At 45.7% G+C, this 70117-nt stretch overlaps 6 protein-coding genes across 17 annotated transcripts; 5 read left to right on the plus strand and 1 right to left on the minus strand.

The window, feature by feature from the left end:
* The first annotated feature begins 10113 nt into the window (after positions 1-10113).
* LOC100828181 (protein CHROMATIN REMODELING 35) lies at positions 10114-17609 on the plus strand. Its single transcript, XM_024458772.1, has 5 exons — positions 10114-10389; positions 10652-10819; positions 11109-12903; positions 13015-13070; positions 17556-17609. The coding sequence occupies exons 1-5, from the start codon at positions 10114-10116 to the stop codon at positions 17607-17609; spliced, it is 2349 nt and encodes a 782-aa protein (XP_024314540.1).
* A 4782-nt stretch (positions 17610-22391) lies between these two features.
* On the plus strand, positions 22392-25133 carry LOC100837560 (calmodulin). Its single transcript, XM_014899528.2, has 2 exons — positions 22392-22551; positions 24399-25133. The coding sequence occupies exons 1-2, from the start codon at positions 22476-22478 to the stop codon at positions 24770-24772; spliced, it is 450 nt and encodes a 149-aa protein (XP_014755014.1). The 5' UTR covers positions 22392-22475; the 3' UTR covers positions 24773-25133.
* Positions 25134-26422: 1289 nt separating this feature from the next.
* LOC100837869 (probable calcium-binding protein CML9) lies at positions 26423-27270 on the plus strand. The gene has a single exon (XM_010232930.3). The coding sequence runs from the start codon at positions 26523-26525 to the stop codon at positions 26976-26978; it is 456 nt and encodes a 151-aa protein (XP_010231232.1). The 5' UTR covers positions 26423-26522; the 3' UTR covers positions 26979-27270.
* Positions 27271-27896: 626 nt separating this feature from the next.
* On the minus strand, positions 27897-41922 carry LOC100838783. 12 transcript variants are annotated; one of them, XR_002963411.1, is made up of 10 exons: positions 41520-41922; positions 40027-40181; positions 39865-39921; positions 38856-39745; positions 38667-38789; positions 36439-38532; positions 32550-32624; positions 32158-32418; positions 31867-32038; positions 27900-28285 (listed from the first exon to the last, which is right to left on the minus strand). XR_002963411.1 is itself a non-coding variant. In XM_024459336.1 (7 exons), exons 6-7 carry the CDS (start codon positions 38508-38510, stop codon positions 28225-28227), a joined length of 2133 nt encoding a protein of 710 aa, XP_024315104.1. In that variant the 5' UTR covers positions 38511-38532; positions 38667-38789; positions 38856-39745; positions 39865-39921; positions 40027-40181; positions 41520-41922; the 3' UTR covers positions 27897-28224. The 12 variants fall into 12 exon arrangements, 7 of the variants coding, with proteins under 7 accessions (XP_024315104.1, XP_024315103.1, XP_024315102.1 ...); XR_002963409.1 differs by lacking the exon at positions 32550-32624 and having other exon boundaries at positions 27897-28245; XR_002963410.1 differs by lacking the exon at positions 32550-32624 and having other exon boundaries at positions 27897-28245; positions 31837-32038.
* A 539-nt stretch (positions 41923-42461) lies between these two features.
* On the plus strand, positions 42462-43743 carry LOC100828480. The gene is made up of 3 exons (XM_003566056.4): positions 42462-42910; positions 42995-43111; positions 43235-43743. Exons 1-3 carry the CDS (start codon positions 42560-42562, stop codon positions 43310-43312), a joined length of 546 nt encoding a protein of 181 aa, XP_003566104.1. The 5' UTR covers positions 42462-42559; the 3' UTR covers positions 43313-43743.
* Positions 43744-45570: 1827 nt separating this feature from the next.
* On the plus strand, positions 45571-50048 carry LOC100838471 (proteasome subunit alpha type-3). Its single transcript, XM_003568162.4, has 11 exons — positions 45571-45728; positions 46536-46682; positions 46768-46807; positions 46905-46988; positions 47226-47299; positions 47371-47457; positions 47554-47638; positions 47873-47919; positions 49010-49075; positions 49581-49671; positions 49761-50048. The coding sequence occupies exons 2-11, from the start codon at positions 46579-46581 to the stop codon at positions 49830-49832; spliced, it is 750 nt and encodes a 249-aa protein (XP_003568210.1). The 5' UTR covers positions 45571-45728; positions 46536-46578; the 3' UTR covers positions 49833-50048.
* Positions 50049-70117: the final 20069 nt, after the last annotated feature.

Here is a 70117-nt window from a genome sequence, read left to right on the forward strand (position 1 = left end):
GCCCACAGGCCAGGAACAGAGCACAACTGGGCTCAAGAGCACAACCGGGCCCACATGCCAGGAATAGAGCAGAGTACTACGGGGAATTGAATCGGAAGTGATGACCGAGTTGAAGATTCCTATTTATGATGGTCGAAATGGCTGTAAACAAGCGAGGTGGGACTAAACTCCCAACTCGCTTCGTGGAAGCTCGCGCTAAGGAGCACCAGTGGCGGTGAAAACAGAAGAACCGCCACTCGTACTGAGCACTAGTGGCGGTGCGGGCAACTAAAACAGCCACTGGTATGATTTTTCTTTTCTCGCCTATTTTTCTATCATTTTTCTTTATGCTATTCTTTTCTTTTTATTTCAATAATAGGAAGTTTGAGAGAGAATTTTGGTATAAATTCGTAAGCCGCTGATACGCTTTAACCACTAGTGGCGGTGAGTGCACGGCAAACCGCCACCGCTATCGAGCACTTGCAGCGGTGCTTGCAACTACACCCGCCACTGGTATTATTCGTAGGATCATTAGAGACCCTAAGTTTGTATACCACCTATCAGTGGCGGTTCTCACGGCAAAAACCGCCAGTGGTGATGAATTTCCAATAAGCTAATAAATTCATATTATATTCTCTGGGTTTTAAATAAATACACCACCTCTTATTTTATGTGTATAATAAGATTGTTTATCCTCAATAAACTTTTGAACCATAAATTCAAATGTTATATACCCGAATTTCTATGATTTAGTGTCATTATGTGTGGCTTTTGTGCTATAAAAATTCTATAAAATTCATTTTACTCAAACAATTGTCAAATTTGGTGTGGACACTTCCCTATTGCTATAGAACACCCATAAAAAAAATTCAAGTTCAAACAAAAAAAAAAACATGTCACATTTGGTTCATGGGGTTGGATGGTTTCTGAGAGATCTACCCTAGATGGTTCCAAAACGATAAACGAAAGTGAAAAAAAAATGTCATAATAGTGGCCCACGGGGTCCCACTGATACGGGACGCGTGGGTCGCCAGTGACGAAGCCCCGTCAGGAAGGCACCTGGGAAGCGGCGAGTCCAGGAAGCATGCCTCGAGGAGGCGGCCTTTGGCGAAGTTAAAGCTAAGGGCCGAGTACAAGATACTCCCGGGAACCCTGGTCCCAGGAAGCCGAAGGAACGCCACCCGGCAACTAGCAGGTGCGCTAGCCGGGAGGGTGCGCCCCAGCAACCCGCGCTCGGGCATGCAGGCGAGACCCGCAAAACAGTGAAGACAGGACAAGACGGCGGGCGCAGTGCATTTAATGCACCGACAGGAGTCTTACACCAGGCCTAGGCTTGCTCAGCAAGGCTAGGGCGACTACCATGAGAACCATTTTTTCTACGGTGTACAGTGGACCGGGCGCTGCATGGCTCCCAGCATGGATGAGCAAAAGTGTATTCCGACTGACTGTGACACGCGTCTAGGCAACGTGTCACGCTGCATGCATTGGCACCTGTGGTATCCCCTTGTCTATAAAAGGAGGACCAATGTCACCGGTCAAATGGTTCCAACCCGAGTGATTAGAACATAGCACAGCATTCACCTAAGTAGCCAACCCGGGAACTCCCCGGGTGATCTGTATGCACTCAAACTTGTGAATACAACTCAAAAAAAGACGTAGGGTATTACACCTCCGGGTGGCCCGAACCTGGGTAAAACTCTTGTGTCTCCACTTCGCGTCTATGCCACGCCGGCGATCGCCGAAGCGATCACCTCGCCCTCCACCGAACCAAAAAGGAGGTGCTCGGCATCCCCGGTGCCGGAGACCGTGCTCCGACATCTAGCGCGCCAGGTAGGAGGCCGTGCAGAAAGCTTCGGTTGACCGCAGGCGTCATCATCGTGAACACCGGCTTCTTCGCCTACAACTCTTCAACGACTAGCTCGCCATGCCGCCCAAGAAGGCAGACGAGCCCCAGGTCGACTTGCGCGACACTCTCGCCATGCGCACTCGGTCCCATGACCCTGCGCGCGTGTCACAAGCACAAGGGGACCAGGGGTCCCCTCCACGGCAGCAGCAGCAGTCGCAGCTGCCGCCTCTACCTCCTCGGCCATCGGCAGACAACCGGCCGAGGGGGCCTGCGGCTCCCAGCACCGGAGCCTGCCGCACGAGCGGCCAGAATGCCGCACGCACTGGCCAGCGAGTTCACTCGCGGGCTGAAGACGTGCAGCGGCAGCTGCGCCATCAGCACAGCACGTCGCGTGCAATGCCGACGGAGTCTCGCCCCACTCACCCGAGGGCACCGGGTGACAGGGCGGAGGGCAGCCGGTCGAAGAATCGGCAGCCTACCGCCCAGACCCTGGCGGAAGCCATCATAGCCGCGCGTGTCATGGTGCACTACGAGCCACCGCGAGGCACACCAGCACATGAAGCATGGAGTGCGGAGCTAGACGCGCTCCTTGCCATCGTCGCCCAGCAGCCGCAAGGCGAGGGCGCCCCGGCTGGTTCAGGCTGGGGGCAGAATCTGGGACGCGAAGATGCGCCTCGCATCTCAGGACACGGAGAACACGCTCCCCCGGCGGGAGGGCAAGGAGGCGAGGATCCCGTAGGGTCCTCGGATTCGTCACTGACCGTTACACGGGGCGACGCATGAGGCGTCCTGAACGCCCGCCAGCAGGACGACCTCCGCCAGTGCTTGGAGCGCCTGCGTCGGCGTGAAGCAGAACGCCAGCGCCCAGAGGAGCGGGAAGATGCTCCCATGGGCGCCGAGGATGACTGCGCCGCGTTCACTCGCGAGTTGCGCCGGTTGACGTGGCCCCGCAAGTTCCGAGCGCCGACGCTCGGGACATACGACGGGACCGTGAATCCTAAGGATTTTCTCCTGACCTACACGTTGGGCATGCACGCCATTGGTGCCAACGACAAGGTTAGGGCCAACTGGTTCCCGATGGTCCTCAAAGGATCAGCGAGGACTTGGTTGCTCAACCTGCCCGCCGGGTCCATAGCCTTCTGGGCAGACCTGCGCGAGCAGTTCATGAACGCATTCCATGGCGGCTACAACCTCTCCTATTCCATGGCGGCTACAACCATGGCGGAACTGCACACGGTCATGCAGAAACCGAGGGAGACGTTGCGGGACTTCACCAACAGTTCTCCAACCTCTCCTATTCCATCCTTGAGGCGGAAGCGGCCGCCATCATCAACACGTACTCCATCAATGTCCGGGACTCGAAGATGCGTGAGAAGTTCAACATGCACCGGATCCGGACCACAAGGTTTCTCTACACTCTCGCGCACAAGTGGGCGATGGCCTTGGAAGGGCGCTTGGCGCCCGAGCTTGCCGCCAAAGCAGCGGCAAACCCACCAGAGGGCTCCGGAAAGAAGAGCTCCCGGAAACGCAGCGTGAAGCAAGTGCTTGCCACGGAGCCAAGGGCTCCCCAGTGGCCCACCAAGAAGGCGGCGTCGGTGGGGGCATCTGGTAGCAAGCCGGCAGCGGCCGCACGCTGCCGCATCCGCACCAACGCCACCCACGACGCGCAGGACTGCCGCACCCTCCAGACCATCAAGGAGAAGCGCGAGCAGCGCCCCGAGGAGCGTTGCGCTGTCGGGGCTTGCTTCAACTGCGGGGACATCGGTCACCTCTCCCAGGACTGCCCGAACAACCCCGGCAGCGACAAAGGAGAACCCGCGGGGGGTCGCGGTCAGGCCCGCAGCGGCAAGGACCGGCCTCCCTGGGGACGCGACAAGCCTCGCGCTGACCAGCACGAGGATGTCTACAGCGACAACAATGCCGACCAGCCCGGTTTCCAGGAGCCTCGCAACGTCGCCTGCATCCACGGGGGAGCGTATGCTCTCACGTCTCACGCTGCCGTGAAGAGGCTCACGCGTGAGGTCTGCGCCCTCCTCCCCAGCGTGGAGGCGCAGCAGCCGTTGAGGTGGTCGCATGTGCCGATCACCTTCAACTCGGACGATCACCCGATCCGTCCCTTGGGTTCAGGGGTGCTCCCCCTCGTAGTGTCGCCGATCATAAACAACGTGACGGTGACCAAGGTACTGGTGGACAGCAGGGCAAGCCTCAACCTGCTGTCCGCCAAGCTGGTGGAAAGCTTCAGATGCCCTTGGAGCAGATGAAGCCCACCGCCCGTTCCGGGGTATCAACCCCGGAGTGGTGCAGCCCATGGGGCGAATCACGCTCCTAGTGACCTTCGGTTCCCGGGAAGCGTTCCGAACTGAGCACATCATTTTCGATGTGGCTCACACCCCGTTGCCATACAACGGGATCATTGGTCAGCCAGCGCTGATCAAGTTCATGGCGGCAACCCATTGCGCCTACGGCATGATGACGATGCCGTCAACATACAGCGTTCTCTCCATCAAGTGCGACCTGAAGGACGCTGCTTGGTGCGTGGGCGAGGTTGGGAAGACCTCCGCAATGGCAAATCCCAGCGACTACGATGTTGCCGGGAACGAGGATCCACTTGCGGGTGAACAACCCGCACAGAAGAAGGCACGAGCCACTCCCGGGCAGGATGCCGGGGGCAGCTCCAGCTCCAGCCCGCGCGTAAGCAAGGGCACGAAGCTGAAGGAGGAGGGCACCAAGGTCAACAAGGTGCCCCTGCATGCCGGCAATGAGGCACGCACCGTCTCCATCGGTGCGAGCCTCGGCGACAAATAGGAAAGCGCCCTCGTCGCCTTCCTCCGGGAGAACTCTGACGTGTTCGCTTGTGAGCCGTCAGATCTTCCTGGATTCCCTAGGGAGGTGATCGAGCATCGGCTGGCGGTGAGACCGGACGCACGGCCCGTCAAGCAGAAGGTTCACCAGCAAGCACAAGAACGCATGGACTTCATCCAGCAGGAAGTGAAGAAGCTCAAGAACGCCGGGGCGATCAGGAAAGTGTTGTACCCCACTTGGTTAGCAAACCCTGTTGTAGTCCCTAAAGCTGGAAATAAATTGCACATGTGTGTAGATTTTACTGATCTTAACCGTGCATGCCCAAAGGACCCCTTCCCTGTACCCCATATCGATCAAATAGTAGATTCTACAGCGGGTTGTGAGTCTTTGTGCTTTTTGGACACCTTCTCCGGCTACCATCAGTTCAAGATGGCAGTCGAGGACGAGGAGAAAACAGCGTTTATCACCCCGGTTGGCTGCTACTGATACACGTGCATGCCTTTCGGGTTGAAGAACGCGGGCTCGACATTTCAACGCGCCCTGCGCGAGTGTTTGGGGCCCCAGCTAGGCCGGAATATCAAGGCCTACATGGATGATATCGTCGTCAAGTCGTGGCGTAGGGACTCGCTCGTCGGCGACCTGCAGGAGATGTTCGACAATCTCCGCAGGATCAAGCTCAAGCTTATCCCCGAGAAGTGCACGTTCAGTGTGGACTCGGGACACTTGCTGGGCTTCTTGGTCTCTCACCGGGGAATCGAAGCCAACCCATAGAAGATCGAAGCGATCGAAAAGATGTGGGCACCCTGCAAGGTTAGACACGTCCAGCGCCTCAACGGGTGCGTTGCGGTGCTCGGGCGTTTCATCTCAACGCTGGGCCAGCGAGCCCTTCCTTTGTTCAAGGTGATGAAGAAGAAGGGTCGAATCAATTGGACTCCCGAGGCAGAAGCGGCGTTTCCGGACTTGAAAAGGTACCTGAAGTCGCCGCCAGTCCTCATCGCCCCCAAACCGGGCGAGCTGTTGCTGCTGTACCTAGCAGCGACGGACCAGGTAGTGAGCTCCGTGCTCGTTGCCGAGAGGGAAGAGCAAGTCCCGGGGGCTGGGACGAAAGGGCCGGGGGCTCCCAGCGAGCCGAAGGAACCCCTTGCTACCTCCTCTGCCCCTGGATCCGAGGGACGGCCCATGCAGGCTGCCCCCCGCAAGCGGCTAGTGCAGCATCCCGTGTACTTCGTTAGCACGGTGCTGCACGATGCCTGGGTACGGTACCCACAGGTCCAGAAGCTTCTGCTTCGGATCTTGCTCGCTTCAAGAAAGCCGCGCCAATACTTTCAGGTGCACAGCATCACAGTGGTGTCGGGGTTCTGCCTGGAGAGGGCCCTCACCAACCGTGAAGCCACCGGGAGGGTGGCCGAGTGGAGGACGGAGCTGGACGGAGTTCGGGCTGCGTTTCGCCAACACCAAGAGCATCAAGAGCACCGCTCTCGCTGACTTCGTCGCGGAGTGGACGTCAACAGGCATAGAGGAAGAAGAGCCGGAAGCGAGCCTTCCCGGCACATTGGACGAAGGGTGCTGGGTCATGTACTTCGACGGCGCCTTCTGTTTGCAGGGCGTCGGTGCCGGAGGGGTGATCGAGTCACCCACTGGAGACCAGCTCAAGTTCGTGATACAGCTTGACTTCGCCAACTCCACCAACAACACAGCATAGTACGAGGGGCTGCTTGCCAGGCTGCGCGCGGCGATCGCCCTCGACATCAAGCGCATGATTGTTCGCGGGGACTCCCAACTCATGATCAACCAGGTAAATAAGGACTACGACTGCCCCCAGATGGCAGCGTACGTGGAGGAAGTGCGAAAAATAGAGTCCAAGTTCAAAGGACTTCGATTTGAGCACATAAAGTGCAAGGACCACTTTGTTGCGGATGAACTGTCCAAATGGGCAGCGGAACGCAGCAAGGTGCCTCCTGGGGTGTTCGTGCAGAGGCAGTTAAAGCCCTTTGTCGAACCCAAGACAGTTGCCGGGGAAGCCCCTCCGGCAACTCAGGGTGACCCTGCAAATGCAGGGGACTATGCCGCCAAGTTGGTGGCATATACTAGCCGGGAGCCACCACCCTGGGGGACGGGTATTATTCGCTACCTCAGGGACGGGACCCTCCCGGAAGAAGACATTGCCGCGGGGCGAGTAGCCCGGCAAGCTAAGATGTATGCCCTGGTGGACGGAGAACTCTACTGGAGGCGTCATAACGGAGTCATGCTCTTCTGCGTGCCCCAGGAGGAAGGGCGCGCGTTGCTGGAGGATATACATCAAGGCACATGCTCACACCATGTGGCCTCCAGGGCACAAGTTGGGAAAGCGTTCCGGCACAACTTCTAATGGCCGACAGCACTAGCCGATGCCGAACAATTAGTCAAGACCTGTGAAGCATGCCAGTTTCACACCAAGAAGAGCAACCAACCAACGCAAGCCCTGCAAGTCATCCTGTCCTCGTGGCTGTTCGCGGTCTGGGGGCTGGACATCGTCGGCAAGCTGTCGAGAGCAGTTGTGTAACATCCCAAAATTCCAAAACCTTTCATATGCATTGCATCCATGAGCATCATGCCACAATTGCATATTTGAATTCAAATTTGAATCTTAAAAGGCTTTAAAAAGGTTTTTATTTCATTTTTAAAACCAAGTTTTTCACCCATTTGAGCTTTGGATCTTTAAACCAATAGGATTTATCTATAAATTGGGTTTATTGCATAAATAAGCTATCCCACAATTTTTTTGGATATTTATTGGAGTTGAAAAACTATTTTATTTAAATAGTTATAAAGCCCTAAAGACATTTATAGGGCAAATGTATTTTTATATAATTTATTTTGAGGGGATATTACTCCTAAAAGTTGAATCATGCTATAATATGATTTTACAAATTTTCTAGGATTTATTTGGATCAATTTGGAGTTCAAAATCAAAAGATATCAAAGAAATCAAAAAAAGGAAAAAGGAAAAGAAAAAAAAAGAGAAAACCGGACCGGCCCGGCCAATTGGGCCGAACCGGCACTGTCCCGACTGCGCGCAAACCGACCGAGCCAGACCGGCCCAGCGAGCCAGGAGCCACCGACAGGTGGGCCCCACCTGTTGGGGTCGTCTTCCCCGCAAGGAAACCCCCGCACGTCACGCCACCCGACCCGCGCGCGCTCGTCTCGCCGCCGACGCCGCCCCGTCCCCTCCCGTGCTCCCCGCAACCTTCCAAGCGCGTCATTATAAAGCCGCAGCCCCCCTCTCTCATTTCCCCCTCTGCTCCCCCTCGATTGTGCGCCCACACTGCCGGAATTTGTCGCCGTCACTCGCCGTCGCCCGCCGCCGACCTTAGCTCACCGCCAACCACTCGGTACGTCATGGTTGACGCGACCTCATCTCTCCTTCTCCTCTCTTCCTTGCTGAAAAACTGACGCGCTCCATTTCGTTTTTCGCGCACCGCAGTACCTCGCCCGACGCCGCCCGGAGCTCCGCCGCCTTCGCGTCGTCCTAGGCGTCCACGCCGGCGTCCCCGAGCCTCGCCGACCCCGTCCCCGTCTCCGCCTCGACGCCCCCCGCACGCTTCCCCGATGCCCGAGCTCGTCAGAAAAGCCCGCCGCCGCGTCCCCGCGTCGCCGGAGCATCGCCGGAACCCTAGGGTTCCCGGAGGTGAGCCCGACCCCCTCCTGGCCGTTGGATCTCGGCCAACGGCCGAGATTAAAACCTTTTAATGTTTTAAGTGAACCGGTACGCGCCAATAGGGGCGTGACACGTGGCACTGCTTAATAAAAATAAAAATATAATTTTAATCCCGGAATTGATTTAAATGGCACTTTTGCAGAAAAGCCCCTAGAACTTCAAATGATCATAACTTTTAAACCCTTTGGCCAAATTTGACAAATTTTACCTTTCTGGAAAGCTCTTGACCTGTAGAATCTTTTGGCACTGTTTAAATTTAAATTTTAATATTTGAATCACAGTCCATTTTTCAGAAAGGCCTTTTATTCCATTTAATTCATAACTAATTAATTAGATATGCTTTTTAATTGAAACCAGTGCCCAAATTTTTTTTTTATTATCCTCTGTCCATTGGGACAGAGAAATAAATATTTTAAATTAAATTAATTGGCTGATGCCAATAAAACCTTGTATTAGGGTTTAAATCCTAGTTTTTGCAATTGGTTTTTAAACCTAATGCATTAATTTTAATTGCTAATGCTTTGGACCAGTTGATCACCCGAATAAAATCAACCCAATCATGTCACATGTCTTGCATTGCATCATGGCATATATCTTCTTTGATTGTATTGTGTGTTTATGTATGCATTGTTTGTATTTGATTAGTTTTCTCGGAGAGCGAACTGTGTGATTGCGAAGAGTGTTTGAATACCAACTGCTATCAAGGCAAGTTCACTTTGACCATCATCCTATTATTTTATTATGCACTAGATTTTATTAGTTGCATTGTTAGGATTATTATTGTATCTATGCTAGCTATGATTTCTGCTAGTAGTATAGGATAGCCTTGCCATGTCCTTACCACCAATTGCCATCGTAGTAGTAAAATGCTACGCTATGTTAGTATACGAGGGTTGGTATTATTACAATGTGATATTATTGAATTAAAGTATGGTTTTCCTAGTGTATGGCAAAACAAGTAATTCAATGAACCGTCCTGGATGGGCTGCTTTGAGTATTTGAGATGTATGCGACGTCAGGTCCATTTCTATGAGTCGGCTCACCATTTCTATGGGAGCGCCTGCATCGCAAATGTGGGATGCCACCCGGGGTAACCAGAGACTGGACTAATTTCCTTTTTAGTAACTTCCAGTACAACCACATGGTATTATGGGCTCTGCCAGGATGGTTGTAAGAAATATGAACCCGGATCCGAGGTGACATCGGTATGTAGCAGTGTAGGTGGGGGCGCGTCCCTCAGGTGGTCTGGAGGATTATGTTCTGAAAATTCCAGTAGTCGATGCCGTTGCTACTCTACCCTAAGGACAGCAAGGGATTAACACGTCGATTTCTTGTGGGAAATGTGTACAACCTCTCGAGAGTGTCAAACTAAGTATTTAGCCGTGTCCCCGGTTACGGACAATTATGAGCAACTAGATTTGGGGGCTGTAAGGAAGGTCTCACTCATTCCAATTTCCTAAAAAAATGAATGGATTGAACTGGGTAGGAGCATTGATGTGTCTACTCAATGTGCCTAGGTTAATAGGAGCATGGGTGTTTGTATCCCGTGTCCAATAGAATTCAAAACTATTTGTTTAAAAATGATAGGATGAAACAATGATACTTTTATGCAAATAGCCAAACCCCTCCTAGCCAAATTATGCATGTACTTGGTAGGTCCTTTATAACTCTGGTGAACTTGCCAATACATTCAAATGTATTGACCACGTAGTGGCTGCAATTAACAATGCAGGTGGATCCGACGATGAGTGAGGTTCGTCGTTATGTTGTGGGTCATGTGCATCCGACGATGAGTGAGGTTCATCGTTATGTTGTGAGTCATGTGCTTACATTTGCTCCTGCTATTCCCAACGTGAGAAAACAAAGGAAATTGGACCCCGGCTCCCAGGTGGATGGAGATGCTGAAACTGCCCCAAGAAAAAGAAAGAGAGAAAACGATTTGCCCCCAGAAACCTACAAACCCGTGGAGGAAGAGGAGCCTACAGAAGAAGGTAAACCGGAGAAGGAAAGTGATGGTTTCGAGGATATTTGGAAAGTCGTCGACATGTTAAATGAAAGATCCAAGGTACGTAATCATATAGGGTTATGACTTAATTTGCTGCAACATTCTACAATCTGCCATATTATAAATTAACAGGTGTGCTTCTAACTGCATGCCATGTTCATTACTTATTTAAAGATTGAGTGCTGGTTTGCTCCAAGCAATTTTTATTATTAGTACGGTGATTTTGTCTGCTAGGCTAGACTGTTATAAGTGAATTGAGTTCAATTGGTTTTTCCTGTTCGTGTTTTTTGCTTCTATGATTTAGTTTTATTTTAATGCCCAGCTTGACACGCTTGAAGATGTCCCGAATGCAAAAGAAGTGGGTCGAAAAGAGGTGAAGATTGAATGCAATCATCAAATAGTGATTCGTGAAGATCTTGGACATGTCTGCCGTGTCTGCGGTATGATTGTGAGAAAGGCTGACACAATATTTGATTATCAGTGGGAAAAGGTATGTAGTATGTTCAAGTTGATTCCAGGATCATTTGGCAACAAAAAATTTTCTCTATATGGAAGTATTTTTTTATTTGGGGGGGATTCTTGATAATTATTTAAGCAATAATGTGGCTTTGTTGAGCAGCCGGTAACATGAGCTAGTTTGCAACATTACACATGACATAGGCTTAGTAACAAATATGGAACTTTTACAGACATTATTTTTTCCAACGTTTTACATGGTAATCATGATATTCAAAATTATGAGCAAAATTTTAACTGACATAATGTTTACCTCATGTCAGGAATCAAGGCCAAGGTCATATTTGTACGGAACACGTTCTAAGGATGCTGGTGAGATTGTAGTTGGTAATGTTACAGTATCTGAAGATCTCATTGCTTTAGATGTTGCCATTCATCCAAGACATGCACAACATATCAAGCCACATCAGTTGGAAGGATTCGAGTTCCTGGTTAAGAATTTAGTGTCCGATAAACCTGGAGGTTGTATTCTAGCTCATGCCCCAGGTTCGGGGAAAACATTTATGATCATATGTTTCATTCAGAGCTTCCTTGCGAAGGATCCCTCTGCAAGGCCTCTTGTCGTACTTCCTAAAGGCATAGTAGGTACGTGGAAGAGGGAATTTCAACGGTGGCAAGTGGAGGACATGCCAGTGTATGATTTCTATTCTGTTAATGCTACAAAAAGAGAAGATCAGCTGAAAATCCTGAACTCCTGGCAATCCAATATGAGTATTCTGTTTGTTGGATATGAGCAGTTCTCTAAGATCGTTTGCTGTAAGGGAGATGAAATTACTGCACCTGTGTGCCGTGACATGTTGCTTATGGTCCCGAACCTACTGATAATGGACGAGGGTCATACACCTAGGAATAACGAGACTAATCTGCAAGAATCACTGAGCCAAGTGCGAACGCCACGTAAGGTGGTCATGTCTGGCACTCTTTTCCAGAATCATGTTAAGGAAGTGGTCAGCATATTGAACCTTGTGCGCCCGAAGTTTCTCAATACGGGATCATCTCGTCTCATCGCCCGACGTATTATGAGTCAAGTAGCAATATCTGGTAGGAGGATCCCAAAAGATCCTCGTAAGTTTGACAAGGCATTCGCTGAGTCGGTAGAAGAGACCCTGCTGCATGATGAGAACTTCACAAGAAAAAAACACGTTATTAGAAGTCTCAAAGAACTAACAGAAGATGTGATTCACTACTACAAGGGTGATATCTTGCATGAATTACCTGGCCTGATAGACTTCAGCGTCTTCTTGAAACTCAGCCCTAGGCAGAATGAATTAGTACAGAAGTTAGAAGGCTACGAGTATCTTAAAAGAAGTGCGGTAGGAACTGCACTGTACATGCATCCTTGTCTGTCAGAAATGTCAGAAGCTGGTGCTGCGGACAAAGCAAACATCTTGACAGATGCAACGGTCGATACTTTGTTTGAGTCTGTGCATGTGGGAGATGGTGTGAAGGCCAAATTTTTCATCAATATCCTGAAGCTAGCTTCTTCTGCAGGAGAGAAATTGCTTGCTTTTAGTCAGCATATACTCCCCATGAAATTTTTGGAAAGGTTGCTGGTTAAAATGTTTGGCTGGCACGTAGGAATGGAGATCTTCGTGATAACTGGTGACACTAGTGCAGTAGACAGAGAATTGGCAATGGACAAGTTTAACAACTCTGCCGATTCTAAAGTTCTGTTTGGTTCTATCAAGGCATGTGGGGAGGGCATTTCCCTTGTAGGTGCATCAAGAGTTGTCATCTTAGATGTTCACCTGAACCCGTCTGTTACCCGTCAAGCAATTGGGTGTGCCTTCAGACCTGGACAGCAGAAGAAAGTGATTGTATACAGGCTTGTAGCTGCTGAATCTCCAGAGGAAAATTTGCATGAAACTGCATTGAAGAAAGAAGGCATATCAAAGCTACTGTTTGAATCGAATGGGCCCCACTGCACTGCTGAAGACTTCAAACTGAACCGAGTTTCTATAAGTAACTGTCAAGATGAATTTCTGGACAATAATGCGATGCGCCGGGATATCCAAGCTTTGTATACAAGGTGGAAGCTGGTTGTCTGCTGTACACTATGTATGCATCCGCCTTGCTCTGAAAGGGCTTCCTCTGTATAATTCTTCTCACATCGCAATACCTATTATTCATAAACATCTTTTCATTAACTGGTAATATTTCCTTCTACAGGGTGTAGTGGCTCCGTTGTGGTGGAAGGAGACTGTTGTGCCAGCAAGGAATTTCCTGTTATTCGCACCACTTTCCAACTTATTTTTATGGGGGTTTTTCTTCAAAAAAGGAGGGAAACACCCCAGCCTGTGTATTGGCTGATGTGACCCCTTTTGTTGTATATGAGACTTAGGACAGCGATTGGCGAACTGATCCTTGTCGCATTTCTTGGTCAAGACTTCCCGTATTAGCAACTTTGTACTTGTGTACCTTACCGTGTAACAATGTGTAAACAATGTAACTGTTCTGGATGTGTTACCTTTGCACCCCATTGTACGGTAAAAAATGTTTGTTCTGCACAAAGATGCTGGTACTCAAATACTTGTTTGGATGCATGGATGAAGCCCCAAGTGTTTGTTCATTAGCAGCTAATTCTTCGTTCCATTTCCGTGCCAACTAGTAGTGCTCATCTGTGATCTGTGTGACTAAGCATATACTGGTGTCTGGCTAGGACTGATGGAACTATGGAAGTGTATAAGATAAGTGTGTAGCTGACAATGTATTAGGGGGATGCATGCAGGAGCCTATGTTGTTTGATGCAGCTCTTTCTTTTAGCATTATGTTTCGACAGACTGACGAACTCTGGGAAATGAACCGAGTGCTGGAGAGAATGTCGAGTGTTGTTTTGTGATCTACGGAGTAGAATATATGATGTGCAGGAAACTGGGAAATAGATGCTAGAAATTCATGGATCTGGCGATGACCGGGGAATCCAATCCCCTGTTTCAGATGTGTCGAAGTATATCGTTCTGACTTCTCCATCAACTTAATTAGACTTTTGACTGAACCGGTAGATGCATGCAACTCAACAGTCAACACCAGGGACAAAATTGAGGTTCGTTGGAGAAATGTATAGGCAGACAAGGAAAGAAAAGTATCGGATGCTCACCAGAGAAGACACACAGGCGTATATATCAGCATATGTCAAAAGGATCAGGCGACGAAGGGAGTGTAATTCTAGCTCATCCTGTGAAACCTAGACAAAGATGTGGGTACATTCTTGCTCAGGCTAAGCTTCATTTTTTGTCCTGTACTGTCATTGCGTAATGATGTTTGTTCTCTCTTTATTTTACAGCATGAGATTATACTCTCTGTTTTAACAGTAGCATGACATTATACTTTGCTGATCTATCAAGAAATAAGAGCTTTGGAGTTTGAACAAAAGTTCTGATTCTTCCGCTGTTGAAGAGCCATCCATTGATCCCTTCTCTCGCCTCTCTGCCACACGGCTTCAAATTAGAGATCTTTTACGGTACCTTCAAATCACTGTTTTTTTTAGCGAACTTCAAATCACTGTGGACAATCCGTTTTATTAGATCCGAAAGCCCAAATTAGTTTATACTAATGCTAAAAAATATCAAAACTGAGAAGCAGTACGTGGAAAAATCGGTAGTTCCGGAAAAAACCGGCCCAAGCCGGCCCATATTGGCCGAGCGAGCCGTCCGTCGCCTTCTCGTCGCTCGAGTCGTTTTTCATCAGCTCACGAGATATCTCCGGTCACTCAGCACCAAAGGAGGAACGAGGCATGGCGGAGAAGGCAGAGTGTCCCAGCGGGCTGTGCGGCTTGTTCTCGTAGGGCGGCGGCGTGATGTGCGGCTTGTTCCTTGTAGAGAACACGTGCGAGAGGAACTAAAGTAGTACTGTACTACTTATGTGCAGTACATGCCAAAAAGAAGATTGGATTGGTTTTGTAGGTCACGAATAGTTATGTAATTTTAAAAAATGCACGACAACCTATATCTATGGTTCTTCGCAATTTGTTCATTTTATTATTTTATTCCATTTTGTACATATATATAAGATTAAATTTTAGAAATGATACTTTATGGGTCCATAGTTTTACGGAACAACAATTATCACCGATCTTCACAAGCTAAACCTATCTATTGTCTTGGATTTCTCACATGACTCACGGTTTAAGAGGTCAATTTTCGGTTAGCTGTTCCGCCTCATCCGATCAACATTATAGGCGCTTTTGACCAACATTGTGAGGCAAATTTAGCCATGGTTTCAGATTTTTCACATGACTCACGGTTTATAAATCTACTTTTGGTCACTTGTTTCGGCTCATCCGATCAAGGCGAACCTATCCGTGCTCTCGGATTTCTCACATGACGCACAATTTTAAAAGTCAATGTTCGGTCAACTGTTCCGCCTCATCTAATCAACCTTATATTCACTTTCGACCAACTTCGCGAGGCAAACCTAACCATGGTCTCGGATTTCTCACATGACTCACAGTTTTAAAAGTCAATGTTCGGTCAGCTGTTCTGCCTCATCCGATCAACCTTATGTTCGCTTTCAACCAATTTTGCGAGGGAAACCTATCCATGGTCTTGAATTTCTCACAGGACTCACAATTTTTAAAGTCAACGTTTGGTCAACTGTTCTGGCTCATCCGATCAACCTTATATTCGCTTTCGACCAACTTCGCGAGGCGAACCCATCCATAGTCTCAGATTTCTCATATGACTCACCGTTTTAAAAGTCAACGTTCGGTCAACTGTTCCGACTCATCCGATCAACCTTATATTCGATTTCGACCAACTCGCGAGGCGAACCTGGCCTCAAATTTCTTATATGACTCACAGTTTTAAAAGTCAAGGTTCGGTCGACTGTTCCGGCTCATTCGATCAACCTTATATTCGCTTTCAACCAACTTCGCAAGGCGAACCTATCCATGGTCTCGGATGATGCATCAGGTTCCATCGAAACTCATTTATCTTTTAAGTTGTTTTTAATTACTGTGCATGTAACGTACAATCCTTGGAGTAATAGGCGTTTGTTGGCTTCGGTTCGCAAAAATTTACGCTCAACACATCAGCTCGTACGCTGCACATTTGCATAATCAGTGCTAAAAAATCGTTAGCTAAACGCCAGAAGAGAAAGAATATCAGAAAGTGAAATCCCTGCACGACAGCAACTCCAATATGTATATACAACACTGGGCAACCAATTCCAAGAAGCAACAATTTTTAGGCATCGGAAGATCGGCAGATTGCAAGTTTCTATCAAAAGATGCAAATCTCGACAAGGCGCAGCGTTGTTTTTCCCCGATGGGCAGATACGAATCATGCAATTGATCTTTTCATGCCTACCACCAGTTTTGGGCCTGACGGGCCTAGTCCGGTCTGGGCCACAGTGTATTCAAGAAAAAAAACGTTGCACATACATAGCCTAAACTACCCTTGGTAATTAACGTTCTACTACTACTTTTGTCTCTAGTATCAAAAGGTACCGTAAAAAAGCCGGTTATGTTCTGTAACTCCTATATTCTGTATAGTCCTCGTTGATTGTCATGAAAAAGAAAAAATCTCGTATATCCACACGGTCATCCAATTTAGATTATGTGAGAAGTTTGATTGCATCTCCTATATTAACTGAAAGATACTTCACCTCTTTGATTGTCATGAAAAAGGAAAAAAATCTACAAATCTTTTATATATTCAGCCTATAGTTTGGTTCTTAAAATCTTAACTAATACATGAATGCAATTTTAGAACCACAGTAGCTGAATTGTATTTGTGTGTCCATTTGTAGTCTGAACTAGTACTTCCTTCTTCAGTTGTCTCACTTGCAGCAATTTATAGTCCTCCAGCCCCAAGCCCGTCGGCTGTATGTCAGCCTAGCTTCCTTCTGATATGACTTTGAAACTTAAAGAAGATCACGGGGAAATACAATTATTTAATGTGATTTCTGCTCAAATTGAGACCATCTTTGGTTGTCTGTCATTTATAAAATTAGGCTGATTATACCCGCATCTTGTGCTGCTTTTCTCCTGTATAATTCAGAACATCATGGTGCCTTTTGAATCTACTAGCTGGTTCTTCTAAAGAAAGATTTTAGTAGCTGATTAGATGTACCTGCAGATAGATGAAATCATCATGTTTGACAGTGTGGCTGGTCTGTATTTCCATTTATTGTTAATTATATTCTCTGCAATAAATATGCTAATTAACTTCTCTTGAAATATAAGGAAGTTAACTCTATGAAACTTCTGAAATAAGCATGGTGCAGAACACTTTCTGTCGTGATTCCTATCTTAAAGTGTACTTTCAGACTTACACAAATAGGAGTACCATATTTGAATAGCATATGATTGTCTGATTTTCCACATTTGTTGGTAAAACGTCCATCGTAATTTAAATGCTGACATTTTTCCCAGAATTGAAATGAGGGATGTGAAGACTTGAGACTCGAAGACTTGGTATTACAGGAAATGCTGAATCTTTCTTTGGTGGTCCGAAATGCAGATAGGCAATGGTTCTAACAAGCTTAGAAGTTTGCTGTCCGTAATGTCTTTGAAGTTATGAGTTTTATAGTTGGTTATGATGCAGGCTAAGTGCCCTCTTTTTTGTAGCGATATTCCGACAAAAGCCGAAGAAAATTAGTGAATTCCAAGCATGACCTTTGATGTTCATAGTAATACTTTTGTCTTTTCATGCCTTGTAGACGACTTTCTTCTGGTTCTTGATGAATCTATGGTTATTACATTACTTCAGATCAGCTCAGATGAGCAGAAGGAGCTGACAGCCAGACTGATCAAGAAACTATAGTTCACCCTCTTCTTTCTTACTTTTTTTTTTGAGAGATCTTCTTTCTTACTGTGGCAGTGGTACTGAGATGTTAGCTTGATTAATCACACGGTACTACTAGTACGTGCAATGCGTCAATTATCTTGCCCTCTCCTGTACACGACTGATGTCTCTCGTCGACGATTGCGGCTGGTATGCACTTGCGGCGGCCCGCGTGGGCTTTTGCGGCCTATTGCGGCGGCCCGCGTGAGCTTTTGCGGCCTATGCGGACGGATCCAAATTGCCCACTGGGCAAGCCGTTGACAAGCCTACCTGTAAGTCAGGGTGGGCGTTCGGTCTAACCGAACCGATCGGTGCGGTTTTTCGGTGCTCGGAGAAAATTCGGGTTCTAAAAAGTCGGCACCGATCGGTCTTCAGAAATATCAGTAACCGATGGTTTCGGTCAACCAAAAATTCGGTTCGGTTAACGGTTTTACCCGATCGAAACCGAAGCCACCTTTGATAGCAGAAATCGATAGAGTTCCTAAAAATTGAGCTAACCTTCCCCAATGAAAGAATAAAAGCAAATAAATCAGTTGAAAGAACATCGCATGTGCCACTCAATTCCTTGTGCGGACATGAACACATCAAGAAATTAAGAAATATTCCCCATGGGATGGTACAGGAGATTGAATAAAGAAAGAGAAGAAGATGCAAATTTTTGGCAATCTTTGAGATGGCTGTACACGAGCTGGAGGCGCACGAAGGAAAGGAGTACATAGTCAACATCAAATTGATTTCCACATACGCTAGATAGCAGTTCGGTAGTTGCCGCTGGCTCGTTGTTGTCGCGCCGCCGCCGGCTTCTCTTTGAGCCACTGTGCAAGCCGGAGAATGAGAGGAGGGGCAGGACAAGCAGTGCAGGACAAAATCTTCGAAGAGGAGGTCGGCCACCGGGCCAGTGTAGAGGATTCGATGGCAATGGCGCCCAGCTAGGGTTGGAGGACGGGACAAGTCAAGGAGACGAGGACGACAAGTTCAGGAGTCGGGCAAACAGTTTGGCTAGGGCCTGGCGAGGATGTCACCGTCAGGATGTGTGGTGAGGACATGTGGGGTGGGCTGGGCCTGGCCGCCTAAGGCCCAAGGCGAAGGCCATCCAGATGCAGAGCTACTTTTTCGTTACAGTAGGAAGATTTCGGTTCTTCAGTCTTTTTCGGTTAACCGAGCATGCTAACCGAATTAACCGAATAAATTTGTTCTTTAAATTTGTTGACCGAAAATTTAAACGATTCTTCGGTTTCGGTGCAATCAGCTCCGGTTCTCGGTTATTCGGTGATCGGTTTCGGTTCCTCGGGTTTTTTTCCCACCCTGACCTGTAAGGCTGTAATCGGCTCGCGGCCCGCCCAATGCAAGCGATGCATTGATTCCTCTCAGAAAGAAAAAGAATTCACTTGAGGTTTACTATCCCGCTAAAAACAAAACTTGAGGTTTACTATCCCCCTTGTGGTCTTGTGGAGCTTGGAAATGCACAACGGATCGACTACCACGCAAAATAAAAAAAAATAAAAAGAAGAACCCCGATCAAAAAAGGGATCGACTACCACGCGGCCGAATGGATGGTCTTTGTAGCCAAAAGCTACCTCCCTCAAGAAGTGATCAAGTGACCCAACATGTGTCCTATCCCCTTCCTTCGGTTCAAGTCCAGCGACGACCGACGGGTAATCCGACTTAACAATGGCCAGATCGAATAAAGAACCATTCCTTCAATAAACCGATGCCCTCTAAATTGCTAAACACGCAAGCACCTCAATTCCGTGGGTACTCGCTTCGTTTCATAATTCTCGTCGAAATATTAAATGTATCTAAACATTTTTTAGGAATAGATACATCTATTTTTGAGCAAATTTGAAATAAGAATTACGAAACGGAAGAAGTAATTAATTAACCCAAATCGATCGGGAGATACTTCCACGAATAAAAAGGAAGCATCTTCCCCGGGCCATTACGGATAATAATTCATGCACTGATTTTCCCCTAGAAAAAAGAGAACAACGCGTTTTTTTTTTGCGGGAAAAACAAAGAGCAATATATACATTGCATGGTTTGCCAACCACGTCAGGAAGAACGGAGAACGACGACGTCCTGAGCTGGACTTCTTTGTGTGACAACGACGCAGCAGTGACCTGGTCCAGCTTTGCTCCATCACTTTGACTCGTCCTCCCGCCTGTCCTTGCAAGCCTGGAGACAGATATAAACATCACATCGTTGACGAATCACCGCAAAAAATGAGTAGCAGCTGCGTGTGCTCAATTGCTCATACAGAAGATAAAAAAAATTAGTCTCGTAGCATATATGTAATACTCCTGCCTACCCCTGTTTCTAAATATAATATAATATGTTATAAGTTTTTCTAAGTCAAATTTTTTAAATTTTCACCAAACTTATCGAAAAATAGATTAATATCTATACTATCAAATAAGTATAGTAACTCCCGCGTACCCCTGTTTCTAAATATAAGGTGTTCTAAATTTTTTTTATTCAAATTTCTTAAAGTTTCACCAAACTTATAAGAAAATAGATTAATATCTATACTATCAAACAAGTACAATATGAATTTTTTTTATGATGAATTCAAGAAAACTAAGCTTGAGTTGTAAATGTTGGTAGAGTTTGTACAAACCTGGTCAAAAAAATTGAAGTGTTCAAAATAAAAGTACATCTTATATTCAGGAACGGAAGGAGTGAGTACATCCTTAGGCATAAAAGTATTCAAAAATAGAAAGTAAAAAGAAACTAAATACCAGTAGGAAAAACAAAGGATGGCAGGGTCTTCCCTTTTTCACAGTATATATTGTCAGGCCGTGAGAGCAAAGATAGCACCAAACCTGTTTGCAGGTATGAAAGGGGTTATCTAGGTGTGTGTTTTTTGAAAATGGAAGATTTTATTGATCTCAATGTTATATCGAGCGATACAATCACAAAGTATCACACCCCCGGCCTCTGCGCCGAAACGCACACAGCCAAAAAGTACTGAACAAACTTATTACAAACTTATTACAATGAAAGAAATATAACGACTCAAGCACCCTCAAGGCGGAGACTATACCTCCACCCATGGTGAGTAAAAATATCCCTGACAACTTGCTACAGCTTGTTGCACGCCATCAAAGCCAGTTGACGGTCCGCCGGCTTGAGAAGTATAGACCAAGTACGGAGCCATTGCGTGCAAGAACACAAAACCTGCATTGGAGAAGTTAAATTTTTTCTATTAAAAACATTATCATTTCTATATAGCCAAATTGCCCAACATAAAGCTGCTGCCCCGAACAAAAGAAACGCGCTCAATGTTTTGTTAACACCCCGTAACCAGGACCCAAACATATGAGCAACATAACGGGGAGGATAAAGATTAGAACCTATTTGAACCATTGACCACACAGATCGAGAGACATTGATCTAGGTGTACGTCAAAGCAAAGTTCACCTTAGAGCAAAGACATGGTTGCACATAAATTTACAAAATTAAAAAACTTCATATCATGAATATAAAATCTTGTTAATGACCTATGTGTGTTCCTAGTGTTCGATCAACAGAGCTCCATTTAATACAACATAAAAAAGAAAGTAACCATGAATTTGTGGACAAGAGCGTCTCCAATGGCATCCCCAAAACTATCCCAAATGTCCTATTTAGAGGATATGAACATTTTGCTCTCAAAATTATCTCCCAATGGCATCCCCTAAACGGACAAAATGTCATGTTTGTCTAGATACATTCACCAATCTTGCCCAAATTTGAGAGAGGTTTGGAGGTGTCCGGACATTGTCCGGTTCTCTCTTTTGTCTGCCCCGGGCCCACAACAAGAGATGGGAAAATGAGAAGAAAAAAAATAAAAAGGAGAGGAGAAAGGATAAAAAGAATGAAAAACTAATTTGGGAGATAAATGTGGGGGCTCTGGTTGGATGATCAGGGTGGACAGATGTTCACTTGCTCCCCCAAATAACCAAAAAAAGAACATTTGGGGACAAAAGTTTGGGGTATCACATTGGAGTTGCTCTAACCCAGAGGAAAAAAGAAAAAAAAATTTGTTATCTTCTATAGTTATTGACGCAACTATGTGGTTAATTTACTTTCAAATCCATGCATATGCGCGCTCTTTTCTTCCCACCACTCCTGCTACCCCGCATCACTTGTATGCCAGCCATATTTCGTCTGATCCATCTTGTCGTCATTCCCTAATTCGGTTGTCTTTTGTTCTATTTGGCCCAGTGGCCGATCCATCAATATGGCAAGTTATGAATAATGCCACACCTAAATTTGTACATTTTCCACAGTATATATGTGTGTTTTGTGTATGAATTATCAATTTTGAATAGTACTCGTTGGCTCCGCCACACCTAGTTTTGTTTTCTAGGTCCGCTAGTGATTTGGCCTAGCATAACTCTTTACATGATAGACCTGCTAGAAATTTACCCTAATATTTCATAACCATCGTACCAAGCCTTCATCGCCATATGGTGGTTCTACCACCCGCTACCGCTTGCAGCTTTTAGACTAAAAGCATACATTTGATGTACTCCCTCATAAAACGTTTCTAAAAAAAATTCTATCAGAAATTCCATGTGGCCTAAGCTACATTAAACAAAACAACGAAAAATCAAAGTTGAGAAAACGAAGCATGAAATGGAACCTTAGATTGCCAAAGACCAAAGTAAGGAAAAAGTGCAAAAGCCAGACGAAGAAAAGGAAAAGAGAACCGGATACATTAACCCGCAGTTGGGGCAAAGAAAACATCCCCCACTGCCTATAAATCTCGCCCACGGAGGCACAGACAGCCCATTACCACCACTTTGCCCGTTTATTCCCCTTCGTGCAGGCGTCGCCGTATCCTCGCTTCTCGAAGCTCCCATGGCGGACCAGCTCACCGACGAGCAGATCGCCGAGTTCAAGGAGGCCTTCAGCCTCTTCGACAAGGATGGCGACGGTAACCCTCTTACCATCCCCTACCCCTCGGTCCGTCGCGGCCGGATCGAGCTCGGGCGTCGCCCGATCCGGCCGAATTTGGTCTCTATCGGAGCCGTTGCCGCTCGGCCCTAGATCCGGTCAAACCTGTGTTGCTGATGGCTTGGGTTAGTTGATTTCTGAGGGAATTCGTAGTGTTTTCGGTGTGCTTGCGATGCTTGCATCTGATGAGATCGTCTGCTCGAATTAGTTTGTAGTAGGATTTTGGACTGCTCCTGAGGGAGGAGCATGTCGGGGCCGTGACTGGATGCATTTAGAAACTAGGGTTTAGAGGTTTCGGAGTTTGTAATGATGGGAGATCCGTGCGAATTAGCTTCTTCTCATGCGCGAGTGCTTGAGATGGCTTCTAAGTATCCCCTGTTGCTGGAATTAGGTCGATGAAGTAAAACGGTTGGACTAGTTGTAGAAATTGTGGTGCAATTGGCTGAGCTGCATTTATGTTCTAGTTGTAGAAATTGAGATGATTTTCTGTTGTGAAATTAGCCACTTCTTCTAGAACATCAGTAATGCTAGAATAGTGTTTTAGTATGATCGAACTCATGATAGCCAGAAATTAGTTTGCTCTTTTATGGTCACTCTCCATAGCTCATTTTTACTGTTTTGTTGAATACTGGTTATTTCTTTGTATGATACAATAAAGGTTTACTTTCAAGCAAGTCTTAAATGCAAGCTGGTCTAGTTATTTCTTTGTCTGATACTGTACTGTACATATAATGATGGGAGGTCCGTGCGAATTAGATTCTTCTCATGCGTGGGTGCTTGAGATGTCTTCTAATCTAAGTATCCACTCTTGCTGGATTTAGGTCAATGAGGTAAACAGTGGGACTAGTTAGAAATTGAGGTGCAATTCGATGTGCTGCATTTATGTTCTAGCTGTAGAAATTGAGATGATTTTCTTTTGTGAAATTAGCATCTTCTTCTAGAACATCAGTACTTCTAGAAGAACTTTGTGATAATAGTGGTTTATTATGATCAAATTTGGTGCATGATAGCCTAGAATTCAGAGATCAAGTGCACACTAGCTTGCTCTTTTATGGCCACTCTCTATAGCTCACTCTTACTGTTTTGTTGAATACTCATTATTTCTTTGTCTGATACAATATAAGTTTATTTTCAAGCAAGTCTTAAATGCAAGCTGGTCTGGTCTGTGATTTGTGTTATATACTAAATCTAGTATATTGTACTGTATATATAATGATTTTGAATTGTGTGTTGACCTTTTGTATTATTACATCTGTTAATGGACATTGTGAATAGCATTTTATTTAGTTGGTGGGAAACCATCCAATTGATGCTACTTAGCATTGGATTCGTAAGGCATGTTATGTCTTCTGCCTATAGGCAGTTAAGTATTTATGTTTGGTGATTCCCATTATTTTTAACCCATCTGTGGAATAGTCACACAAAGACTGGAATTCGATATGTTGGGATCAATATCAGTGATATTTTAAGAGAGCTGCTGGCAGTGGACTTATCTTACATTTCCCTTCACGGTACCCCGTCTGCTATAACATTAATCTTTACTGATCATGCTGCAATACTGTGTTTATTTGTTAACTTTGAGCAATGTTCTTTGCCAGTTTCCGTACAGTAACAGTGCCTGAAAGTCATGCTTGATCTGTGGTACCATGACAAACAAGATGATTGTGTATCATGTAGTCCTAAATTGAGTATTTTATGAGCAAAAACAAATCTTAAATCACTAGTGGGCTTGATTGTTTTAGTTCTATGTGAACACTTGATGAAAAAAGTCATGCTTGCCAAATAGTGTTCTCTTACAAATGAACTTTGAATGATTTCTTTTTGCAGGTTGCATCACTACTAAGGAGCTTGGAACTGTGATGCGATCCCTTGGGCAGAACCCTACCGAGGCAGAGCTGCAGGACATGATCAACGAGGTTGACGCTGATGGCAATGGTACCATTGACTTTCCGGAGTTTCTGAACCTGATGGCAAGGAAGATGAAGGATACTGACTCCGAGGAAGAGCTCAAGGAGGCCTTCCGTGTCTTCGACAAGGACCAGAACGGTTTCATCTCTGCTGCTGAGCTCCGCCATGTCATGACCAACCTCGGGGAGAAGCTGACCGATGAGGAGGTCGATGAGATGATCCGTGAGGCCGATGTGGACGGCGATGGGCAGATCAACTACGAGGAGTTCGTCAAGGTCATGATGGCCAAGTGAAGGTCCCGTGAAATAAGATTGAAATTATCAGACGTACAAGCTGTACTTTGTTATGTGCCTCTCAAGTACTCATCTTGCGGGCGGTAATGTTCGGTACTATGGGGTTTAGGTGGTGTAGTGTTCGGGGAACAACATTGGACACCTGGTTTGTTTTCGTTGTGGTACTTATCTTGCACCTGTTGGATCGTAGAATTTGTGGAGGTTCGTCTCATCCTGGATTTTGGGCGCTTTGTGCAAATCTCATCTTTCATCTGTCAATTTAGCACCGCAGTGTGCTTGTATCATATGCTCTGTTTGTTTGACACTCCCATCTGTTCGCTGGAACCTGGAAGTACACTGAATGGGGGCTGTTCGGCATTTTTGTATACCTGTTAATATCTGGATTACTTCGGTAGGAACTTACGCGGAATTCTTGAACCATGTTCTGGAGCTGCTACAACTGTAGCCAGTAGCCAGCAAAAAATACAAAATGCAACTTACTTTCTGGCGATGCACACCGTCAAGTCGCTTTGTCGACAACATTGGAATCAAACAATAATGGAAATGGTGCCCACGACAGACAGCAAAACCGACCCTTTCGGTGTTGGAATCTTGTGACATGTTTCCTGATGAAAGGTCCAAAGCGAACAGGTGTGTCGCCAGGCTGTTGAACCAAAGCATGATCACGGCTAGTTGTTGGCTATCTGACTACATCCAGCTCCTCGCGCCACGATCCACCGCTGTCCCCCTTTTAATTTCAACAAGCCTATCTCATGAATGAAACCAAAAGGTGGATGGAACGTTGCTGTATTATGGTATGGAAGTGGTATGGTATGACCAATTGGGTTGTGTGGCGGTTCCCCCGTTTAACTATTCATTTCCTTTTAGCATTGCTTAACCTGTCCAAAGGCATCTTGTTTCAAAGGAATCTTAGTCCTTAGTAAGAGAAATTTAAAGAGGAAGCTTGATTCGTAGGATTAGAAATCTCAAGTTTATTTTCGTATTGACCATGTCGCGCGTAATTTGAGAGAAAAAGTTGCATTGGTTGTAGTAGCTATTTGGATACAATCCTAGCGGCGAGGAGTTCCTTTGTGTTCTCTGTAGTTTGATCGAGCAGCTTTCGGTACTTACCAATCATTATGATTTCTATTTCCGTAGCATTGAGGAGTGAAGTCTTTGTAATCCTGCATTTATGTTTAGGTTTGTGCATTTTTGTAATCTTGTGAATCAAATAAGCTGTTGATCACTTGATATTTTTCTTATATGTCATTTTTTCGATCTAAAAGAAAAGAGAGTCAATTGCATCTGTTCACAGTTGTGCAGTGCACCAAGCTTAAGCTTGTTGGCATGAGAACCAAATATTCTCTCTGTTTTTATAAATTGTACTGTATTCTAATTGACCAAGACCCGTATAAGAAAGACACATCTTTGACCAACAATTACCTTTGCATTCTCTGTTTCCTACCGTATCAATGCATTAGTATTTAGTTAGTACGTCTCGAAAGTAACAGTATGTAACGGTTCAGGACTAGACTGCCCATGGAATAACAGTACTGTACAAACACTAGTCGCCTGACCGTTGTTTTTGAGCGACTAGAGTCAAATTAGGTGCTGCAAAGCAGTAATTTACCGTGGAGGAAAATCGGTGTCAAAAGACTACTCCACCTGTCAAAAACTCAAAAGTGAGACTTCCGCCGCGTCATAAACCACTACAACAGCAATCAATCAGGCCACATCCTTCCCGAATCCCCTCCCCTTGGCTGTCTCTCTCATGGCGGGCAAGCTGACCCAAGCGCAGGCGGACGAGTGCAGGGAGGTCTTCGATCTGTTCGACGGCGACGAGGACGACCGCATCGCCGCGGGCGAGCTGGTCACGGCGCTCCGCTCCCTGGGGCAGAACGTCGACGAGGCCGAGGCGCGGCAGTTCCTGGAGGACGCGGGCGCCGGCTCCGGCGGCAGCGGCAGCATCGACTTCGCGACGTTCCTGGCTGTGGCGGCGCGCAAGGCGGGCGCGGGGGTGTCGGAGAAGGGCCTCGCGACGTGGCTGGACGCGTTCGACGACGCGCAGAGCGGCGCGATCCCCGCGGAGCAGCTGCGGCAGGTGATGGTGACCCACGGCGACCGGCTGACGGAGGAGGAGGCCGACGAGATGCTCCGCAAGGCCGACCCCCGCGGCGAGGGCCGCGTCCTGTGCAAGGAGTTCGTCAAGGTGCTCATGAACAAGTAGTGATTGTTGATTTATCTGCGGTGTGGCTTGATGAGCAAAGCAGTGGAGTCTTTTTGGTTGGTGATCCTTTTTGGGAATGATCTTGAGACCGATGAGTGTTTGGTGAGGAAATAGTTCCATGTTTCTGAAATTTGTGATGAATACTGGGTGCGAATGCTTCGTACTACTACGATGCAAACCTGCGATATATCCCTAAAATGTATTTGGACGGAACTAGTGGGTGCATGTGCATTTTAGGGGTGCCCGAGATGCACACCTCAAAAAGGAAAGTTCCGGATGAGCTTTTCTTAAATGGAACTCGTTGTCCCCCGGACTCCCCCGCACCTGATTTGCGCGCCACGGTTGCTGTTATCCCTGGCCCGTGCTCGCTGTTATCCCGGGCGAGCGATCGTGGCTTTCGTGACCCCTCACGCAAGCAAAAAGGAAACACCGAAAAAAGCAAAAAAAAAAGGGAAAAATGCAGGAAAAGCAAAAAGCAAAGCATCCCACCCAGATTCGATCCCGATCTCCTTCTTCTCCCCTGGTGCCTTCTTCCTCCGATGAAGTTCCCCCATGGATGCTGCCCCAAAAACAAAAATCAAAGCAGAAATTTGAGGTTGAAGAACATATTTGTGAAGGTAATTGCCAGCACCACCGCTCCTCCCCTACTTCCTTATCCATGTTTAAACAGAGCAGCAAAAAACGGTACAAATCTGCATATCTAGGCACATTCGTGGTCAAAATCCAGCAACACATTGCCCTCACGCACCCCCAGAACAAAAATTGGAAAAAAAACAGAAAAGCATAGGGAAAACATAAACTGTGATGTTGCATGCTGCCATGATCCTGTCCCAAAAATTGAAAATCTGGGCAGGTTAGGGGTTTGGGCGTGCCTATAGGTTAGCATATTGAAGCATGCAAAAGTAGTTGGCAAAAAAGTACTAGAAAGCAAACTCTTACTCCCCTACACAGGTTCCGTGAAACTTGCATATGGAAACAACAGTATTCATCATGGTGTTTGGGGGTGGTTGATTCCAGTGCTGTTGTATGTACAAAGCAACAAAAAGGACACAAATAGTTGCTAGTTGTATGTATAAAGCAACATCCCAAGCATAGCATGTTAGCATGAAGCACAAAAAGCTTCAGCCATCCCTACAGTTTTCAACATTAGGCTATTCTCAGGTTCTCATATTCACACTTCAAGCTTGACAGTACACTACCAGTGAAAATCCATCTCTTCAGAGAAGCATGATGGGTCCTGATTGCATCATTTTGCATCCCTTGCTTTCTGCCATATGTACAAATCAATCTCTTCAAAAAAGCAGTTCCTACTTTAAAGAAACAGAGAATAACTTAGGTAGGGGAGCATAAAAAAGGACATAAAAAATGCAGAAAATATTCATGTAGGTGCAAAAAGGGGCATAAAAAAGAACACAAAAAAGCTGTGAAAAAGCACAAAATTTGGTTCGATTTGAAACTTGCCTATCAATAGCACTCTTATGGCCTCTTATTAATTGCAGATGGATTGGCTGAATCTCAATGAGTTGCCTACTGATCTAGTTGATGACACAAATGATGCTGTTGGTGAAGGCTGTGCAACAACTACATTACCATCATACTGCACACAGCCTGCCCTCCATGGAGAAGTAAGCCAAGCAATTTGTACCGAAGGGAATGTTGTTGCATCACATAATGGAAGCATGCAGTTTGCTAGCTATGAGGGCCAGGTTGGGCAAATTGAGTCCACTAACTTTAATCAAGATACAACAAGCATGCCTGACAATGACAACAATGATGTGGAAATACCAGAAGATGAGGTTTTATCGCAACCAAGTGAGCCTTATTTGGGGATGAGATTTGACACGCTATTATGTGCAAAAGATCACTATAATGCCTATGCACTAAGGTTGGGGTTCTCGACAAGGTCAAGCACTTCTAAGAGATCAGTGTACACAAATGAAGTGGAGAAGCAGCTTTTTGTTTGCAATAAATTCAGAGAGCCTAAGGTAGATGGTGAGAAGACTCAGAAAACTAAAGTTGCTCCAGATGTGAGCTCAGAATCTGAAGTGGACAGTGAAGATGAGAATGATCAAGAAGATGCTTTGCATGTGGGGAAAAAACCTCGAAAGAAAAGAAGAAGAGAGACAATGAAAGGCACAAATTGCAAAGCACGGTTGATTGTCAAGTTAATGGACAACATATGGCAAGTGGTTTATTTCATTGCAGAACACAACCACCCCTTGATTAACAAACCATCCTTGACTAAATATCTAAGATCACACCAGGGCATCCCCAAGAAAGAAGAGAACTTCCTGAGAATTCTGCACGATTCTAACTTAGAAACAGGTGCATGCTGAGTTGCTTTTCTCTCCGATTTGTTTGTTAACATTAACTAGTTTGTCAAAAGAAAACACCCAGTTTTGTGGGCAACTGCCTATCTGATGCATGATGTTAATTCTTTTACCCAGGTCATATGATGCAACTAATGTCATCTTTTTATGGGTCTGGTCTTCTTGTTCCATATACAACAAAGGCAATAAGCAACTACCGGTCTAGAATGCGTGCACAAACCCGTGGTGGTGATATGACCGAGACTATTTCATATTTTACGCAGAAGCGACTAGATGATCCGGATTTTTACTTCAAAGTTCTTTTGGATGATGAACAAAGAGTTCAGAACTTTTTCTGGGTAGATGGTGCAGCCCGAACAACATATGAAGATGCTTATTCTGATTGCATCTCGTTCGATACTACTTATTTGACCAATCAGTACAACATGCCCTTTGCACCTTTCATAGGCATCAATAGACATGGGCAGTCGTTCATGTTAGGCTGTGGCTTTTTGAGGGATGAGAAGGCAACTAGTTTTGACTGGTTGTTTGAGACCTATCTAGATGCAATGAATGACAAAGCTCCCAAGAATATTATTACTGACCAAGATTGGGCAATGCATGCTTAAATAGCTAAAGTTTTACCAAACACAGTACACCCCAGCTACCGCTAGCACATTATGAAAAAAGCACAAGAGAAGCTTGGTTCATTTCTTGGTAGAAGGCCAGAATTTGTTGCTCAGTTCAACGAGGTTGTTGATTACAGTTTGACCCCTGAAGAGTTTGAGCAGAGTTGGGCACAGATGATGGAAGTGCATCAGGATGTGGCTGGCTACAAGCACATTGCTTGGCTGTAAAATATTAGGGCGACATGGATCCCGTGTTACTTTAGGAATTGCTTCTTCCCAATTCTCCAATCAACCCAACGCAGTGAAGGCTTTAATGCTGTGTTGAAGCGCTACGTAAACCCACACAATTCTATTCTCAATTTTGTGCAGCAATATGAGAAAATACAATTGAAGATCCTAGTAAAGGAAGGTGGCAATGACTACAGGACATACCATCTGCATGTCGAAATTTGGTCATCATATCCAATCGAAAAGCAAGCTTTGCAGATTTACACTAGGGACATATACTACAGGTTTCGTTCAGAGTTCGAGAAGATTGGAAGATACAATGTAAGGGCATTGCAAAATGACATTTATGAACTTTACGCCAACAGAAAGTACTGCTGCGAGTATGGAACAAGAACATACAAAGTCCCTGCTAGGGTAGATGAAGCTTCCTACTCGTGTGAGTGTTGCAATTTTCAGAAGGATGGACTGCTTTGCTGCCACATTTAAAAAATATTTACTCATTGTGCGATTGATGAGATACCCGAACAGTACATCTTGAGTCGTTGGACGCAGAAAGCGATAAAGGGAGAAGTTGCCCCCGAGCAAGATCAGCCTGATATTATGCCAAACCCATCAGAGAAGGAGATCCGTTTGGCCAATATGTCTGTTGAGTTGTAGAAAGTTGCTAGGCAGGCTTGTGGATCAGATGCAGGGAAGCAAATTGTGGACAAGCACATTCGTACAATGCGGACTGAACTTTCGCATCTAAACAAGACAAGGAAGCCTAGTAAGAAAGCAGCTGTAGCAGCCCCGTCAGGTGAGGCGTCATCTTCTGTGCCGCTGCATCCTGTAGTTGCTCCAGCAGTCCGAAACCCGGAGAGGTCGGTGACAAAAGGAAAAGAAGATTTGAGAATGCACTTGAGCTAAGGCCCAAACGGAAGAACAAATGTTCCTTGTGTGGGTTAGATGAGCATAACCAAGCAACTTGTCCTTCTAAATTGGTTTGATGTTCGACTTCATGTGCTGTGGTTGATGCTCGTGATTCTGAATTAGAACATAACTAGTCCTACCTAGTTTATCTACTGTCTTGCTTTGAACATTGTTTCATCCCTTGTTTTGTGTGCTGTGGTTGAAACAAATTTTAGTTCCTGAAAATACTAGCAGTGCATGGTTGTTGAAAAAAAAAGCTATTGTGTTGCACAAACAGTTTGCTTTGATCTTACGGAGTATATCAATCTAAAGAAAATCCTTGCTCTCTATAATTACCCCTGTGTGGCGTTAATTGCTGGGTTATTGCTTTTCCTTTTGTTGAAATAGTATGGAAAAATTACTCTGTGCAACAAACATCATGCCAGCAGTCAGGACAATTTGTGAACAAACTTTTGGGATTTTGGAAACAGACGAGACGACTATTTGGGGGAAAAGTTGACTCACACTTAGAACACCACACACACATATAGGTGCTTGTTAGGGGGGGTTGTAAAACAACTAAAAAAGCAACTTATCAGACAGGGGGTGGCCCTTTTTTGGGTATATATTGTGAAGGCTATAAAAAGGCTCAGTAGACATTTTTTGAAAAACTGGATGTATTGTAAGTTGCCTGGCAGGTGAGGGAGATGTATGTATTCATAAATGATAAAGTAAAGCAACTACATGTTGCAAAAAACATAGCAGATTGTCCATATAAAAAAAGTGCGTTCGCGGGAAAAACACCTTTAAAAAAGGGAGCGCTGTCACATGTACCTATGCCTTGATCTTTAGGACTATTTTCCAGTCTATTTCGTTTTCCTTCGAGTTGAGCCAAGCATGGGTGAGCAACTTCCTTATGTTCGCTATGTTTGACTGTGAATAGTTGAGAGGGTTCCTCCCGTCCCACATATCATCGTTTGTGAGCATGAATACGCCACAGTCATGTCTAAAAAATAAGGATGCAGAAGACAAAAATGTTGTTGGGTAGTTAGAAAAAGGGCTTGGGTAAAAAAAAAGGAATCATAAAACGGCATGAATTGAAGGCAGATGTTGTTATTTCCTTACAAATTTTCTTGCTTCAGCCCCCGCCATCATACCAACTGAAATTGTCAACTTGCACTTTTGATTTGCCATAATGTGCTTTCCACAAGCATGTAATGCATGCCACGACAGTATTTGCACAATTATTCAAGCTTTTGTCGTGAAGCGACCTCAGTGAATAAAATTTTTCATATCTCCTGTCCCTAATTTCAGATTAAAGAGCCAATAGTGGTTTGAATCCTGAGGCTCCTTTGGATCCAGAGATTGCAACATAGGGAACATGACCTGTTCATGGAGAAAACCCCGCCAAGTAAAAAAAAGGATGAAAAGGAAAACATCCGAAAAATGGCAAAAAAGTGTGTGAGGAAACTTGTTTATTGCTTCATTATATCAGGGTGATGAAGCAATTCCTTTACCATGTCCATGCGGTCCAGATGTGTGTTGTCCCTGGCAAACTTTTTCTTTATTTCATTCCCTGACCAATCCATCTTCTGTAGCTTGGTTACAAAAAAGCAAGCAACTATTTTGTTGAAAAAAATGGGAAATGCAATGACTTTAAAAATGATGGCAGAAGTTACTTACACCAATCCTGTAACATCCCAATTTTCAAAATTCTTCATATGCATTGCATATCATGAGCATCATGTCACCCTTGCATTTGATCACTTTCAAAACCTTAAAATTTGCTCAGAAAACCCTTTTGCACAGATGCCTTTATTTGATTTTGGGCTTTGATCTTGCTCTTGAGTATTTGCATTTTTAACCCATGAGGGTATTGTGGTAAAAAGGGATTTAATGCATATATAGAGCTATCCCATAAATTGGCTTTTGAAAGTATTTTGAAAAAAATAATTTGATTCGATAGCCTAAGGGCCCTAAAAGCCATTTTATAGGCAAATGTATTTTTAAATATTTTATTTTGAGGAAATTCTTGTTCCAAAAGTTAGATCATATGAAAATATGATTTTAAAAATTTTGTTGTATTTTATTTGGAGTGATTTGGAGTTTCGAATCAATTTTGAGGTTCAAAAACAGAAAATGGATAAAAGAAAAGGAAAAACCGGAGGAAACCGGTCAAACCGGACCGGCCCCGCCCGAACCGGCCGGCCCGCTCTCACTGACCGGTGGGACCCGCGCTCATCTTCTTCTTCAACCGTCTGCCCGACAAGTCCGGCCACGCACGCCCGCGAACTGCCCATGACTCCACCTCCGATTTCTCCGCGCTCGGGCCGTTTTCTCCAAATCCTTGCGCGTCACCCCGAAGCCCTCGCTTTTCTCCTCCACTTCCCCCAAACCCCACATCCAATTTCGCTTCGGTTTGAGATTAATTTCTCGCCGGAGTTACTCTCTGCCACCGCCGTTCATCGCGATTTGTCGCCGCTCCAGTGAGCTTCTCCCATCCCCGGCCACCTTCCCGTTCTCCCCTCTCCCTAGCACATCCGGTGACACGCTCGGTTTCGAGGTTGGACGCCGTCCGCGCACCGCCGTTCGCCGCCCGTCTTCCCCGCCTCCGACCGCCTGCGCGGCCCAAGCCGCCCGAGCTCCCCGTGCCCGCACGCCCGCGCTCCGCCCCGCGCCCGTGTGCCGCCGCCCGCCGCCGCGCCGCCGCCCCGCGCCGCCTCCGGCCAGCCGCACGCTCCCGCGCGACCCGCTGTCCCGCCGCCTGCCCGCGCCGCCGCCGGCGAGCTCGTCCGCCGGCCGGAACCCTAAGCCCGGCCAATCCCGCGCTGCCACGTGGCAAGGCTTTCTATTTTATTTTATATTTGGCCGAATTAGATAATGCACTTTTGCAGAAAAGACCCTACAACTTCAAACCCTTATATCTTTCAAACCGTTTGTCCAAAATTTCTGTTCCGCACCTTTCTGGAATCGTCACAACGTGTAGAATATTTTGGCACTGTTTACTTTCAGTTTTGAACAACTTAGACAGTAGCTATTTTCAAATGGTGGAATATGGTTTAAATTTCAAATGAATTGTTTCAAAATAGTTTTGAGCATGTTATCTTGCTGTAAAATTATTTAAACTTGTTCTCTGTCCATTAGGACCAGAGAAGAAATTATTTTGTGTATAATCATGACATACAAGTTAAATATTGCTCTATGTTGCAAAAGCCGCACAATTTTTTGTTTTAAACCCTATTCATGTATCATGCATATTAATTACCACTTTGATGTTGTATAATCTGTCCAAACTATTTGAAAAACTTTTCAAAATAGAAACAAAACTTTTTACCTTGGAGGTAACCTTTGTGTGCATCATCATGGCATGGTTTTTGTATTGAATGTTGTGTTTATTGTGTGTGTTGCTTTTATTTTAGATTGTGTGGAGTGTAATCATTGTTGTTGCGAAGAGTGCGAGAACTACCACAACCTTGGACAAGGCAAGTTCACTTTGATCATTCTCCAAAATATTTTACTATACACTAGATGTTTTATTAGTTGCATCAGAAATATTACTCGTACTTCTATGCTAGCTATAAATCCCAGGTAGTCTAGTTTACCCTCGCCATTACCTTGCTACCAAATTGCCATCGATTGTAGTTGAATGCTAGGCTATGGTAGTATCGTGGGGGAAATAACTACATTATGATATTGTCATGCCTTTGGCGATATGAAATGATTTTGTTAGATGTAAGGCAAAACAATTAATTTAATGAACCGTCCTGGGTGGGCAGCTTTGAAGATTTTGAGGATTAGCGGCGTCAGGTCCATTTCTATGGGTCCCTCTGAGTCGAGTTCCTGTGGATTCAGGAATGGATCGTCCATGGACGACTTTCCCGTGGATTCGGGGAGCGCCTACGTTGCAAATGTGGAATGCCACCTGGGGTAACTGAGACTGGACTAGTTTCCTATTTAGAAGCTTCTAGTACAACCACAATGCTATATGGGCTCTGGCGAGACAAGAGTAAGTTGTATGAACCTAAACCCGAAGAATTGTACTGAGGTAGCCGTGTAGGGGGAGCGTGATTCTCTCGTGGTTTAGGGAATTACCTCTGAAAATCTCGTAATCGATGCCGTTGCTACTCTAGCCTGAGGACAGCAAGGGATTAACACGTCGGTTTCTTGTGGGGAATGTGTACAAACTCTCGAGAGCGTCAAAACTAAGTACTTAGCCGTGTCCCCGGCAACGGACAATTTGAGCGACTAGATGTGGAGCTGTAAGGAAAGTCTCACTCATTCTAACTTCTTAAATAAAATGAATGGTTGAACAGGGTATGGGCACTTGATGAATCCACATCAATGTGCTCTAGGATAATAGGAGCATGGGTGTGTCTACCCCGTGTCCAATAGTAATAAAATTCTATTTGATTAAAAGATAGGATTCAATAACTAATCTTTTATGCAAATAGCCTTGTACCCCACTTTGCCACATTATGCATATACTTGGTAGGCTCTGGTATAACTCCTAGTGAATCTTGCCAATACATTCAATGTATTGACCCTAGTGGCTGCATCGTTTAATGATGCAGGAAGCTCCGACGACGAGTAAGATGTACGTTCTGCATGTTTGGGTTACGGGCTTACATTCCAACACGCTCTCACCGTGGTGTTGATGTGCCCTTGCATCTTCCGTTTTCCGCTGCTAAACAGTTGTTTTATTTCCAGCTAACCCGTGAGGTTATGCGAGTTGTAAGTACCCTTTTATATTCTGGATGATACGTTGTAATATTGAGACCTTTGTTCTATGATATTATATCTTGAAACTGTGTGTGCTAGTGAGTCGATCCAGGGACTAGCACTAAAGCACAGAGATCGAACCCTTTTACGGGGGAGGTCGCTTCAAATCCGTAGTGGCATCACAAACTTCTTTAGGTTGCTTGGTTGTTTTTTATTACATAGTCAATGCCAATCTCGACAACACTATTGCTAAGCCTGCGTGTTGGAGCCATTGATGACGCCAATTCATTTACAGTGACGAAAAAACCGTTGTAGTTTATGATGTGGTCACTGTAGTAGGGTCAGAAAAAGGGCAGACAAATTGCTGTGGTCAGTTACATATGCAGACAAAAAACCTCGCAGCAAAAAAAAGTCAAAAATTTTCAGAAACAACTACATGTTTCAAAAAGGAAAAACTACTACTCTGGGAAAGATATGAATCCCTATTCAGAAACAAGCTTGGTGTGGCAACTCCCAACTTCAACTTAGTTAATTAAGCAACCCAATTAGTGCAGCAAAAAAATGAAGGGACATGTACGGCATGTGTACAAACAGCTAGGGGAAAAATGTGAATGATTGCAGTGGCTCAAAACTTGCCTAAAGAAAAGGGCAAAAGTACAGCAACTAGGCAACATCTTTAAATTGTACCTTTCATCAGTTACTTTCGCCCTTGTGTTCCTCCTACCAGTGGCAAGAACTGCTGCATAAACTTCTTTCACATCGTTTGAACACTGGTAGGTTGCCTTCGACTCAATGTCAACAAATGGAGGCCTTTTGCAAGCAGGGGGTTTTATAGCCCTCCGCTCGGGACCCTGTTGTGGTGCAGAGCTAGAACTACTTTTAGCAGAAATGCTACCAAAATTCTCTTTCCCCTCAATACTCCTGGCTGGTGGTGGTGGTGTACAAAGATCAATTATTGCGTTTGCCATTTTTGGCTTTGGAATTGCACCTGAACTGCTTCTGGTACGGGGGAGACTCATTAATCCTAGCACAGCTTTGCCTTCAGGTGGTGTGCTCAGATCAACAACTGCTTCCTGGTCCACTGTAACTGCTCCCGTTGCCCTTTCACGGTCGATCCGATCTGCCAAGGCGCATGCTTCCACGACCATAGCATCATCCCATTCATCATCGATGACCGTGTGTCCGTGCGATGTAGAGGCACAGGCAGCAGTGCCACTATTCAGAGAAAATTTGCCCACTGCTATTCCTTTAGCACTGATAGCTGGACCACCTATAGTCTGTGGTGGCTCAGGTTGGCTACCGAACCCGAGGTCAAATGGTGGTGGTGCAAAATCCATGCCATTGAAAAAATCGCGAGACTTGTTCTTCTGGATTGGATAGGAAGGTAAGTTGCTTCCACATAAATGGTCGGAGTGGACAGATCCAGCTGAGTTGGCCCGATTAATCGCATTGTGACCTGCGCAAGAAGCATCAATGGCTACTGCAGAAGGTGTCGGTGGAGCACAAATATTTTCGGTAGGTTTCCTAGGTTGATGGCCAGGTGGCCCTGCAGCTCGTATAAGTGACCGTCCTTCAACAAATGCCACTTCTTCTCCTTTTAGACCATCTTGTGCTGGTGCTGCCTGATCAGCAAGGCAGCCTTGCGACATCGCTGAAACTTGCTTCTTAGAATCAACAGAGGCTGTGCTTGCTATTTGCTCATTAACCCTTGCTTGAGGAATTTGCATCAGGTCAACGCCTTGACCGCCTAGGTTCACAGCTGCAACATTCTGGGTTGCTCCCTTCATTGCAATTGCCTCAACAACTTGTGATTCGTTGTTTGCAGATTCGGTTGAAGCCCTTCCTATTCCCTTATGGACTTGGGATCCCTTATTTGTATTAGCAGAAGTTGCTTTTGCAGCATTTGGGATGCCTTCTGTGACTGCGACAACAGGGAGAGTCAAAACCGTATGATAAGCTATCTTCTTGAACTTTCTAGCAATTTTAACTGTTTTTGCTGATGCACGTCTGGCTGCGCTTTTCCCCTTGTCTTTGCTGACAGGCATTACTACTCTGCACTTAGCTTCTGGCTCTTGAACTTCTGTGCCTTTGCATTCAGCTGGAGATGGGTCCTTGGTGACAAATTCATTGAATAGCTTGTTTTGCTGGGTTTCCGGGCATATCTTCTGTAGCTGATCCGAAGGTTGCTCAACCGCTGATGGTTGATCAGCAAAAACCGAGTTCAAAAACTCTCTGTGGGGCTCTGCAATTGCATGAGAGAGTGAGCTAGACTCTTGCTTTTTTCTCCCAGGTGTCTCGTTAGAAGGGGTCGGCTTGGAAGGGGTCGTCTTGGAAGGACTGCCAACGTTGTCGCCCTTTGTTTTTGTTGAATTCCTCAACCAGCTGCCCAAAATGGCGTCAGTCTGCCCTGTGCCCTTGCTTTTAGCCTGACTAACTTGGCCACCATCACCGTCATCGCCCCTGTCAGGCCCGTGATAACCATCACTGGCGACCTCATCGTCGTTGTCGTCGTCTTGCTCTTTTTCCTCATCCACATCTTCAGTATCTTTGACATCAGTCGTTGCGTCTTGCCCCTGCTGAGCATCGTTCTGAGTTGCTTTTTTCTTCTTCACAACTTTTGCAGCTGCTGGATTTCGTTGCCTTCTTTTTTTGGGTGCTTCTTCATTGCTTTCTTTCATTTCTTCATTATGTAGCTTGCCGATACCCTCGACAAACTTGCCCAGCTTATGTGAAATGTCTGTGCAAAACTCTTCCAACATTAAAGCAATTTTCCTTTTTTTTCTACAAGAGAGATTGAACATTAAGTCAGATTAAGTCAACGCATGTTTGTTTGTTCAAAAAGCAAAAAAAAATAGTAAACCAACAGTACATGAATTTGCTACAACAGATAAAGGTGTAATTGAAGTCTCACATACAGTGGGGTTGTATGTAGCAGGCAACTTTGAGGACACAAAATTTTCGGCGTGTGCCAAGCCCTTGAACAAGCTATTGTTATTAGCTACAACAGTGTCGGTTGCAGCGCCACGGTTAGCTTTGAGCTGTTGCAACAAAGAAAGAAGTGAGGGCAGCACTTTAGTTAGTGGTGATCTGATTGCTTTACTTACCTTCAGTTTTCCATACCCTCCGTCTGGCTTCATATCTAGCTGGACAACTTTGTTTATGAGCTCAGTTGTCCATGCCTCTGCACGGACAGGGCAGTTGCTCACATCCTCATCGATGTCAAGTGAGTCGAGATATAATATCTGCACAGAGCAGCATGGCAGACAAAAATGAATAATGCTTGCCAAACAAAAGCAAAAAGATGCAGTAATTTGAAAAATAGCGTTGCTGCTAGATAAAAAAGCAAGATTATAAAAAACAAGCAAGATTTTGGGAAAAAAAGATGCTTAGCAGCAAATGATACACGCAACATTTCGCTGAGTTCTTGTCTCCCAGCTTCAAGCAAGCTTCATGGATTTGATCAGCTACAAACTCGCAGAAATTGATATTGACAACATCGTCCAGGTTGATGAAATTTGGGTAACACCGCAGGCTGACGTGAAGGCTGGTTGTTGGACACAATAAGCAACTCATTGCTGCAATGAGCCAGGCCCGAAGAAATTTGTCGTCAGCTTTCCCATTCATAGCAATTATCATTTTGCACCAGTCGGTGATCTCAGGTGACTTCCCCCCCTCAAGACCATACTCCTTTGATATAAAATTTACAGATTCTTGGGTCCTCTTATAAATCACTTTGCCACCCCTGTTTGGGCAACTTGAAGTTCCTATAAACGCTGTTAGCTGTTACCGCGATACTGCCATTCTCTGGTATAAGCAACTCCCTTGTATCTGTGCTGTATGTACTCACAAGCCACTTGCTCATCTCACTAGGCAAAATCCGGACTATATTCAGTAAACCTCCGAAATGCTTGGCCTTGATCAAAGCTACCTGATCTGAAGATAGCTCTTTGTTGAGTTTGAATAACCTAGCTGGTGAGGCCCTATTCCTTCCAACCTAAAGGTCACAGTGCAAACATTTGAAAAAAACAATTAACAAAGAACCAACTAAAATGGAGGAGCAACAAAATGTGCAGTGGTTTCCTATCCTGAACTACAAAAAGCTGTGAGGATTACATCTTGTCCTGTGGGGCCACGCTTAGCTACAGGTTCAGCTTCTTCGGCGTTGGTAGCCTGCAGATGCAAAGTAAAATGGGAAGAAAATTTAACAAAAAAAATACATTAGATAAAGTGAAAAACAAAAATGGAAAATTAAGGGTGCAAAAAAGCAACCCAAACCTGGAGTACGTTCTCGACGGTGCATAAAGCTGTTCCCTGAAGTTGAGCACCTTGACCTTCATCATGCCTTGCGGGTTTGCTCCTACGCCGCCGATGCACTAAATTCCCTGTTTCAACCTCTTCATCATCCTCGATAGTATTCATGGTTACCCAACCTGATGCATGAAACACACATATAAAAAAAACACATGTCATAACTTAGCAGCAAGTCTGTCCATTAAAAAGAAAACCCAAAAACAACTCCTAGACTTCATCTACAATGACCTGCTCAACAATTTATGTTGCGATTTGCAACTTCTATGGCAAGAACAAAAGCTAGTTAATATTTAAGCCGAGAAGCAACTTTTGCTCCAAATATTCGCTAACCCACTTCTTATCAAAACACATGCTTAGACAGAACCCCTGCTTAGGCAAGGAAACACATGAAAGCAACTTACAAAAAGAAAGTGTGTGGTGTGACTATGTAAAATTAAAGCAACTAATAAGCTAGTGTGCGAGCGACTAAGTAAATAAAAAGCAACTAGATTAGCTAAGTTGGGAGAAGAGTACAGGGTGTATATGCGCAGGAAATTACATTGACAGGAAAAGCGACAACCTGACAAATCTTAACAAACTAGAATAAAGCAACTGCTATTAAAAACCCTATCTAGAACGAAGCAACTCATAGCAGGTTCATGCGTTTTTTGGGGGATCATGCCATGCGAAGCAAACAAGATATCATAAGTTGTTGCATGAAAAAAAATTGATGGACAAGTAAATTGTCTGTCCTTAAGTGCAATTACTGAACATGAAAACCACCCCCTGGCGGAAAGGCAACTTGTTTTGGGCTTGTTAATGCAAAAACCCCTTATTGTTGAAGTAACTCCTAAACAGCTCACAAAAAGGCGCTTGAGCACCTGATGGTAATTTCCACATGCACATGTGCGATTGAGCAACTAATAATAAGGTGTGCAACAAAAAAAGTTGCCTGCCTGACGTTCCAGAAAGTAGAACCTTAGTGGCTAAAAAGCAACTACACAAAGCTAATCTAGGTTGCATCTAGGTTTTAGGTTGTGAAATCGCATGGCAAAATTTCAGGAAAATTTCAGAAACCAGCACCTAGCTACTAAAACCTGCATAAACACTAGGGTTGCATCAATCAAACCCGCACCAAAAATGACAGCCAGCTTGTATGTAAACAGTCCAATCATGAACAGATCAGGCACAATTAAGCACAAGACCAAAACCACCCCACGGAGCTAGACCGCACATCAACCAGATTAGATGAACACAATACCGATATGATCACGTTTGCGAACTCATGGTCCCATGGATACAATAGATGCCTCAAAAATGACTCGAACTCCCATCCCGTACCACACGGGTGACAGCCGCATCACAGGAACCCCACCACCACCCCCCCTATTGGGATGTACTAGAGTTTGTTTAGGTCGCAAAATCAAGGCACAAACGCATGAAAACATGGAGAACGGCTTTGGGGGCAGGGGGCTCACCGCGAGGTATGCCTTGGTGGCGCGGGGCAGTCCCCGATGCACGCGCCGCGCTCGAATCAACGACCACGGAAGCTTCACGAAGCACCCACCGCCCCGTCCTCCGACATGCAGCTCCCGAAGAAGCCCCAACAGCCCGCAATCCGCCGACCGACGCTGGTCTCGCCCCGGGAAATTACCGGGGAAAACGCCTCCCGGTCGTTCTCCACCACACTCCTTCCACCCTCTCCTGAACGCCGCACCACCCTTCTCCCCCGCGACCTGTAGCACCGGGGCGGATGCGATCGAATCGTCGGAAAATCGCCCCCCTCACGGCACGGAGAAGAGAGAGAGAGAGAGAGAGAGAGAGAGAGAGAGAGAGAGAGAGGGGGTGAAGGGGAAGAACACGGGCGAAATGGGGGAGAGACAGAGGGACGGGGATTGGTATTGGTGCGGGGTTAAAAAACGCATGCCCCTTGGGGTCCCACCGCCCAGCGACACGAGATATAGAATCGGACAGCGACCCTTGTCTGTACACGATCGGACGGCGCATCTGCGTCAGGAGAAAACGAGCGGCGATGAAGCCTGCACGCCCGCGTCGTCCAAGAAGTGCATATGCACTTTCAAGCAATTGGGAATGTATTTTGTTGCATATAACATGAATTGCTTAGTGATTCTCGGATTCTGCACACTTCACTACTCCTGTTTTTCTTTTTTTCGAGAAACTTCACTGCTCCTGTTTAACAAGGCAATTCGATGTGGTTGATGCTTCCAAGCAAAGGCAATAGGCAGACCAGAACCAACACAAATCACCAGCAAGAAACCACCAAGTCCTGTGATATACTGGGCTTTCTTTTCAGCCCAACGCTTACTCGCTTACAGCCCAAGGAGTCCTCTCTTAGAAATGGGCTTACCAGCCCAGCCCATATAGCACATGACCTGTGAGGCTGTGACTGTGAAACCGAAAACCGGAACGCCGCCCACGTCCTATCCACTACCGATCGACTCACACCGCGCTCGATCGAAGCTCTCCCCACCGCTAAACCTCGCGCTCAGCCCTATCCATGGCCGCGGCAACCATCTCCCTCTGCGGCTCACGCTGCCTCGGCCCGAGCCTGAGGCCTGAAGCGCGCCTCGGCTCCCCATCCCCTGCCCAACTTCTCGTAGAGCGGGGAAGTGGCCGCGGGAGGCCGTCGCAGCGAAGGCCTGTGGCCGTAGCCGCGACGGAAGGGTCCGCCAAGTCGTCGGGCGAGGCGGACGAGCAGGTCCCCTCCTGGGCCCGGCCGGGCTCCGACGAGCCGCCGCCGTGGGCGCGCGACGAAGGCGGCGGCGGGGCGGGGGGCCGCGACCCCGCCGCCGTCCAGGTCCCGTTCTACGCGTACCTTCTCGCGTCCGCCATCACGGCCATCGCCGCTGTACGCGCCCCTTGAACCCTTTTCCCTTTCTCCCCCTCTCTCCCGTTCCACTGACCAGATCCTTCTTCGCTGCTCCGCGTGCAGATCGGATCCATATTCGAGTACACGAACGGGCGGCCGGTGTTCGGCATCGTGGGCGTTGACAGCCCCCTCTACGCGCCGATACTGGGCTTCTTCGCCGTCACCGGGGTCCCGACCTCCGTACGTATATATGTACCTGCCCATGCCCGTCCAGACCTGCGCGGTCTGCCGGCCGGGGTTCCCAAAGTTAGTTGGCAGCTTCAATTATGATGGAGTTGCCGTTCGTTCTTGTTTGAATTTCAGGCGTTTCTGTGGTACAAAGCTGTGCAGACGGCGAACAAAGACGCCGAGGAGCAAGACCGGAAAGACGGCTTCCTTTGATCTCCCGGCCGGAAAGTGCTACGCTGTTTTTGTATTCTGGCTTAGCTTGGTGGCGTCTTAATTTCCATGTGTTTGAATGCCTCATCTGATACACGAGCAACATCTGAACTCTGCATTTTGAATGGGGGAGGAAATGCATGCATGCGTGCCAGCTCCGTTCAGTTTTCCTTCCCTAGGAGGTCGTGCTTCGATGTGATTTTGGGCAAGAAGGTTCGTTGTGTATGTAATCCACGCAACACAAAGAAACCGTCCTTGTTCTATATCTTTGGCTCAAACGTAAATATGATGATGAGAAATGATAGACCTGTACCAAATTTGTGGAGAACCGGAGACATTTGTGAACCGTATGTTTTGCGGACATACTTTCGTACATTGTCCATTTGATTTGAACACACCATTGTGATTAGAAACGATATGGATTATTTGATCTAGCACAGTAAATAATTGTAAACACTACTTTTAAATATGTTGTGTATTCCGAAGTCTGTTAACACTGGTATCATGTTAGTACTCAGAGAAGGTGGAGGCGCAACACAAACTTGCCCAAACAAGCATCCAAAAAATACAGAAAGAACAAACAAAATTAATGCGAAGAGTACAGAACCTAAACGCGGCTGGGTGAGTGAATGTTGCGCTGATTTGACCCCAAACCACCCCTAATTTTGTTTGACATAATGAAAGTTACATATCGCTGGATGCATGTAGCTAGCCTTTTTTGGGGAGAGGTTGACTAGTCGCGGATGATCTTGGGATGGATAATGGATTACTTCGTTCTGTTAGGACATATACACCGGATGTGTATATCATGTCACTTAGAAAAAGCAATAAAACATGTTATACAATATGTTATTTAATGGCCATATCCTCCAACCAATGCTCGTGCGAATAAAATTGCGCTATATTCTTATGGAGAGATTACCTTTTAGTTGAAAAAAACAATCACCTTTCTTTAATATTTCTTCTATTTTATTTTGTTTTAATTGTCTCAAATGCTACATGCATTTCGAGCTCTTTGATTTGCAGGATTTCCCAACATAGGAATATAAACAATACATGACTATAATGTCATAAACATGTCGTTTACTACATGTAAAGAAAACACAGGAATAGACAAAAGAAGTTGTTTGATTGCAGAATAGAGAAACACATGAATTTTCATGATTGTGTGTACGGCATAATTGCCATACAACCAGTCAACCAGAAGATTTTTTCAAGAGGTCGGACTCAATAGAAAAATTTCTCTAAAATAAGTGCAAAGTGAAGATAGGAAAATTTTCTATGGAATTTAATCTTACATATCATAGGGGATCGCCTAGTTTATTAAAGGACCTAAAACACAACCTGCTATGTACTCTTAGGTAGTGTTGGTTGAGGACATGAAGTAGAATTGCATGGAGAGATTTCGCCGACCATCAAAGTTGCAGTCACCGTGTTCATGTTTCATAATGCTCCTCCGCCGCCGCCTCGCTGCTTCTCCGCAGCTACTTCTCCGCCGCTGCCTCGCTGCTTCTCCGCTGCCTCCCCACAGCTCCATTGCTCGCCCAGTAGCTCCTCCAACATCCAGCAGCGTCGCGCGTCGTCTCCCCTACTACAACAACCGTAACCATCAAGAGGGTGAGATTGGGTATAATTTGATGGGGGAGGTGAGAGTAGTACTTACGTGAAAGGTCACGTGCCTGTCGAGGGTACCGGAACCAACCCATTCCTCTGATTTCGAGTTATCGTTTCGTTCTGCATATCAGCCGAATATTCCCTGCCTCGGAACCAGTTGGTTCCATTCCCAATTTTAGGTTCTACCAACCAAAATGGTCAAAGGACCGCGCATAGCGCGGGTGGTGGAGAGCAAGTGGTAGCTCCCTGCCCACTCCCTACGAGTTCGACTCCGGGTGCCTCACCGTGTTGTTCATTTGAACAGTACTTATTCACAAGTGGCTTGTCTAGCTTGCACAGCCGTGTGGTGTGTGTGTGTGTGCGGGTGTGCGTTGCTGTGTTAGTTCACATACTTCAGTTTTTTTTTACTGTAATGAGTAAGGCCTTCAAAAAAAAAACAGGTCAGACCAATCTATTTTCTAGAACCATTTCATAAAATTCCACTGCATGCCTCCAACCAAACACAGCTACACGATGGGCTGGACGAAAGGGGGGACGGGCCAGCTTCCGCATGCCCGGGCCTTAATCGGCTCTTCCAATGGGCTGAAGCCCAACCCAAGTAGTCCGGACCAGAGCGAGTCGCCTGTCCTCTCCTGGTGCGTGCGAACCCTGGTTCGAGCCCGACACCGATGCCTTTGCCCGCAAATACAACTCGCCCCCTCCTATTCTCACAAACCCCACACTCCGCACCTTCTTGCGCGACAAGCCGGAGCCGACGAGACGACCGCGCCGCCGTCGACGCGACCTCCTCCGCCCGCCGGGATCGGTAAGCGCCCTGTTCCCTTATCCCACCGCCTCCTCCGCGTACTCCCGGAAAGTGCCCGGACGCATCGCCGCCGCTCCCCGCGCATGGCCGTACGTGATTTAGACGAGATCCCTAATCCGATCAAACCCTCCCCTCGCAACGGCCTCATCGAGTCTCCGAACTCGCGTCTGTGCATCCTCCCACCGTAGCAGGTCACATCGAAGGGATTATTCGTCTCATACTCGTCGGCGTCTTCCGCTTTACTGGACTGGTTTGGAGTGGAGATCCCTCCGGACCTGAGCCGATTTCTTTTGCCGGTGTAGAACCCTAACTTGCTCGGGTTTGTTCTGAGACTGAGAGTATTGTTCTGGTCTTCCCGATGCTATGAGCCTGTGAGCCATCGTACATAAATAGTCTTCGTGGGATGGATACCACTACAGTATATTTTCAGGAAACTTATGATGCTTAACTGAACCTCGTGTCCCCATGTTTGCTCCGCCCCTGGAGTCGGTGACAATTGTATATGTAGTATTGCGTCTGGCATGAACAATCGCATCTTGGTGCATTACCCATATGGTTAGACTAAAGGAATCCTGATTTCTCTGTAGGCAGCTAGCTTATTCACAAATCTATATAGCACACACCTTCTGATACCATGTACAAGTACTGATGGGTTTTTACGATACAAGGTTCATTAGACTTCCTACATGCTTTAAGACAAAATGCTTCACGTTGTACATCTGTCTGAATAGTTCTTTCAAGTGCTTTTTTTTTCATGAAGGTTCTCCTGCATATACTTAACAGGGTTATTATGATTTTTTTTTCCAGGAGAGAACTCTTGAACCAGTTTAAAGGTTGAAGCAACTTAACGATGAGTAGCATAGGAACTGGTTATGATCTGTCCGTCACCACGTTCTCCCCAGATGGCCGTGTCTTCCAGGTTGAGTATGCTGGCAAGGCTGTCGACAACAGCGGGTTTGATTTAGCTCCCTCCCTATTTTTTTTATGTACTTTTTATGTCTGTGCAACTTCATGTTGAACTCTGGATGTTTCTGTGTAGGACTATCGTTGGGATCAAATGCAAAGATGGAATTGTCCTTGTAAGTGATTATTTCTGGTTTTACTCTTTTTTTTTCTCGAATTGGTGTTAGCTTTTGCTTGTTTTGTGTGATATCCTGTTATGATGTTGGTCTGTAGGGTGTGGAGAAGCTGATTACATCAAAGATGATACTTGAGGGATCGAATCGGAGACTTCACTCTGTGCACCGGAACTCTGGCTTGGTAATTTTCTTTCATTTCTTTACAGATAGGGTGGTCTGACTCAACTTATCCAGCAAGAATGTAGGATATATAGTGAAGTACATTATGTTTTTAACAGCTTTGTTAATTGCATTTTCCTTAAGGTAGAGATGAAATTGAGTCCTGTATTGTGTGCTTCTCTCTTTAGTGTGATTTTTTTATCATCATTTTTCTAACAAATTGCACTAATAACTAAGATAATTCTATGCTCATTTTCAGGCTGTGGCTGGGTTAGCAGCGGACGGTAGGCAGATAGTCTCGAGAGCGAAGTCAGAGGCAGCCAATTATGAAAAGTGAGAATTACCGAGACTTTTGGTTCAATCCAATTCTGTTTAGAACTGTATCTGAAGTTCTAATCCACCAGGGTTTACGGAGAACCCATGCCTGTTAAGGAGTTGGCTGACCGTGTAGCTAGCTATGTTCATCTGTGTACACTGTACTGGTGGCTCAGGTAAGACAGTCAACATGTTCTTGTTAAAGAAGATGGTTGCCTTCATCATGCTTGTTTACTTGATAGTTGAATAGATTTAAACTCTTTCTGTTTCAGGCCCTTTGGCTGTGGAGTTATTCTTGGAGGTTATGATAGGGATGGGCCACAGCTCTACATGATTGAACCTTCAGGCCTCTCCTACGTGAGTCTTACTCTCTAATACATGGTAGTTATTCCTTTTGCCTTTATTGATTAGCACTGAGCAAGGATAAGTTGGCTAGGTAATACATATTTTTATATCTTGTCGCATTCGGTGGTCAAATTTAATTTCACAATGAGGAGTCAACTTTGTTTACATGCAATAAGATGTGAAATGTCCATTTCAAAAGCACTAGATGCATGTGGAATTCGTGACTTACTTATTGAGTTTTGACAGAAATATTTTGGTGCTGCACTGGGTAAAGGAAGACAAGCTGCAAAAACGTAAGCCAATCAAGTTTTTAATAGTTTGTTTGTCGTATGGCTTATGCATTAATGCTCAATTTCTGTTTTGTCCCAAACTGCTAGGCCTCCTAAAGCATGTTGCCTTCTTGATAGTTTAATGTTGGTATAAATACCATGTTAATACTTAATAGTTTGAAATTAAACATTTAGGAATAATGGGAAAAAGAACGTTGTTCGTCTTCTCAATGATTTTGTATACATTATATGCACCGTCCATGATTATCATTTGTGCAGGTAGTAGTCTTAATAGTAGCACCACATTTCCATATTCAATGGATGATAGACACTCTTATTGCTTATACTAGGAGCTATTACCAGAACACGGCTTAGGCGGTATTTGGTTGCTTGCCACAGTTTTTGGTACATACGAGCTAGGCAAGTTTGACTTTGTTAAACTTGAATTATTTCTTTGCTAAATATGTAGCATGATGATGATACACTTTAATAACACTACCCACAAAATCATAGACATTTATTTTTGAAAATCTCACCCCTGTCGTGAGCAATTCTCACCACAAAAGTTATGGCTTGCTACACATCTGGTGCAAAGTTCCGTAAAACATGGCAGCTAACTGAACATACCCTTAGTTTGGCATTTTTGTGGCTTGCTTACTCAACAATTTGTTTCTCTTCTTTTTGTGCATGCATTTTGGCTATGCCTAGTGATCAATGACCGCGTCTTCAGAGCCATAGCAGAAATAGTATTCTCGAATTTTAAATAATTCTTTGAATTGACTGAATGCCACAATGCAGAAGCATAACACTGACTGGGCATTAATGCAAACAACTCTATTATACTAGATGAGTAGCATTTACATGGTGTAAATACATCGACCTTTAATATTTTGTCCGTGTATTTGTTTTCCGGAATCTGGGGTTCAAGGGAAGAGTCGTAAATTGGCCTAACACATATACTGGCTAATTATCACATTGAGAGCTTTATTTTATATAAAACTTGTGTGATTCAAGATGTTTCCGTACATAATATTTATGACATGTTTACCTTGCATTTCTATTCATAAATGATTGTTTTATATTCCGGTTCATCTAATTTAATGTTGTCCTACAGCGAAATAGAGAAATTGAAGCTTTCTGAGCTAACGTGCCGGGAAGGCATCGTTGAGGTCGCCAAGATGTATGTCCTAAATCTTTTACCGTATCACTGCAAGTTTCTGCCTGAGTTATCACCCAAAATATTATGTCATGTTTGTCCTAGAAGTTTGTCATATGTGCCAAAGATGGGCCAGTAGTTGTTAATGATTATGGATTTTCTCTCCAGAAAGAATAACATTGTAGTTAGTCATAGACTCTCATAGGAGCCTGGTCATACTTTTGCATTGTTTATGGTCCTTGGTATCATGATTTTATTCCTACAAGCAGTAGTTATGGTTGCAATATTCCATTACAAGTAAGCGATGTGATGGCTAACTAAGGCTTATTGTTTTTTCTTAGCACAGATTCGTGTGCCATGGTCCAACAATATAGGGCTTATAGGTTTTAAATAGCACATGTTCTTACTCTTTGTCAGTGGACTGATGTCCTGTCTAGGGATGCTTTTTGCTGTGTGCGTGGAGAACTGACTGCGGCAAGTTTGACACTTGAAAGAATTAACTGACTGACCTTTCTTTTTCTACATACAGAATTTATGGTGTACACGATGAAGCGAAAGACAAGTCTTTCGAGTTGGAACTGAGCTGGGTATGTGATGAATCGAACCGTCAGCATGAGAAGGTAAAAAACAACTATGCATGGAATAATTATTGTCCCTTGTAATTCGTGGCCTTTTTCCTGAAACCTTGTCGACTTGCCATACCATACAGGTTCCAAACGATCTTCTGGAGCAGGCCAAAGCAGCAGCGCAAGCAGCGCTTGAGGAGATGGATGCTGACTAAGAAAAGAACCCCGCGAATATTCTCTTCCCATTTACTTTGAGGGGTGTAATAGATACATGATCCTCAGAATGTTGCTTTCGGTTCCATCCCAGTCGAGGTAGCAGGCTCGTGTTGTTTGGGTTCTGACGAATTGCATTCTGCTTGCTCTGGATCTTAATTTATTCAGTTCTGAACGACCTGGAAATTTGATGAGTACAACTAGCTTTTCATTCTAAACCATTACAGCCCTGACCTCAGATTTGTTCGCCGCTGTGTCCCGCCTCAGGGTGCTGGCGAACTTGTCCTAAATTCCTAATCAGTATAACAACATACGGAGATTCTTAGGGTTGAGTATAGTGAAGAACAGTATACGAGTGAAGACGCAAGTAGTGTCCTGACTCCTGAAAATACTACTCCCACTGAGGGTAAAATGCATTTTGTATGTATCAAAATAGTCTATTTTGCACAGAGCGTAAAAAAAATACTAGTAGATTAGAACATTTTGCACAGAGCATAAAAATACAACCTTTTCTTTGTTTTGCAAAATGAAGGGAGCGATTACTCGACAACATGGACGATGGAGGATTGGAGGGTACTAAAATACTCCCACTAACCGCTGAGGGTGTAGTCTCCCATCGTATTCTGCATCTTGGCCGAGTTTGGCCTAGCTAAGCAAATGCAGGTTAGAGGTTAGAAGAGAGTGTTTGGTTGCTCTTCTAATGCCCGTGGTGATGCTCCATACCCTGAACTAATTCCAACGCAGCCAACAACTTTGCCATGGAGAATGTCTTTGCGTCAACTGTGCCTTGCGGCCCGCTTTGCCGTCTCAAATATCCTTCTCCTCGCTCGCCGGCGATAACTTCTTGACAACACCTTCTTTTTTTTTTTTTGAGAAAGCAAGGTCATATATTAATCAACCAACGCTTACAAAAATATCTTTAAAGTAAAATAAAATTACACGCAAGTTCTTGTTGGTAAACGTCGTTGTCTTCCTCGTGCACTCGCCGGTGGCATGCCGTGAGCGAAACTTGATGCTGTCTCTGGACCTCCGAACCACATTGTAGCTAGGTAAATGTTGTTGACGTAGCAGCCAGGAAGGTGCCGGTCGGAGTCAGAAGACACCGGCGATAGTGATCTGAGAAACAAACCACCATCCTAGAGAAGAAGGCGACGAAGAAGGTTGGATGATCATCCCTGATCCGGCCAGTCGGACCTGAGAAGACGTGGGCTCACTAACTCCACGATGAGATCGAAGTTGGCCGAGCCTCGCCGATCAAAAAAGAACCAATAAACCGAAACACACAAATTACCTGCAAAACACAAACACAAATCTAGATGCACCACTCCCAGAAGAGCAGCGGCCAACTGCCTCAACGCCAAACTCAGCCACTCTCTCCCGATTCTTGTCCCACTTCGTCCACCTCAACCTTCGATGGCTGAGGAGGTTGGGGACGACAATGTCGTTCAGTGGTGGCGTTGGCGCTGGCCCTCACCGACCGCCCCCTTCGAAGGATGGATGGCTCCTCGCCCAAAGATGTTGCTCCAAATTTGAGAGTTTTTACGGTACCCCGGTACTCCTTTCTAACCGATGGAGTACCGTCATGATCTAGCACTATATTTTTAAGGGTAATTTAGCCATTTTTATTTGTAATATAGGGTTACCCTTTGACTTTTGTCCATCATCTCCGATCGACCGGGCGTCTCATTGCAACATAACGCACACCGCCGGCAGCGGCGGATCAAGGGCACGAAGCCGCCGTCTTCCCAATTGAGAGGATGCACGGCAACTGACTCCTTCAAATATCGCGATTTATCCTCCCAGGCAAAAGCCACTAGTCCAGCATGCAGTTAATTAGATGTGAATTGACTTGTTCGTTTGGTCAGATTCCCAAACAAGATTAGTTTAATGGCAATTGGGAGATGGGAGTGAGCGTTTGCGTCTGCGCATGCATGGTGAATGTGATATGCGGCTATTCGCGATGATCATCACCATATACGAGATATACAGCCTAAGGTATAGAGTAGGAAGTTAGGAACATTAATTAAGAGGAAACAATGAGCGTGTTAGAGATTCATGGCGGATCAGCGGCTTGGAGCTGAGACATAAGTGCGGCATGAGTTGCACCTAGATGATCAAACTGTCAGGCTCATCTCCGTCGATCGCCCGCCCGAATTGACTCTTCAAATTAGGATTTGTAGGCAGAAGCTAAACCAATGGGAAGAAATACCGCAATATGCTTGTCTATTGAAAAACGTATTGATGAAAATTGTATTCAGATTACAATTTTACCGATGGTACTCCCTGACTTTTTAGGATGGTACTCCATAATGTTGGTGTTGGAGTACCAACTATCCTCAACCATCAGATCGGGATGAATAAACGGTCTATATTTATTCCGGGGTACGGTAAAAGAGCTCACGAATCTATACTCCGTGCAAGCATAGCCGCAAGAAAAACTGTACTCTGAAGGAGGCCATTATAAATAGATGGTGGATCAAAGGTTTGCAACGTCTGAACAGTTTGGAGGCACTTCAGCTCTTTATTTCTCTTGATGGGTTCGTTGCATGGAAAAGAAAATTTTTCCGACGAGAATTGCGGAAGAAACCCAAGATAATATCTACTAAATGTAAATAACGAGAGGGATTATGAGCATCATACCCTCGTAGACCACAGCGTTACGATCACGGGATCGTTGTTGGCGTAGTGGTACTTTCGATGAGATCGATCTCAACGTACGGCACCTCCTTGGTATCCACACGTACGGCTTGATGTCGTCTCCTCCTTCTTGATCCAGCAAGACGAGGGGGAGAGGTTGATGAGATCCCGGCAGCACTACGGCGTGGTGTAGGATATGGTGGAGAGTTCCACGGGCAGGGCTTCGCTGCGCACGGGAGAGAATTAGAGGGGCTCAGGGGAGAGAGATCCAGATGAGTACTTGGTGTGTTCTCTCCGCCTGCCCCACCCCTCTATTTATATAGGGGTGGTGGTCAGGGTTTGCCCCTCCTCCAAGAAAAGGCTAGGGCCGGCTAGAGGAGTCCCGGAAGGATTCCTCCTTCTGTCCGGCCTCCCCACGCACCCATTAGGGGATAATTAATTAGATTGATCCAATTAATTCATATAGAGGCCCAATTAAATTCTCAAGAATATTTCGGAACATTTCAGAACCTTCTGAGAACTTCCGAAACCTTTTAGAATATTCCCGGTCAATATCGAAAATACCCCGAACTTTTCTGAAACCCTGAAACAGCTTTTCCATATATAAATCTTTATCTTCGGACCATTCCGAAGCTCCCCGTGATGTCCTGGATCCCATCCGAGACTCCGAATCAATATTCGATATCAGCATCTATTATTTCATCAAATCCTAATGACATTAAGCGTTAAGTGTGTGACCCTACGGGTTTGAGAGCATGTGGACATGATCATATCAATAACCAACAGCGGGACCTGGATGTCCATAATGGTTCCCACATATTCCACAAAGATCTCATCGGTTGAACCACGATGTCAAGGATTTAATTAATCCGGTATCCAATTCCCTTTGTCTCGCGATATATTACTTGCCCGATATTTGATCGTCGGTATCACCATGCCTAGTTCAATCTCGTTACCGGCAAGTTCTCTTTACTCGTACCACAATATAATATCCCCGTGACTAAACACATTAGTCACATGCTTGCAAGGATGTTATATTACCGAGAGGGCCCAGAGATATCTCTCCGTCACATGGAGTGACAAATCTCAGTCTTGATCCATACAACCCAACAAGCACCTTCCGAGATACCTGAAGAATACCTTTATGATCACCCAGTTACGAGATGACGGTTGATGTCACTACTAGAAATCACAATTTTCCCTAGGGCAAAAAACTTTACCTAGAGTTCATTTCTCTTTCCTAGGTAAAGTAAAGTTGCAAACAGTGTAACTCTAGGTAAAGAAAGTTTGCATCCAAAAATAAATGTGAAGTAAACTATACCTAGAGTTAATTTGAGCCCTAGGTAAAGAACGCCTCGTTGGCGCTCGATTTTTCTTTTATTCCGCGTGCTTCCTTGCTCGGGCCTAGTTGACAGTGACAGAAGCAGCGATGCACCACGGTCCACGGGAGAGAACAAAATATCCTTCCCTCCCATCTCAATAAAAAACAAATCTTGTCTTCTTTCTCCTCTAGTCCCCTCCACGCCGCCCCACCCCGCCGTGCCCACCGCCGCCCTGCCTGCGACGTCCCCCCCTGCCGTGCCCACCGGCGCCGCTACTTATCCCACGAGGATCGCCACCCTACCGAGATCCCTTCTCTCCCCGTTTTTTCTCCGTATCGCTGCACCTCTCCCTTCTCTCCCCCTTCTCTTCTTCCTCCTACCGCTCCCCGGCCTGCTCGTGCTGCTGTCATCCCCAGATCAGCGGTACGGGGGATCCAAGCCCCTTCCTCTCCTCCAGATCCGGCCATCTCGGGTCCGGATCCGGCAGACGGGGCGGCAAGGGAGGCGGGCCGTGGCCCCGCCTTTCCCTGCTGCTCGAGGAGGCCAGACGCAAGGCGCCGGTCGATCTAGCCGTTCTCCTGCTCCGAAGCGGTTGTGGTCGCGGTCCAACATCCACTGCTCCGAAGGCCGCCGCTCGCAGTTCACCTCCTTCCGCAAGAGCAGGAGCAACACCAACAATCACGGGCACCGCCACTGCAGTGCGTACGTCGTGCCATCACCCATCCCGGCATTCAACCGTGGTGAGCCCATCTCCCTTTCCCCCCTTCTCTGCTGCAGCACCTGAAATCCCCCTTAGTAATCAAACAACACTTCTCTGCATGCAACAGATTTATTACTTGATTCTGTTGCATAGTTGCCATCCTTAGCTTGTTCATCAAGATGTCTCGGTAGTATCATGATAGAGAGGGTGTATTGAGCTGAGGCAGAATCATGTTTATAGCAAACTTCAAATATAACATGGAGCAGGAAGAGAAATTAGCGCTCTAGGTGAAATTAATTGGGAGAAATGGATGAGTGCTTAGCTGAGTTATGTGTTGTGAGGCCTCTAATTGAGCTAGTGTAAGTGATATATTATCATCAACTGCCTTCATCATTTTGATTAGATATTTATTCCAAGTTCTGAAGTGAAACTATTGGCTATTGTTTGCGCTAATTTTTGGTTCTTCTTTTGGGTATATCAGATAACTAATATTACAAGTAGCATTATTTGTTGTCTCTAATTATGTCATCATTTACTGATGGGATTACCTATACCTGTTATATTAGAGGTAGTTAGTTTTGTCATTCCATAACATGAATCAATTCCTTGAAGTATTACCACACCATCTATGGAATTTCTGTAATATCAAATCTCTATCTTTTTATATATTCCAAGGTAGATGTGAGTTGTATAGCAACCCATGTAGCTTCATTGTCTAGATAGATGTAAGTTCTGAAAATGTGTTTATCCATGTTTGCACTTGCAGAAGCCGATGACAAGGTGCCCAAGCATGCGCTCCATGGAGGTCGCTAATGAGGCATAAAATGAAATAGGGAAGGAGGTTTATATTGGCTTGACCAGGTTTCTAGATGTTTAATTGAGGCGATTGGAGCTTTACCTGCGCAAGCACATTACATTGGGTATATTGTATAGGAGAAAAAACAAGTATTCTATAGGTCATTCGATAGCCCCGCTTAGAATCGGTAGTCTGACGTCATCTATTAGAGCATAATTCTATCTCTATGCTTGTCCTTACCCTTGGTGATAATCATCTCAGGTTTCAGGGGAGGAATTCAAAACGACTATTGGAGCTTCATCCCATGCTTAAATTTGTCGATTCCCTGTGAGTTTCATTAATCTGTACTCATTTGTATTTGTGTCTTAGTATGCACTGCAATACTCTACATTATGAAAACAATGTTGTGGTTGAATCCATGGACAGCTATATATTGTAGCAATATTTCTACTACTGTAATGAGAGGTGTATGCAAGGTGTATGCGTGCGTGCGCGCGTGTGTGGTGATAATTAATGACATTCTTAGTCTGATAATCTATTCCATTGTATGTTGACCACCTCACCAACTCTGTACATCCCTATCCATACTCGTAAATGTACATGGATGCAGCCAATTCTTTTAAGATGAACCGACTGCTAGTTTCTCTTTTTTATAAATTTTTGAACTGTCTAGCTTCCTTTCTGAAGTCATGTAGCATGCCACATGTTTGGACTGTCTAGCTTCATTTTTTATTCCATGGTGTTTCTCTGTATGTTCATTATAAAATTAGAAATAAAGCCACTGTGAGTTTATTCTGGTTGTCATATGCAAAGCCTTGATGAGTTTATCTTCTCAGCCTAATTAAATCATGGAGAGCTAACTGTAATTATCATTTTGTGCATATTTCATATATGAACAGAGGCAGTACATGTAGATTTTCTTTTAGCTTAACAGTACACACTTACTGGTTTGCTGATGAGATATTGTTTATTACCACCAATTTATATATATTGACGCTACCACATATATTCATCGAACTCCTAAAATGATTTTGATCTTATTTTCAGGAGCACAATGTCAGCTCAAATGTTTGTCCACTAGCCTGCTGCAAATCAAGAATGGGTTGTTTGGAGGTTTCTTCAACAAGTCTAGCATAGGAGCACTTGCTTTCTCATCGTGACAACAGTTGACATGTTGAGTCATGTTTTTTTGCATAGCAAACTCTAGCCATTCACTGATTTGTTATGACTGTACATCACGAACATGTTATTTGAATGAAGAGTGAGATTGATCGAAACAATTTGTGTTCTGTGCAATGTCTGCTGGTTATTATTTCTGGCTCCGTTTGAATATATTTGAATTATTGTCATTATGAATTCAAATACGGTCAATATGAATTCATGTATGGTCAATACAAATTATGGTTCCCTAGGGTGTATTTCAGATTCTAGTGGGTAAAGTCTTCTAGGGGAAGATGATGATGTGGCATATGCAACACCCATGTGATATCTTTTCCTAGAGTTCTAACCCCTAGGTAAAGAAATGTCTCCCTAGAGTTGCCAAAATGCCCCTAGGTAAAGTCCTCTTTACCCACCATACTATACCTAGGGAGCAGTCCCTAGGTGAAGCCTTTACCTAAGGTTTTTATGCTTTCACCTAGAGTATTTGGCACTAGGAAAAACGGTGATTTCTAGTTTCCACAAAGTATTCTTCCGGTACTAGGGAGTGTCATGATCTCATGGTCTAAGGAAATGATACTTGACATAATGAAAGCATTATCAATTTAAACTTAAGTGACACGATCAAAAGTTATGCTTAGGTTTGGGTCTGTCCATCACATCATTCTCCTAATGATATGTCCTCGTTATTAAATGACAACACATTTTCTATGGTTAGGAAATCTTAACCATCTTTTAATCAACGAGCTAATCTTGTAGAGGCGTATTAGGGACACGGTATTTGTTTATTTATCCACACATGTATTTAGTTTCCTGTTAATACAATTATAGCATGGATAATAAACCTTTATAAGGAACAAGGAAATATGAATAATAACAAATTTATTACTGCCTCTAGGGCATATTTCCAACAGTCTCCCACTTGCACTAGAGTCAATAATCTAGTTTACATTGTAATAAATCTAACACCCATGGAGTCTTGGTGCTGATCATGTTTTGCTCGTGGAAGAGGTTTAGTCAACGGGTCTGCAACATTCAGATCCATATGTACTTTGTAAATCTTTATGTCACCATCCTTGACATATTCACGAATAGTGTGAAACCGGCGTTTAATATGCTTGGAATTCTTGTGAGACCATGGCTCCTTGGCGTTGGCTATGGCATAAGTGTTGTCACAGTAGATGTCCATAGGATCCAACGCACTCGGAACTACACCAAGTTCGGATATGAACTCCTTCATCCAAACCCCTTCCAGCGCCGCTTCTGAAGCAGCCATATATTCCGCCTCAGTTGTTGATGCTGCCACAACGCTCTGCTTGGAACTCCTCCAGCTAACAACACCACCATTCAAAATAAATACGTATCCGGATTGAGACTTAGAGTCATCCGGATCAGTGTCAAAACTAGCATCGACGTAACCCTTTACGACGAGCTGTTCGTCACCTCCATAAACGAGAAACATTTCCTTAGTTCTCTTTAGGTACTTAAGGATATTCTTAACCGCTGTCCAGTGCTCCATTCTTGGATCACTTTGGTACCTGCTAGTCAAACTAACAGCATGAGACACATCTGGTCTAGTACACAGCATAGCATACATAATAGAGCCTATGGCTGAAGCATAGGGGATACTATTCATCTTTTCTCTATCTTCTGCCGTAGCTGGACACCGAGTCTTACTCAATATCTTACCTTGCAACATGGGCAAGAACAGTTTCTTTGCTTGATCCATTTTGAATTTTTTCAGAACTTTGTCAAGGTATGTACTTTGTGTAAGCCCTATCAGGCATCTTGATCTATCTCTATAAATCTTGATGCCTAATATATAAGCTGCCTCACCAAGGTTTTTCATTGAAAAACTTTTATTCAAATAGCCTTTAACACTTTTAAGAAGTTCTATATCATTTCCGATCAACAATATGTCATCCACATACAGTATCAGAAATGCTACAGAGTTCCCACTCACTTTCTTGTAAATACAAGATTCTCCATGAGTTTGGACAAATCCAAACCCTTTGATCACCTCATCAAAACGGAGATTCCAACTCCGAGATGCTTGCTTCAGCCCATAAATGGAACGCTGAAGTTTGCATTCCTTATTAGCATCCTTAGGATCAACAAAACCTTTGGGTTGCACCATGTACAACTCTTTCTCAATGTGACCATTAAGGAACGCGCTCTTGACATCCATTTGCCAGATTTTGTAATCAAAAAATGCAACAATTGCTAACATGATCCGAACAGACTTTAGCATCGCTACGGGTGAAAAAGTCTCATCGTAGTCAACTCCTTGAATTTGGCAAAAACCTTTTGCGACAAGTCGAGCTTTATAGACGGTAATATTACCATCAGCGTCAGTTTTCTTCTTGAAAATCCATTTGTTCTCAACGGCCTTTCGGTCATTGGGTAAGTCTACCAAAGTCCATACTTGGTTTTCATACATGGATCCCATTTCGGATTTCATGGCGGCTAACCATTTTTCAGAGTCTGGGCTCATCATCGCTTCCTCATAATTCGTAGGTTCATCGTTATCTAACAACATGACATTCATGACATGATCATTGTGCCACTCAGGACTGGTACGTGTTCTTATCGACCTGCGAAGTTCTGTAGTAGTCTCATTCGAAGCTTCATGATCATTATCATTTGCTTCCTCTCTAGCTGGCGTAAGCTGCACAGGAATAGTTTCTAGCGCTGCGCTACTCTCATATTCGAGAGAAGGTTCAAGAACCTCGTCGAGTTCTACTTTCCTCCCACTCAATTCTTTCGAGAGAAAATCCTTCTCTAGAAAGGACCCGTTCTTAGCGACAAACACTTTGCCTTCGGATCTGTGATAGAAGGTGTGCCCAATTGTTTCTTTAGGGTATCCTATGAAGACGCATTTTTTCGACTTGAGTTCGAGCTTATCAGGTTGTAGCCTTTTGACATAAGCGTTGCATCCCCAAACTTTAAGAAATGACAGCTTAGGTTTCTTGCCAAACCATAATTCATACAGTGTCGTTTCAACGGATTTAGATGGTACCCTATTTAAAGTGAATGCGGCTGTCTCATGCATAACCCCAAAATGACAGTGGCAAATCAGTAAGAGACATCATAGACCGTACCATATCTAATAAAGTACGATTACGACGTTCGGACACACCATTACGTTGTGCTGTTCCAAGCGGCGTAAGTTGCGAAACAATTCCACATTGTCTTAAATGCGTGCCAAACTCGTAACTCAAATATTCACCACCACGATCCGATCGTAGAAATTTAATTTTCTTGTTACGATGGTTCTCCACTTCATTCTGAAATTTCTTGAACTTTTCAAATGTTTCAGGCTTGTGTTTCATTAAGTAAATATACCCATATCTACTTAAGTCATCCGTGAAGGTTAGGAAGTAACGATATCCACCACGCGTTGTAACACTCATTGGTCCGCACACATCAGTATGTATGATTTCCAACAAGTCACTCGCCCATTCCATTATGCCTGAAAACGGGGTTCTAGTCATCTTACCCATGAGGCATGGTTCACATGTATCAAATGATTTAAAATCAAGTGATTCAAGTAGTCCATCAGAATGGAATTTCTTCATGCGTTTTATACCAATATGACCTAGACGGCAGTGCCACAAATATGTGGAACTATCATTATTCACTTTGCACCTTTTGGCATTAACATTATGAATATGTGTATCACTACTATCGAGACCTAATAGAAATAAACCATTCACAAGTGGTGCATGACCATAAAAGATATTACTCATAAATCGAACAACCATTATTCTCTGATTTAAATGAATAACCGTCTTGCATTAAACAAGATCCTGATATAATGTTCATGCTCAACGCAGGCACCAAATAACAATTACTAAGGTTTAAAACTAATCCCAAAGGTAAATGTAGAGGGAGCGTGCCGACGGCGATCACATCAACTTTTGATCCATTCCCGAAGCGCATGGTCACCTCATCTCTTGTTAGTCTTTGTTTATTCTGCAGTCCTGTTTCGAGTTACAAATGTGAGCAACTGAACCAATATCAAATACCCAGGTGCTACTACGAGTACTCGTAAGGTACACATCAATAACATGTATATCAAATATACCTTTGACGTTGCCAGCCTTCTTATCTGCCAAGTACTTGGGGCAGTTACGCGTCCAGTGGCCAGTCCCCTTGCAGTAGAAGCACTCAGTATCCGGCTTAGGTCCAGCTTTGGGCTTCTTCGCGGGAGTGGCAACAGTTTTGCCACCCTTCTTGAAGTTTCCCTTCTTTCCCTTTGCCTTCTTGAAACTGGTAGTCTTATTGACCATCAACACTTGATGCTCCTCCTTGATTTTCACCTCCGCAGTTTTTAACATTACGAGGAGCTGAGGAAGTGTCCTATCAATCCCTTGCATATTATAGTTCACCACAAAGCTTTTATAGCTAGGTGGTACTGACTGAAGAACCCGGTCAATGCCTAATTCATTAGGAATCCCAGTTCCCGGTTGTCTCAGGTGGTCGACGTACCCAGACATTCTGAGCACGTGCTCGCTAACGGAGCCGTTCTCCTCCATCTTGCAGTTAAAGAACCTTTTGGAGGCTTCATACCTTTCCGCACGGGCTTGGGTCTGAAACAAAGTATTCAATTCCCCAATCATAGCAAATGCCGTGTGGTGCTCAAAACGCTTTTGGAGCTCACGTTCCATACCAAGCAAGAGGCCGCACCTAACTGCATTGTGGTCCTCAGATTGAGTCAGCCAGACGTTCCTAACGTCAGCAGACTCAGTTGCTGCGAGTTCTGCACCAAGCGCTGCATCAAAAACATAGACCTTTTTGGCAGCTTCGAGGATAATCCTCACATTACGGAACCAGTCCGTAAAGTTGCTTCCATTGGACTTCAGTTTATCTTTCTCTAGGAGAGTATTCATATTGAACGTAGTACGATCCATTGATCTACAGCATATTTGCAAAGACAATTAGACTATGTTCATGATAATTAGTTCAAGCTAATCAAATTACTAATGAACTCTCTCTAAAATCAACATCCCTTGGGTTGTTCAGTGACACATGATCCAAATCCACTTCACCAAGTCCGATCATCACATGAGATGGAGTAGCTTCAATAGTGAACATCATCATGTTGATCATATCATTCGTATGACTTATGTTTAACCTTTTGGTTCCTTGTGTTCCGAGGCCATGACTGTACATGCTAGGCTCGTCAAGTCAACCAAAGTATTTCTACATGTGTAAAACTTGCTTACACTTGTTGTATGCGAACGTAGAATTTATAACACCCGATCATCACGTGGTGCTTCAAAATGACAAACTTTTGCAACGGTGCATTCTAAGGGAGAACACATTATTATCTTGATATTAATAATGAGGGATCATCTTATAATGCTACCGTCGTAAACTAAGCAAAATAAGATGCATAAAAGGGATAAACATCACATGCATAAATAATGTGACATGATATGGCCTTTTCTTCATGTGCCTTTGATCTCCATCTCCAAAGCACGGGCATGATCTCCATCATCACCAGCCTGTCGCCTAGGTGCTCGGGCGTCAAGTATAATTGCCTCCACCAACTATTGCTACTACAACTATTGCTACTACTAGCGATAAAGTAAAGCAATTACATGGCGATTAAAACGTTGACACGAAGGTCATGCAATAATTTATGAGACAACCATATGGCTCCTGCCGGTTGCCAAACTCATCGACATGCAAGTCGTGAAATATTACAAAACATGATCATCTCATACATCAAATATATCATATCATATCTTGGCCATACCACATCACATGCCCCTGCAAAAACAAGTTAGACGCTTCTACTTTGTTGTTGCATGTTTTACGTGGCTTTAGGGGCTGCACTAAAAGAACCGTTCTTACTTACGCAAAAGCCACACCGGTGATATACAAATTGCTTATTAACCATATAGGCCTCCCATTGCAAATCAGATTTCAACTATAGTGGGAGAGACAGACACCCACCAGCCGCATATGCAATACAAGTTGCATGTAATTGCGGAACCGGTCTCTTGTGCGATGACAAGTAAGGTTGGTCCGAGCCGCTTCATCCCACTATCCCGCAAAATCCGAAGTGCACAAAATTTTTCCTACGAGAAGTGCGGAAGAAACCCAAGATTATATCTACTAGATGTAAGTAACGAGAGGGATTATGAGCATCACACCCTCGTAGACCACAAAGCGTTACGATCACGGGATCGTTGCTGGCGTAGTGGTACTTTCTATGAGATCGATCTCAATGCCGAACGTACAACACCTCCTTGGTATCCGCATGTACGGCTTGATGTCGTCTCCTCCTTCTTGATCCAGCAAGACGAGGTGGAGAAGGTTGACGAGATCCCGGCAACACGACGGCGTGGTGTAGGATATGGTGGAGAGCTCCACGGGCAGGGCTTCGCTGCGCACGGGAGAGAAGGAGAGGGGCTCAAGGGAGAGAGATCCAGCTGAGGATTTGGTGTGTTCTCTCCCCCTACCCCTCCACTCTATTTATATAGGGGTGGTGGTCAGGGTTTGCCCCTCCTCCAAGAAGAGGCTAGGGCTGGCTAGGGGAGTTCTGGAAGGATTCCTCCTTCTGCCCGGCCTCCCCACGCACATGGTTCTCCACTGTACGGTGGTTTCCACCACGTGGTGGAGTCCCCCACGTTTCCTCTCCCCTAATGGGCCTAGACGATAATTAATTAGATTGCTCCAATTAATTCATATAGATGCCCAATTAAATTGTCAGGAATATTCCGGAACATTTCAGAACCTTCTGAGAACTTCCGAAACATTCTAGAATATTCCCGGTCAATACCGAAAATACCCCGAACTTTTCCGGAACCCTGAAACAGCTTTTCCATATATAAATCTTTATCTCCGGACCATTCCGAAGCTCCTCATGATGTCCTGGATCCCATCCGAGACTCCGAATCAATATTCGATATCACTATCTATTATCTCATCAAACCCTAGCGACATTAAGCGTTAAGTGTGTGACCCTACGGGTTCGAGAACATGTGGACATGATCATATCAATAACCAACAGCGGGACCTGGATGTCCATAATGGTTCCCACATATTCCACGAAGATGTCATCGGTTGAACCACGATGTCAAGGATTCAATTAATCCGGTATCCAATTCTCTTTGTCTCGCGATATATTACTTGCCTGAGATTTGATCGTCTGTATCACCATACCTAGTTCAATCTCGTTACCGGCAAGTTCTCTTTACTCGTACCGCAATATAATATCCCCGTGACTAAACACATTAGTCACATGCTTGCAAACTCATTAGGATGTTATATTACCGAGAGGGCCTAGAGATATCTCTCCATCACATCGAGTGACAAATCACAGTCTTGATCTGTACAACCCAACAAGTACCTTCCGAGATACCTGAAGAACACCTTTATGATCACTCAGTTACGAGATGATGGTTGATGTCCACAAAGTATTCTTTCGGTACTAGGGAATGGCATTATCTCATGGTCTAAGGAAATGATACTTGACATAATGAAAACATTATCAATTTAAACTTAAGTGACACGATCAAAAGTTATGCTTAGGTTTGGGTCTGTCCATCACATCATTCTCCTAATGATATGTCCTCGTTATTAAATGACAACACATTTTCTATGGTTAGGAAATCTTAACCATTTTTTAATCAATGAGCTAATCTAGTAGAGCCGTATTCGGGACACGGTATTTGTTTATTTATCCACACATGTATTTAGTTTCCTGTTAATACAATTATAGCACGAATAATAAACCTTTATCAAGAACAAGAAAATATGAATAATAACAAATTTATTATTTCCTCTAGGGCATATTTCCAACATCTCTTTGGACCAGAGTTCGTGGATTCAGGCTATCCATTGTCCCGGACTCTACAATTTGGAAATTCAATAGAAATGGAGCGTATTCTGCTAGCTCTGCCTATGCGTTGCAATTCTATGGAAGAATCAATCAGTCCCTCCTTGTTAACGTTTGGAAGATTATGGCTGAGAGGAAGATCCAATTTTTTTCATTGGTTGGTGCTTTAGAAGAGAATCTGGACGGCTGATCGTCTGGCTGCGAGGGGATGGGCCTCACGACACGCTTTGCTGCTTTTGATGGGCCTCAGGTTCTGAAAAATATTGATCATAGTGTTGGGTCTTGCCCCTGTTTTTTCTTTTCTTTTTGGTTGAATTCTCTTTGTATCATGTACTCCTCTTCCACTTAATTGAAAAGCAGTGCTCCTCATAATTCGTCAAAAATATTTGTTCATTTTCTCTCGCCTCCACCGCTAGAATTTTCCTCTTCGCCATCCGTGCAGCTTTTCTCTTCCGACCAACTAAAAGGCAATATTTTGATTGTATTTTGCTAAAAGGTGTTCGTATGTAAGGATGCACAAGACAGGGAAAAAAAATAAAGACACATTTTTGTATATTGCGAGCATTCGAGCCAGGCATACTACATACTCCCTCGATACTAGATTAACTGACATGAATTTGTATAAAAATCTATACAAATTCATGTGAATTAATTTGGGACGGAGAAAGCAGTAATTACTGGTATCACGCGATCCATAGTACTCCATGGAGTATCTTCTAATACACTACGTCATCAAATATCTGCTCGCCGACCACCCAGCTAAAGATCCGTCACCTCAGCAACCACAATCCTTTTTTTCACCACCCCTTATTTATACCTTTGCTCCTCCTTTAGCAGTTGGAGTTGCACTTTGCTCTTTTGACCTACCCAACCCCGGGCCAATCCAAGGGCAAACTCTCAAATCTTTCATTTGCTTCGTTGGCTTCTAAATCCATCGTCATATACATCAGTACTCTGTTTATTTGGAGTTTTGGACTAGTGCTCAGTGAGCGAACTTAGAAAATTAGGCCCTTAATATAAACATCACATAACCACTTAACCCATCTATCAACTGGAGTCTACGATCTGCCTTCTGCTGAAATCTGATCTGCGTAGTGAGCACACGCCGGTACGCGATTTGCTGATTTCTGTCTCGTCTGACGCCCATGCGTCGCATATGTCGATCGATCCTCTCCCGTACGGACTCGATCCCGCTAAGTTTAAGGGCCGGCCGGCCACTGGCCAAGCCCATACGTGATCGGGTGCCCAGAAATACAAAGGCCTACAAGTACGTACACATATGAACCTGCAGACCCCTTGGTTTCATGGGCCCGCAGCGGCCGCCCCGCTCGCCGCCATCCATCCCTCCCCCACGGCTGGGCCTGCTTGGGCTTGGACTCTTGGTGCTTCTAGGCCCCTAGAAGCACAAACCCAAACCAACACTTGATACGTATCAAGACTTCCGAGTTACTACTCTAGAAAGAAAATCAAGACTTCCGAGTTACTACTCTAGAAAGAAAACCAAGACTTCCGAGTTCCACTAGAAAATGTACTACTCCCTCCGTTTCATATTAAATGACTCAAATTTGTTCAAATATGTATGTATATATATTAAAAAAACGTCTAAATACATATAATATCTCGTCACTAAATATGGGACTGAGGGAGTACAAGCAGAAAACCCCACCTGACCCATCCCGCTCGATACTGCCCTAATTAGCCATCGTATTAACAAAAAAAATGTCACATGCTATATAGGGCAAATCTCCTTCCGTTTTTGTCGTGGTGGTGTCACGGCAGATGCCATAATATGGCTTAACTTGGGCCGATGGACGAAGGAGGATCCGGAGGAGGGAGGACGTGAAGAAGAACACGCACGATTCACACAAGAACACACAGATTTACCCAGGTTCGGAGCCCTCTTGCCGAGGTAAGACTCCTACTCCTGCTTTGCTGTATTAGCCGAGATAAGCAAGCTCTACAATGGCGCTCCTTGAGCTGTATTCTTGAGGAAGAAGAAGAAGAAAGGGAAACCCTAGAATGTCTAAGTGCTCGATGCCCTCTCCAGGGAGGTGTAGTGCTCTATTTATGGGCCAGGCATGTCACACTGACATGCGGGCCGAGTGTAACGTCACTTTCCTTAGGCCCCGCCGGGCACGCGGCTTGGTTTCCTCGAGGCAGTACCACAGGGGACAAGACAACTTTATTTTTCCTTACCAGCCTGCAACGGGTACAGTTATCTTCTGCTGGCTTCCGTCATATATTCCCTTTTGGTGCTCCTCTTGCGTGGTCACCTGACACCGATACGCAGGCGCTGACTGCTTTTCTGAGATGATGATGACACTGTTTCACTTTGCACCGCGTGGTCCGGATAAAACCGTTGAAGGATCTCGGCACCGCCGAGGTCAAGGGCTCGTCCTTATCCTGCAAACTTACAAGATAAGAAAACTATGCCGACATACGTCCGGGATGCCGGCGTATCGTTAGTTTAACATTATGATGCCGGCACACGTTGCTAACCGGCTTTGTCTCCGTTATCTCGGCTAGAGTTGTGTCGCCATGAACCTACCCGGGGTCATTCCCCCGACACTAGTCCCCGAAGCTGTTGTGGTCCGGCATAGAAGTATGTCGGGCTGCGACAGTTTCTCATAGACAGACCACTGACACCTACCTGTGTCCAGCCGAGAGGAATGCCGAGACAACCCCAGGTCCTCCTAGCTGAGATCAATTTGTTCCGGGACTCCGGGTTGGTGTGCTTATCCCGCCCTTAGCCGAGATTCTTTCTTTTCCATGATCGACAATTAAAAACTTACTTTTGCCGACATAACCGCCACCAACGGGAGGATAAGGCTTGAGTTAGTGCCACCGCGCTTTTTGAGGCAAGCGTGCTGTCGTGTCGGACAGTAAAGCCGACAGAGCCTTTATGGATAGAACTTCGGTTCCCACGCGAACACTTATCCCCCGGATCTCACGGGATTCTCGGCGGCACGCCGCGCAGTAACCGAGCGTGCGCCTTGATGAGCATAACTGCCCAAATCGTGCGCAATCTTCCCGTTAGCCACTAAGGTGGTGGCACGGGAAACGCGCACCCCTTCACTTTGCCTCGTATATAAAAGGAGGAGGAGGACATGGGCAGAAAACCCTTCGCACTCCTCGCTCTCTTCGCCTCTTCGTTCTCCTCTGCTCCTCGCGCACTTCACTGCCGTCTGCTAGCTCCGAGCATCCCCACCACCGCGGTTTCTCGCCTCCGAGCTCGCAGCCACCGCTTCCCTCGCAACCACCTAGGCCTCCGCCGCACCTGCTTGCTAGCTCAGGCTTCGCGCAGGCACTTCTGCACTGAAACTCCAAACCCTAGATCTGTTTCCCTTCAATGGCGTCTTCTTCTCGCAACCCAGCCGTTGACCCTGCTGCTCAGGCGGAGGAGAGGACCAGCTCCGAGCGTGCAGCCTGGGAGGGCTCCGACGTAACCCCAGCGAACATCGAGTGTCTCCACCGCTCCCGCGAATCCCGGAGGAGGTCGAGTGCCGGGTTCCCGGCAGAGAAATCGTGCCGACCCCCGAAACCGGTGAGTGTGTTGTCTTCCTCTCGCACTTAGAGCACGGTTTTGCTCTCCCCGCTAGCGATTTCTTTAGAACCTTTCTAGATTTCTTTGGCCTCCAGCCGCACCATCTTCCGGCGAATGCCATTCTCACCCTCTCGGCATTCGTCACCTGCTGTGAGGGTTACCTCGGCCTCTGGCCATCCATCGACCTGTGGTCCCGGTACTTCATGTTCCGGCCACAGGTTCTCCCGGACAAAGATAATCCCGGCGCCGCAAAGCCGATGACCCAATGCGGCGCCGCCACCATCGTCCCTCGCCGTAACTCGGCTTTCCCAAGGATCCAGGGTCTTGAGTCATGTAAAAAATGGCTCAACACCTTTTTCTATGTCAAAAACTCCTCTTCGGCCGACAAGATCAATCTGCCGAGGTGCGAAGTCGGCGCCCCGAAAGAGAAGAGGAACTGGTCCTTCGACCATAAGGAGACCAATATCCGGAGGTCAACGAGATCCATACCGCCATCCTCGAGCTCAAGGAAGAGGGGATGACGGCCAACGATCTCCTGGTGACATTTGTGTACTGGCGGCTGGGCCCGCTCCAACGCCGGTCACACAAAATGTGCTTCTACAGCAGTGAAAAGGTGTCGTCGCTCGGTGCTCCGACACCGGGGGCGTGCAGCCACGTCCCCCTTTCAGGTTCGGTAGGGGCGTCTGGGGTGGAGACCAGATGATCACCGGCGTGGCCGGCGAGGCCATACGGGGCCGGCGAGGCAAAGTGCTAGGGGTACGCGCTAGTCAGAGAACAGACGTACGCACGATTTTTACCCAGGTTCGGGCCACCCGGAGGTGTAAAACCCTACGTCCTGCCTGTCTGAGCTGATATTGATTATGGATCAAATGTTCACAGGTTGTCAGGCAAGCTCCTGGGCTTTCTCTCAGTGGCTAGGCACTCCTCACCACTCTCAGCTGGCTGCCTACTGGAGCCACTAAGCATCTATCGAGCGAGTTTCGTCCAAACCAACTAACTGACCAACTGACTAACCCGTCAAAACCTCTCTAACCCCCTAGACCATTGGCATGGGTCCTCCTTTTATACAAAAGGGGATGCCACATGTGTCACGGTGCATGGGCTACAAGTGTCCAACGGGGAGGCATGCGACTCTCCCTGGTGAGTTGGTGGCATGCATGGGTGCCACCTCCGCTGCTAGGGGCCTAAGACCCTAGGGTAGGATTGGACAACCACTGTTCCTTCGACCCGACGGGTAACTACCCGTCGGTCGGCTCGTTTACTGAGCCGCGCGCCTTACTCCTTGCCTTAGTGGGACCGCGCGTTCCGCGCCCGCCACGCGCCCGTGTGGCGCTGTCCAGTGGGCCCCACGATCCGAGGCGGGGGCACACGTCCGGGAGCCTCCAGTCCCCGCAAGTCGGCCCGGGAAGCACCCGGGCCCAGCGCGCCCGGGAACCTCCTCCCGGAAAGCAGCTTCCCGAGGGGTGCCTAATCGGGAATATTCCTGGAAGCCCCGCTAGCCCATTTCGGGCTGGTAGCTTGCCGGGAAGCTCGTTGGCGCTCCCCGGGATGAGACCTTCCCGGGAACCCGGGGGAGGGGGCCACGCGTCGCGCAGCGGTGGTACCTCGGGTGCCACTGGTGCGACAGTAGCCCCCGGGCGTGGGCCGGCATCACCTGTCCCCGGAAGGGTCTCTTCCTAGCCGGTTGCCGGGCTACGCCCTTAACCGACGCGTGGGCCCCCGATCAGTTGCGGGCCCGCGTCCCTTCGCTGCCCCGTGTACGGCACCGCCAAAAGCGGAGTAGTGGGCGCGAGATTTCCGCCCTAATCCCACCCCCTAAATGGGGTAGTTATGGCCACTCCGTGCATTACTCCCAGTGATTAGGAGTTATCCCCGCGCACCCGTAGGGTACGGAACCGGCCGTTACCAAACGACCGGGCGTCATAAAACTTCCACCGTTGGCAACGGGGAGCAACACTTTGCCCTTTCGCCTCCATCCTGTTCCGCATCTCGCATCCCCACGCTCTTGCCAGCTTCCACCCTCGCTCCTCATGGCGCCCCCCACCACCAGAAAGGGGAAGGAGGTCCAGTCTTCGAAGAAGCCCGCGACCAGCAAGACCGAGGCGGCACTCAAAGTGGCCGCCGCCAAGGACCAGAAGAGGCGGGAGATGCGCACGAAAGTAGCCTTCTTCCGCCCCGGCTACAACGGTGAGGCGCTGGGGAAGCTCCGGCACGCCGTCGCTTCCAACTTCAACGAGCACGGGGAGACGCGGATCTTCCCGGCGGGCGTCGAAGACCA

The sequence above is a fragment of the Brachypodium distachyon genome, chromosome 2 (genome assembly GCF_000005505.3).
Source record: "Brachypodium distachyon strain Bd21 chromosome 2, Brachypodium_distachyon_v3.0, whole genome shotgun sequence".
In the NCBI taxonomy this organism is placed as follows: domain Eukaryota; kingdom Viridiplantae; phylum Streptophyta; class Magnoliopsida; order Poales; family Poaceae; genus Brachypodium; species Brachypodium distachyon.

Bases quoted from the DNA above. Each gene is read 5' to 3' on its own strand.
- LOC100828181 (XM_024458772.1), top strand. From the start codon at position 10,114: ATGAGTGAGGTTCATCGTTATGTTGTGAGTCATGTGCTTACATTTGCT. The intron at 10,820-11,108 runs GTATGTAGTATG...ACCTCATGTCAG, and splicing joins TTGATTATCAGTGGGAAAAG to GAATCAAGGCCAAGGTCATA. The intron at 13,071-17,555 runs GTTATTCGCACC...ACATTACTTCAG, and splicing joins GTGCCAGCAAGGAATTTCCT to ATCAGCTCAGATGAGCAGAA.
- LOC100838783 (XM_014899351.2), bottom strand. From the start codon at position 38,510: ATGTTGGAAGAGTTTTGCACAGACATTTCACATAAGCTGGGCAAGTTT.
- LOC100838471 (XM_003568162.4), top strand. From the start codon at position 46,579: ATGAGTAGCATAGGAACTGGTTATGATCTGTCCGTCACCACGTTCTCC. The intron at 47,458-47,553 runs GTAAGACAGTCA...TTTCTGTTTCAG, and splicing joins ACACTGTACTGGTGGCTCAG to GCCCTTTGGCTGTGGAGTTA. The intron at 47,920-49,009 runs GTAAGCCAATCA...GTTGTCCTACAG, and splicing joins GGAAGACAAGCTGCAAAAAC to CGAAATAGAGAAATTGAAGC.
- LOC100828480 (XM_003566056.4), top strand. From the start codon at position 42,560: ATGGCCGCGGCAACCATCTCCCTCTGCGGCTCACGCTGCCTCGGCCCG. The intron at 42,911-42,994 runs GTACGCGCCCCT...CTCCGCGTGCAG, and splicing joins CCATCACGGCCATCGCCGCT to ATCGGATCCATATTCGAGTA. The intron at 43,112-43,234 runs GTACGTATATAT...TTTGAATTTCAG, and splicing joins TCACCGGGGTCCCGACCTCC to GCGTTTCTGTGGTACAAAGC.
- LOC100837560 (XM_014899528.2), top strand. From the start codon at position 22,476: ATGGCGGACCAGCTCACCGACGAGCAGATCGCCGAGTTCAAGGAGGCC. The intron at 22,552-24,398 runs GTAACCCTCTTA...TTCTTTTTGCAG, and splicing joins CTTCGACAAGGATGGCGACG to GTTGCATCACTACTAAGGAG.
- LOC100837869 (XM_010232930.3), top strand. From the start codon at position 26,523: ATGGCGGGCAAGCTGACCCAAGCGCAGGCGGACGAGTGCAGGGAGGTC.